This window comes from Mauremys reevesii, linkage group 18 (genome assembly GCF_016161935.1).
Source record: "Mauremys reevesii isolate NIE-2019 linkage group 18, ASM1616193v1, whole genome shotgun sequence".
Classification (NCBI taxonomy): Eukaryota; Metazoa; Chordata; order Testudines; family Geoemydidae; genus Mauremys; species Mauremys reevesii.
The window spans coordinates 1,234,254-1,306,072 of NC_052640.1; the positions used below are offsets into that span (position 1 = coordinate 1,234,254).

The 71,819-nt window shown below is 47.7% G+C and overlaps 1 long non-coding RNA gene across 1 annotated transcript; it reads right to left on the reverse strand.

Annotated features, from left to right (window-relative positions):
* Nucleotides 1–15,457: 15,457 nt before the first annotated feature.
* LOC120386416 lies at nucleotides 15,458–44,365 on the reverse strand. Its single transcript, XR_005589708.1, has 4 exons — nucleotides 44,309–44,365; nucleotides 26,046–26,121; nucleotides 17,504–17,647; nucleotides 15,458–16,776 (listed from the first exon to the last, which is right to left on the reverse strand). It is a non-coding gene; the product is annotated as an uncharacterized LOC120386416 (long non-coding RNA).
* Nucleotides 44,366–71,819: the final 27,454 nt, after the last annotated feature.

Here is a 71,819-nt window from a genome sequence, read left to right on the forward strand (position 1 = left end):
TGTTCTGTCTTCCTTCATATTGGCTGGTCCCTTGGCTCTGTCACCAGTGTGCGATCGTGGTTGGGTGTAAAATGACTGGGTAATACTTTTTATTTAATTGTATTCCAACCACTGAAAATCATGTACCAATAAAGTCACAAACAGAGACAGCAAGAATGATCAGCAGGAAGGTCCTTGCCCGCCAGTAGTGTCAGAGTGCTCCACGCCTGAGCTCCCACTTGGTGTATCTGGGTACATGGGAGGTGACATTCTCCCCATGTCTGCAGAGCTCATGGGTGGAAGTGCTGGGGAAGAATGTTCCCCCTGCTCATATAATACGCCTCATGGGTTACTGGCGCTCTGAGCAGCAGGACATTCACCTCAGTGCCAGATGAGCCCCACTGAGGGAGGCACGGGCATGCTGCTGTGGAGACAGAGCCAGTGGCAGTGGGGGTAACATGCCACCTATTTGGGGTATCTGCAGCATTTGGCAAATCTCAACCCCATGGGTCATTTTCCTGACGATGCCTCCACCTCACTCCATGCTGCTGCTGCTGGTTCCTGGCTTCTGCGGGGCAAAGCACAATGGTGGAGCTCTCCCTCGTTCTGACCCCTCCTTTTGCACACAGGAAGGGGGAATGGCCCTATTGACTCTTCTAGTGGGGCCCATGGGCCTGAAGGTAAAGCTCTGCTAAGGCTGCCAGAGCACCAGGAGTCTAGATTCCTGTCTGGGTGACTTTCTCTTGGGGCCGCAAAATCCTCTTTCAGAAAAACCAGGGTAAGCTATTTAGCAGTGGCTTAAAAGGAGAATGAGAATGTTGTGAGTCCTCTGGGAGATGGTTTGTACAGAGTGAAAGGAGAAGCTCTGTATCACAGTGACTCACACTGAAAGGCCATTGTCCTCCCGCTCCCAGGCCAGAAACACCACCACCATGCTTAGCATTATCTCTGCCTTCATTTCTAATTGATCACATTTCACACCCAAAGTTTCTGCTGCCTGCAGTTCATGATCCTGTAGTAGGCAAGAGATCAGCCCCTGGAGCCTGTGGTGTGTTTACACAGTACAGGGTGAGGAAGGGAAGACACACACTCACACTTTTTTCTGAGGTGGGATACGGACTTGGGGGAATAAATAATGTGATGACACCAGGACTTAAACGCTTGTACAGCTGCATTGATTTAATCCAAAGGGTCTTGCAGTTCTATTGATCTGTCTTTCTCTGCTCCTTGCAGCACCTGGGGAATTACAGGGCCAGTCCCTAACACGTGCAAGTAAATATGATATTTCACTAGAGCCTTCTCTGCTCTGCAGGCAGCTGCCTGGCAGCACAGGGTTTGCTCAGGTTCCTGTGTGGGAGAAGGAAGTCTTCCAAAAAGATTATGGAGTTAATTGTTGCCATCTTTTGCTAAGGACATGGAAACAAAAACCTCCTTCTTTACATATTTTAGTCACCCCACTATTAACAAGGCAAAAGCAGATTTAACAAATAATAAAAGTAGTGGTCGTCTTCGAATAACCACTTTCTGGCCAGTAGCATTACGATGGAAAAAACTGCCTTGAGGCTTGTTTGCTCTCATTCGCTCTTAGTCCTCGTGTCTGCTTTCTTCCTACAGCCCCTTCCTGCTAGCCTCCGTATTCTTAACAGGGGGCTCCGCTCTTGTCTTTCAAGGGCTAAACTTGTTAAAATGAATCACATTTGGCATAGCTCCCTGTGGTGCCTCTCCAAATAAAAGTGGGTCCCAGCTCGCATGCTCTATTTTTGTTTTGTTTCTGTATGTGGCAATTTTCTCTATACAAAACCCTCTTTTGTCAGTTTGCAGAAGAGATTATGGGGAAACAAGAGCCCGCGTTTTTTTATACCCATCTTGCATTTTCTCAGGGCTCCGCGAATGGCATTGTTCATGGCCAAGGAACAATGACATTTTTCTGTTCCCATATCTGATGTGATTAAAGGAGCTGCAGAGCAGAAGTTACGCAGAAGAGTATAATTAACAGCGAAGAAGCTGCTACTGGATGTGAAATGCAAAGAGCCCAAGACTTAGTTCCTGTGACAGAGAGCCCTTTTCTCTGGTCTGTTAAAGGGAGTAAAATTGTGCACCTGACAGAAACTGCAAAAAGCACCAACCTCTTCTTTCAGAGCCCCTCGGAGTCGCAGGGCACTCCCAGCCACCTCTGGTGCTTAGCGTGCTGCACGGCTATGAGGGGGAAGAGAAATTTCTGGCCAAAATCACAAGGAAAAGCCCTAGCTGTTACGCAAAGTGAGTTGGGACTTCTACAAGGGACCTCAAGTTTAAAGGTCTCATCTGAAAGGAGCCTTTCAAAGATCTTAAGAGGCAGAAATGATGGAAAGGCAGGCGCCTTGGAGCAGTCAGTCGCACAGTCCTGGCTCCCTCCCTGTACAGCCCTCAGCAGAGAGCAGTGTCCTGCAGCAGGGAATGGTTTAAAGACTTGTAAAACCTGTGAAGATTTTTAGCAAGTGGCAGGAGAGCTCATGAGCTGAGTAGTGCTGAGAAGAGGTACAAATGGATTTGGCAACAGACTGTGATTCTAAGCTCTTGTACACTGTTGTAAGTCCGCTGATTTCAGTGGAGTCACTCCTGATTTGCATTAGTTTAAGTGAGAGCACAATCAGGTCCTGTGTTACCAGGGTCCTACATGCCTGAAGCTGGGAATAACCCAGAGGTAATACAGTGTGTTGGGAGGAGGGACTGCAGTGCACCGTGGAAGCAGGTTCTAGGCTGATGCCCTGTTTTAGCTGTGAAATTCAGGAGGTGATGGAGCAACTGAGAGAGGCCATAAAAGGATTAGGGGAAGGATCAAGCAAAGGGGTAAACCTGCAGCAGTGAATGTGCAGGGCTGTCAACAGCTCTGTGTCCAGCGCAAATGCAGCTCCAGCAAAGATACAGCGAGAGGTCACATACGCAGCATGTGAAGTACAGTGTCTGTCTTCCTGTTGTTTCAGATGTTGGGAAGGGGCTAGTTCTCCTTACAGCATTGCTGTCACTGCCATTGCTGTGCGATGTTTCACAGTGCTCACAGGAGAGCTGGCAACTTCAGGGAAAGCAGGTGAAAGGCAGATGGGCATCTGCTCAGCAGAGCTCATGGTCCTGGCCATGAACTTGGCAGACAAGCATGGCTCTGATGGATGTCAGGAAGGGAGGGGCGAGGAAAGTGTCTGTCACGGAGCTCTGCTGACATGGTTACTCAGCCAAGGCAGCGTGTGTACATGAGGAAAACTCCCTTATGCTTATGGAGGTGATGTTGCAGGAGCCAGTCGGCCAGAGTAACTGATGCATAGAGTGGGAGGGAGACTGCAGGTGTGGGAGGGTGTTCCAAGCGGCGCAGGTGAGGAGCTGACAGGAGAGTGGAGGAAATGGGGAGGAACCTCCTCCTGTAAGACTCTTCCTTCGTCTCCCTCCCGGTCTGACTGTCCTGGATGGTAGATACTCTGTCAAAGGATCCCTGACAGACCGGCTGGCAGAGACTGCCACGCCAGGCAGCATCCCTTTCTCAGTTGTTACCACTAACACAGAGCAGTATTATTCCCTCCAGAGTTGCAGCTACCCTGAGTGCCAGAGCCCCTGGGGCTTTGCTGAGAGGCTGTGGATTCAGATGGTCCAGTTCCAAGAGAATCTGAATTCCCGACTACAGGAGGCTGAGAATAATCAGGACCAACTGTGCCTGGTAATGGGAATCCCTGATGTTCTGTTTGTGAGCTCTGTACAGCAGTGATCTGCAGGCAGCACAATTAGAGCAGCAGTGACAGTGTGTATCCAGGAAAAGCTGTTGAGAGCTTCCTGTGAGTGTGAATAATGAACATTTGGGTACAAGCTTGCGGTGCCAATGAAGGGTGCTGCCCCGAGAGCCCAGGAGACTGGACACTGCAGTTACACCTGGGACATGCATGGAGCATGCAGGCCAGATGGGCCAATGGCAGCATCCACCAGCCAAGAGGAAAGATGCACAGGGGATTCTCCTCAGTGGCTTTTCACATTGGGTTCGTATGTCTCTGCTGCGTATTTTGTTCCAGCCTATTGGCTGGCCCCTGGAGTGCTGGGTCCAATGGGTTGCCTGGCTACTCCCAGCGACACACTGTCCTGTGGGCTCCAGGTCATGCTCTTATCCCCGGGACAGTCTACAGACAGAGGCCAAGGACTGAATGGGCACCTGAGTTGACATCCATCAAAGAGAGCCGTGTTTACCCACAACACAAAGCTGCTATCACACTTGGAAGAGGCGTGAGATCATTTCACACTGGGCACTGAACAGCCGTCTGACTCTGGGTCACCCTTCTTCTGGGTCTGAATTGGAGATGCTGACCCAGAGGTGAAAGACCCCTTATCTCATTCCCACTGCCCTGAGCCCTCCACTCCTCCTGACCCCGATGGATTGGAATTGGTGACCTGGGGAGAGAGGCTCTGCATTGAAGAGTCCCAGTCTCCTGACAGTTAGGTACGTTTTAACCAGCTCCCTGTAGCGCTTGCAGTACTGAAAGCACCTCCAGTCTTTCAGGCACTAAGTCCATTGCACTGAAGTCCTTTTGCCTTGAAGCTGTTCGCGTACTCTCTGGGGGAAGCTGCCTTTGTTCCATGAGCAGCACAATGCTGCCTTGAGACAAATGAGAGTTCCGGATGAGAAGGACTCATTCAGCAAACTTCCCAGGCTTTTGCCACAGCCTCCCATGTCCCCCCAGAATGCGGCTCTCCCTTTGTGTCCCCTCCCCCTCTCTCTGCTTTTCTGTAGTTTACATATCAATAAATACACACATGACAATGCAGAATGGCCCCTTTGTAAGGGCTCCAGCTCTGTAGAAATGTTAAAAGGACAAGGGTTTCAAGATGTAGCTGTGTAAGGGCCAGCACTGACTGGAACAAATGCACCCCGTCTCTCGGTATGGCAGTGTCTGTGGAAACAGATGCGCTTTGCAGTGAGATCTGAAGGCAGCAGACTTGGACTGTGTCAGACCAATGGGGTACGTGAATTCCACAGTCAGACGGGTGACTGCTTGGAAGCCTTGGGGACCCCCCGAAAGGGCTTTCTGGCTAAAGGAGCAATTGCCCAGCCACAACCTCTGGGATCTCCGTAAGAGGCAGGGACTGAACCCCTCTAATGCAACCTCAGCACCTGCAACAGGGCCCACAGTGCAGGCAACAGAACTTGGAGGTCACAGAAACAAAGAGTGCAGATAGCGCTGGTAAAACACAGACGGACAGCTGATGTGTGCACGTCACTCGGGACCAGTTAGAGCCTCACAGTGCACCCACACGTCCACGCTGAAACCAACCTGATGGGGAAATCTGAGCAATCCAGATAAACCCTTGCTGCCTCCTCCTTATTAGCCGTGCCCTGGAGGGCAGGCTAGGAGCCTGGCAGTAATTAGCAAGATCTCCATGTCGAAAAGATGAGTTCTTGAGCAGGGACCTAGTGTGTGCTGACTTCAGGGGAGCTGGCACCCTGCTCTCCCTTAGTGAGGCACTAGCAATCTGCATTTAGCAGGGCCTCACTGCCTCTCTGCTAGGTTCTATTTTCTGCCTAAAGCTTCCCAGGACTGACGATAACTCAATGTGTAATACAGGTGAAACTCAGCCGAGCTGATGATGTTTGTCCCTTCTGGACACCCATGGGCAGCCCAGCCATTTTCCCTGTGAAAATGTAGCACCTTACCATGCAAGCCTTGACAGCTGTATCTCCAGGCAGTGCCAGCCTGGATTCTCTAGTATGTCCTCTGCCTGGAGAGTTTGCTGGCCAGGATTTCCCAGATGCTGTCACAGTGCAGAACAAAGACTCCTTTACTTCCTATTTTAAATGCCTTCTGTGCCACAGTTGGCCTTAGATTATCCCCTTAACTTACATCTCATATGTTTAATCTGTTGCAGATCATCTGAATACCATGGTGACCCATGAGTATTGACATATGGGTAGAAGATGTTTAGGAGCCATTGTATCAGTGGTTGTGGAAAACAAATACCCATAATGATCCCCCAGGCCACTGACTGAATGGCTGGCTAGCTGGCTGTACAGACCTATCTAAGTTCTGGAGCTGTCTTGTGTCTATCAGTCCCAGTGGCCAGAGGTAAGTCTTCAAACTGAAGGTGGCGATAGTGATTACTGGACAAAGAGGTAATTCTCACTTTCCCAGTCACCAGCCCCAGGGCACAAACCATGATTCAAAGTGTTCCCACAATGTGAATTGAGTCATGCGCTATCTGGAAGAATCCCACAAGAGCTTGAGTCCAATAGTTCTGGGCAACTCCAACCCCAGGCCCATTGAAAACTCTGTTCTTCTAGGGCAGGGACTGTCAAACTTTCCCTAGGGTGGGACACATGTTAATGGAGAGACTGTCTCATGGACCACTCCTCCCGTTCACAGTTGCACAGCCTAATTCCCTTCCCATCAATGATTAAACAACATTCCTGTGGCAGCTGCAGCAATTACTTACATGGCAAAGTAACACATGCAAATGTTTAATATCTTTTTAGTTTCTTCTAATGTCCTTGAGCAGGTCCCATTCATCCTCCTTCTCTGGACTGCTGACTAAAGCTGGGAAATGGTTTTCCCTTCCCAAGCTGGGATGAAAGGTAAAATTTGTAAAATGTTCACTCGTAAACTGAAAATTCAGGTCAATTGAACCATTTCGTTTTGATAATTTCAAAAATTTTGTTTCAATTTTGATCTTTTTAAAAAGAATTAAAAATGTTTGTACTATAAGTAGCCTCAAATTTGACATGAAAAGTAATTAAGAACCAGAAAACTGAAATTTTTTCATAAAAAAATGTTCAAATGGGACAGTTTGACAATTGTGAAACTTTTGGCAAAATGTTTCGAGTCGATAAATTTATTGAAACTGACTGTAGCTAGGGGGTGTGGCTGCCCTCACAGATTGATGGGGTGAGATGTCCACGCACTCCTACACTGACTCTTCCCTTGAAAGTATTCAAGTTAGGAGAAAAAACATTTAGTCAAACAATTCCTGACCAGCTCCAGTGCTGACCCTCCAGAGGTCACATTGCAAACCACTGAGGTAGGAAATCCAGGAGGCAGCAAAGCAGCCTGTAAATCACAGCTATTCCTAACTGGAACCTACCTCCGAGTTTGCTAACAAAGGCCGTGCTATGTCATCCAGCTAGGGATGCACTCAGCTAGCTTTTGCTAACTGTATTATGATACACTATTTACTTGAGTCCATGGCTTTGAGACCTGTAACTTCCTCCCCTCTAGGGGTTTTTCAGATTGATCAGAGCCATACACTCCATATGTCTTTGGGGAAATTGGGTTCAACTACCCTGCAAGTGGTGGTATATTTCTTCTCTTAGTGCTCCTCACCCCTTGTAACGTGCAGAGAAGGGACTAGTAACAGATCCAGTGTGCACATGTTCCAATGGTGAGGTTTGGCTCTTGAGACAGTCTCATTGTGGCACTGGAATGAGTCACTCTGGACATGAGGGAATGTGTCTTGGACGCATGTGTGGCTGAGCAGAGCGTTAAACTGGTTCCATTGGAAGCATGCCTTAGCTCTTGTTTGTATTTGGTTTTTTTTACCTTTTCCTTAAGAACCAAAGTGCTGAATTTGTGCTGCTTTTTGTGAAGTGAGATAAGCCCTGGGTGGTTTTGATAAAGTGGAAAGAGCTGGGATTTCCTGTGGTGGACACTTTTTAATGGACCTAAGGTACGCTGATCATACGCTGCTCTTTGCTGCAGCCATCTATGCAATGCAACAAATACTGGAGTCTGTAAAAACAGTGAGGAATATGGTCTGTTCTTGAATGTGGTGAAAATGAGATGCATGGACGTTGACATGATCAATAACAACAGGATGCAAGTGCACATCATGATTAACAGTCAAACTGCAGAAGCAGCAGATGAATTTGATTATCTGGGATCATATGTATCCAACCAAGCGGGCTGCTCCTAAAAAATTGAAAAAAGACTAGGAATGGCTCACTCAGCCATGGGCTCCTTTACGAAAGTGTGGAAAAACCCTGGTATCTTGAAATGTATGAAGGATTGACTGGTGAACAGCTTAATTTTTTCCACAATGACTTATGGATGTGACTCCTGAGAAACTAATGCTGCTGACAAGAAGAAGAAAATTGAAGCATTTGAGATGTGGTGCTGGTGAAGATTGTTGTGTTATCTCCTGTATGGAAACGAAGATGAATACTTATGTTAGAAATGTTATTGGAGAGAAGGGGACTCTGCTCTCGGAAATGAACAGACAGAAACTTATGTGCTTTGGTCACATCAAATGTAGCAGTGGAAGTAGCCTTGAGAACGTTAGCATGGAGGAATGGTTGTGTGTACGTGTATCACAGAATGACCAGCCAGGAGATGGATAGATGGTGTGCGGCAGATCACTGGGAGGTCAGCTGCCGAGTGTGCGAAGTTAGCAATGGATCAAGAAGGCCTCTGCAAATTCTGCTGTGATGTCACCAATATTCAGACTTGAATAATTGGAATTAACTTACTTATGTGAAGTGGAAGTGATGGGGAGAACTGAATATGAAACAGGACAAAGGCTGAATGGATTGAGCACACAGGAGTGTCTCCTCCAAGCCAGGGCATAAGGACTGAGTGTGAACTTGACCTTGGAGTCAAACTAGGGTGACCAAACAGCAAATGAGAAAAATTGGGATGGGGGGTAATAGGAGCCTATATAAGAAAAAGACTCAAAAATCAGGACTGTCCCTATAAAATCGGGACATCTGATCACCCTAAGCAAAACTGTTAGTGGTTTGAACACAGATGACTATGGGAGTAACTGAGTGAGTGATAAATCCTGTGGGGAACCTATGGGCACCTTACCTGCTGGGGTAGAAAACTATCAGCTTAGAGCAGACTTCACTGGAGTGTAATTACAAGGATCGTTCTGTCTCAGATCTTTCCTGGACTTACTCAGGGTCATCATAGTTAAAATAAGAGAGTCCTGAAAAGAATTGCCTCTGCTCCAGTGTGTGTTGGGTCTGAAAGGAGTGAGAAGGTCCCAAGGCTTGTTTTCCATTCAAGAAAAGTCAGATGAAGAGCAGAGCTTGTGTGTGTGTGTGTGTGTGTGTGTAGTTGTGAATTACTGGGTGTGGTGTATTGTATTGGGGGGGGAGAGTGTCAGGGAAGGAGAGGGAGGTGTGGCATGCTACTCGTCAGATTGGAACTGGCACCTCCTGCATCATCTTCTATTGAGGAGGCTACAGTGCAGGCAGAACTGATTGTGCATGTCAGTGAGTTGCTAGTTAATGAGTTGCTTTGTGGTCCCTGAGGTTTAAATAATGAACCTTCTAAAGAGCTGATTACACTCGCCAGATAGGAAGCTGAAATCTGCTTTTCAATTAATTTAGTTTTTGAAATATAAACACAGCCAGAATTGCTGGAACCATGTGGAGGGGTTGAGCTGGATCCAGACTCACGCTAGGAGATGATGAGAGCATGTCTGGGCTGGGCAGTATCACTCTCTTGCAGTGTCTCCTAGTCTGGACCAACCTTAGGGAACTTGGCTGAATTAAATAGTCACGCAAACTTGAACTTGCTCTAGGGTGGAGCTTGGTATTGGAGGCATGAAAGGGCTACTCATGCCATAAGCTCTAGGACACTCTTGCTATTTGGCATCTGCAGACTCTGCTTTGGACCAAATTGCTCTCACTGTCTTCAGTATCTCCACCAACATTATGTGTGATGCTGAGTTAGATCCTCCAGCATTTTAATCTTATGGGAATTCTTCTTCTCGGAGCCTAAATATCCTTCCACTAAACCTCTTTCTGCCCACGAGTCCTCTGGCTGAGGTCTGTATGGGACTCTACCTTCAGAGCCTGACCTGAACAGGTGGCTGTTGAGGGACACTCTCTCCCCTTGGGTTTCAGCTGAGCAGAGTCCGCAGCACAGCAGTGCAGAGCACTAACAGGCACCATCTAAGGCCCTGCTTGCACATCTGGCTATCACCAGTGCAGCTCCACTCACTGGCAGCAAAAGTGTCAAGGTGCCGGGGGTACTCAGGGCTGGAATGGGAGCTGGAGAGTATGGCAGGTCAAGAGGCGGCTGCATTGGCAGAGCTGTGCAAGCGCTTGGTTCCAGAATAGCAGAGTGGTGCAGGTCAGAACTGAGGTGCATCAGCAGGGCTGTGTGCTGGGGGCGTGGGGGTTCCCAGGACGACTGTAGTAAGAGTGTATCAGGCGATTTAGTCCCTCCCTTTTAGTTCCGTTTTCAAACTGACTTTTTCCCTGTCGAGAAGTGGTATTTAAGGCCTCGGTTAGTGATTGTCGTTGCCTCGTCGAGTCAGTCAGTCACTGTGCAGGATAAAAGGCTTGCTGAAGGATATGCTTTGTAAAGTAATTGTATTTTGCAGTAAATGTATTTGTCACCGTGTACAATGTTTGCCCTCTTTGCCAACGTCTCTACTTAATCTCACACCAAAGTGTGACATTTATAAATACACGTTTGATACAGTTAATAACCTGAGAATGTAGCACTGAAATATTGAGCCATTTCCATAACTAGTCACAGCTGAGTATAGCAGCACTAGCCCTTGGACCTTTGATCAGCCCAGCTGTTTGAAGTCTCTGAGTTGTTAATTGTTCCCTGGTGGTGAGGGGTGGAGCTGAGCTGAGCTAAGCAGGGAAGACTTGGTATTAAAAAGTCACTTGCTGGGTGAACAGAGGCAGCCAATGGGCATTTTGAAGGGAGTTTGGAAATGGAGTGTGAGAGGCTTTCTTTCCAGGTTCAGCCGTACATGTGGTATCAAGATGGCCAGAAATGGAACAGTGGTGGTTACCTGCAATGGATGTGCCATGTACTCTTTCCTGCCTCAAGACAGAAGGAATTCCCTGTGCATGAGGTGCAAGCTGGTGGCTGTGCTAAAGGAAAAGATTCTTGGATTGGAGAAGCAAGTTGAGAGGCTACTAAGAATCAGAGAGGCTGAGGAGTTGCTAGTTAACTAGGTTTGAGGAAACACCAGTATTTCAGATTCAAGGAAGAATGGAGTGGCCCCAAAGGAACCAGTGAGAGAGGAGGCTTGGCAGTTTGTATCCACCAGAGACAAGAGGTCACTGTGGCATTCTACCCAGCTGGAGACAGATGAGCATAGGCTGTCTGTAGCCACCAGAGAGAAGAGAAGCAGGGGAAATTCCACACAGCTAGAAGTTGGTAGAAGTTTCATACCACTATCAGGTTTTCAATGTGGACATGGTGTAAGAATAAATAAATATATGGAGATATACCTATCTCATAGAACTGAAGGGACTGTGAAAGGTCATCAGGTTCAGCCCCGTCCCTTCGCTAGCAGGACCAAGTACTGATTTTACCCCAGATCCCTAAATGGCCCCCTCAAGGATTGAACTCACAACCCTGGGCCAATGTTCAAACCACTGAGCTATCCCTCCCCCCTCTCAAGATCCAGTGGGTCCAATGAAATGGAGAGATGTATGGGAGACAAGTGTGTATAGCAGCTCGGCCCAATCTGTACGAAAATCACACTTCTCTGCCAAGGGTTTTCTGGTCATCTAGACCAGTGGTCCCCAACCTTTTTGTCTGGCGGGTGCCAGACGAAGGACTGTGGCGGCGGTCGAGCATCTGCCGAAATGCCGCCGAATTTCTGCGGCATTTTGGCGGCGACGCCTCTCAATGACGCGATTGTCAGCAGCAAGTGGTGTCGTCAAGAGGCATCGCCGCCGAAATGCCGCAGAAATCCGGCAGCATTTGGGCGGATGCTCGACTGCTGGCCAGGACGCGAGCGCATTTAGAAGCCCCTGCGTGCACCGCATTGAGGACCTCTGATCTAGACAGACAATTCTTGTTGGAAATTCATAAAAACAAGAATGGCCATATTGGGCCATCTTGCCCAGTGTCCTGTCTTCCAACAGTGTCCGGTGCCAGATGCTTCAGAGGGAATGAACAGAATGTATTGACAGGTTTCAGAGTAGCAGCCGTGTTAGTCTGGATCCACCAAAAGAACAGGAGTACTTGTGGCACCTTAGAGACTAACACATTTATTTCAGCATGAGCTTTCGTGAGCTGCAGCTCACTTCTTCGGATGCATAGAATGGAACACACAGACAGGAGATATTTATACATACATATTTAGACGTGTATTTAGACTCAAAGAGCTAAATACAATCTATTAGTCTATTAGTCTAATAATCTATAAATATCTACCTGCGGAACAAATATTTAATAATTGTCTCTTCAATCTACCAGGGAAAGGTCTAATGTGACCCAGTGGCTGGAAGTTGAAGCTAGACAAATTGAGACTGGAAATAGCGCATGAATTTAACAGTGAGAGTAGAACATAAGAACGTAAGAATGACCCTATGGGTCAGACCAAAGGTCCATCAAGCCCAGTGTCCTGTCTTCCGACAGTGGCCAGTGCCAGGTGCCCCAGAGGGAATGGACAGAACAGGTAATCATCAAGTGATCCATCCCGTCGCTCATTCCCAGTTTCTGGAGAGTAATGAACTATTGGAACAGTTTACCAAGGGTCGTGGTGGATTCTCCATCACTGACAACATTTAACTCAAGATTGGATGTTTTTCTAAAAGATCGTCCATAGGAATGATTTTGGGGATGTTCTACGGCCTGTGTTACACAGCAGATCAGACTAGATGGTAGTCACGGTCCCTTCTGGCTTTGGAATACGGGCAGTTCTCTACTTGATGACGTTCAGCTTACGAACCTCCCTGTATATGACTCATGGCACACTTAGCCATGGCTGCAAAGTTCTGTGGGTCCTGCTCAGGGAGGGTCTCTTTCTCCAAAGGCAATGGGTATTCATGGAAGCGTTTGTCCCTTTCTTCCTGACATGGTGAAAGCTGTGGATATAAAAACCGACAGCAATAAAATGTCTTTAAAAAGCTAGCTTCCCTTTGGCTTTGAGTCTCCTTTAGAAAGGTAGTGGTCAAAAAAAGAGACTGTGCTCGGGACTTCCAACTCCAGCAAAAGTATCTGCCTTGCTGTGCAAAGTGACTGCTGGCTGGGTCTATCAAGAGTACCTCTTTAGCAGGGACACTGTAATTGCTAAGGCACAGTCATTGTGTCAGTGTTCTCTGACAGTGTCCTGCTTTTCAGTGCATTGGAATTTTGGAGTGATTTCCATGGGTTGCAGATTTACAGCATTAAATGTTTCCAGCTGAATCTCTGAAAGTTGCTTCTTGCAACATGCTTCTCTTTGTTTTCCTGGAGGCAGCTGTGCCCACTACATATGCATGAGCTAATAAAAGAGTTACTAATATTATTAACCATTATTACAGTAGTGCCTAAGGGATAGCTGAGAACAGGACTGCAGTGTGCTAGGTGCTGTACATAGAATCAGAGGCAGTCCCTTCCCTGAAGACCTGACAGTCCATAGATCAGACAGATACAAGCAGAATGAACAATGTGATGGTGGCAAACATCATGTTATTTTCATGACTATTTTGGCTTTGTTTTGTTGTTTTAATCCTTTCAGTGATGTTATGTCAGCAGGGGTAAAACCCCAGTTTGCAAAGCACCTGGGACTGAGTCTGTGTGTTAATAAAGCTAAAGGTCTTACAGGAGGGGAGAAAAGCTTTTCTACCCACAAGATGAGGCAGAAATAAAATGAATCAAAGACAGGTATTTCATGAAGCGTGTGGCAGGAGGCAGCCCTTGGGTTACTAGAAATAATGTGATATATTAGCCCTTGATTTAGCAGAGTCTGCTTTATACTAAAGAGGAGGCGACTGTAAATTGTGATGATTTGTGTAGACTTTCTGGTGTTATCTTGGCAAAAAAGGGCCATCTATACAGATAAATGCACTTGATCGGAAATGTGTGTGTGAATTTTTATGTATGCCAGTTTTCCATGATTACACAGTCTGGGGATGGGTATTAGCAGATCTGTATAAAATGATGCTTTGTAAAAACATCATCTGCAACCTTGGGAGAGAGACTCCAATATGTTTTTACCCCTAGTCCAGAATCTCAACAGATTTGGTGCATTTGCCCTCTAAGGACGTGATTTTACCATAGCCAGTATCCTCAGAATTTTAACTATAAGGAGAATTCCAGGTGAGGGGCTGCGGGTGTGGTGGGAGAAGGTCTTCTGCCTGTTTGTAGAGAGGATGGGAACTTCTGGGTAAAAATAGGAGAGGAGAGAGAGTGAAAAACAGGTTTTAACCTGAAAATATAAAAAGGGGATTTGCAAAAAGCCCACTTCCTCCTTGCAGATGCTGAAGGGCCAGGGACAGGAGTGAAGCATTGTGAGTATTCGAAAGGTTCCCAGCACAGAGCAGCTCACAGACATCATCCACTTTGGAAAGCGTTTCTGGAATTCTCCTGGTCAGAGATTTTGAAGGGAGAATAAGAGAACCTTGCTCCCAAAGTGAGACAGAAGTGAAGCGTGATTCTAGCAGCCAGTGCTGGTGAGAACCCCACTAATGAATCAGGAAATATCCTGGAGATGAGCAAGACACCAGTTAAATGCCAAAATGTTTATCAGCACTAGGTTTGATAGTACGTTTCACAATGGTAATTGGGTTATTTACTTTTCACTACAAAGCTTCCCAGTATAGACTGTAGATTAAAATAAAGTCGCTTATAAATGAAGGAGGCTTCTGGTCCTCTTTCCCCCTCATTTTAATTCAGTGCAGTAGTGCTGCAAATACCACCAGGTCTGTGACTGTGAAAATAAGCAATAACCTTTGTGTTCCCAACTTCTTCCAGATGCTGGTTCTGAACACTCCTCCTGCCCCCAAACCCACATTTGTCTCATTCTTTTCAATCACAGATTAGAAATCCCAACATCCTGACCCCCTCTGAAACTGAACATATTATCAGCTGAGGACTAAAACCATCATTTTCAAATCAGCGTGTCTTAGCTCTATTATTTTGGTTAAGAAGATATTCTCTAGTTCAAACAGGAATTAATTCAGGAAGTCCTATGACCTGTATTATGGGGGAGGTGCCAGAGTGGTCCCTGTTGGCTTTATAATCCATGAAACTATATTTAGGCACCTAAATCAAAAGCTTTTGATTTAGGTGCCTAACACCAAGCCCCCACAAGTTTGACAATTTTGGTGTCAATTTGTAATACAGGCTCAGACCCGCCCAGGTTTTTGTAAATAATTCAAGCTACATTTTCACAGCGTGGGGCATTAGCAGAAATTAAGGCCTGACTTATACTGTGTTATTACTGAGTACTTTGATATTGCAGCATGGCAGGTTGTTTGGGGTTGGGAGGTACGAGCAATAGATGAATGGTTTTGCTAAAGTACCCATCAGTGAAAAAGTGAGTGATGTTGATATTTTAATAGCCACCATTGGAGTTCAGAGTTAACACAACATTTAAATGAATGGGGATAGGTCACAGCTCTGAGCATTGTTTCAGGGTAGCCAGGGTGAGTACTGCATCTTGTATGTTAAAACTATGCACAAAGTCTGGAGCAACAGCTACAGACACCTTATTTATTAACTATTTACGTATATACAGGCATAGAACACTCCTGTAACTGTGTACGCAGGTTGCATTTGGAAGGTTTTCTTTGCAAACATAAAGCCTAGAAACATAATATTTTAAAAAGAAAATATTCATTCTGGAGTTAAATTCTGCAGCAAGGTGGTGGATTCCACTTCCTGTTTTGTCACTATGGAATAGCAGACAGCATGAAGCCCTGCCTATAGCATGTATTGCTGTGATGACTGCTACAATGAAATCCAGCAGAAAATAAGGCGAGGAAGGATATTTACTGATTGTATTTAACTGCACAAATGCTCCTTGCTGGGCTCAGCATGGCATGTTTATTAGACTAAAGTATGCCACTCTTGAGCGGATGTGGCAATAAATGAGACTTTGGCTGGTAGGAGTAGGTGGGTGCCGATATCATACACTGCCAGCCAACAAATGGGCTGCACAGAACATTTTAAACAGCTAATGTGGCTATTGTGACTATAATTCTTTCTCATCCATTATTTCATTGGCTCGAAGTGTTCCCGCTTCATAGAACCCAGCAAAATCAACAGTTGAATTTAATATGACTGAGTAATTCACATGGAACAGGTACTGACAGAGGTAATTCAGCCTCTAAATTATGATCATAAATTTCCACTGCATGGCGCTTCTGGGGGTGAGGGGGCGATGATTTTACTGGGCAAAGCACAGTCACTCAACTAATTAAACAGTGTAAGAATTCTGCAGCTGACATCAAGTGCAGCCGGCCTGCTTAGTGTGCATGCAGTTGGCACGCAGCATGGGTGCCTGGTAGGGTGTGCTTGCCTGGCACCAGTCACGAGCCAGCTTGGCTGTGTTTAAGTGCATTGTCAGAAATTGCCGCGCTTGACACTGAGACCTTAACTCCAGAAGAGCTACTGATCAGCTGATGAGCTCTGAGCTCCCTTATTTAGTGTCCTTATCGGAAACAGCACTTGCTCAGCTGGGGCAGGAGTCAAGCAAAGCAAGAAACCCTGACAGCTGAATCCGCCTCAGGATTCTTTTTCCTGCCCAAACAAATAGCTTCTAATACTCAAATCCTATTAGAACAGTTCCCAGTATTTCCAAGTATTAAGTTTTTTCTGGAGAACTATACATGACTTATCTCCTCTGTGATAGATATATTAGGGTTTAGATGTCTATTCTGCAAAAGACAGAGAAGGTGGGAGGGAGGAACTGAGGGGGCGGAAGGGTGACCGGAAATGGCACACATGGAATTGTTGTCATTTCTGACTCCCTGCACGATGACTCTGGGCTGTTTGTACGGCTGGGAAAAGCAGTGCTAACAATGGGGACTGATAGGTCTGGCCTGGTGTCGAGTGAGCTCTGAGTGTCTGTGCTCTGGACCACGGCTCAGCGCCTGCAGTGCCACACCTGTGGATGTAGAAAAGAAAATGTTTGACCAAGCAGGGTATAGCTGCGAATGAAAACAAACGTATTTGGCCCTTCACCCGCTATCTTAGAAAACAGCAGCTTTGGCAAGTGCATAAAATGTGCATTGGGCTGGCCTATGGCATAATACAAATGAATAAATACAGTAAATAGTTAGAACAACAAGAAAGCACGAGACCCAGAAAAGGAAAATGAACATCTCATTTCCTTGTGGAAGCTGAGTGCAAGGAAGAAACAGCACAGCTGATAGCAAGTGCATTTGGTTGTTAACAATATTTCAGTGTGATGTGTCAGAGGTATTGTTAGTTACACAGGAAACTGTCGTAGTCTCTGACTTCCATCCAGAGCATATCAATTTAAAATGCACCCAGCACCCTGAGTGGCTTGGAGATCTCCTGCATTGCTCCCAGGAAGCCTGTCTCACTAGTGTTCTCGGAGAAAGTGGCCTGATGCTCCAAAAGTGGAGATTTTCTTTTCCCTTTTGCTGTTATTACATGGATGCTCCCACTTAGCTAACTCATTCCTCTCAGACTGCAGCCTGTTTGAGCTTGTCGGAACCGCAGCTGATAAACTCCCCCCCAGGGTGGTGTGAGGTGAGCAGTCCCAAACTTCAGGCCTGGTGGGTGGGACCTCTGCTCGGGGGGCTGCCGAGTGGGAAATTGTCTCAATACCTGGTAAAGCTGCAGCATGCCAAGAAGGAAATGCCTACCAATGTTCAGTGCTGGTCTGGAGATTCAGCCTCAGGGGTGGGGCCAGTTCCTTACTGTGTGTCCATAGAGAGGCCAACCTCGCAGGTCGCTGTATTTGTATGGTTGTCCTGTTTGGCCGATTCACTTCTGGGTTCCGTCCTCGACTGATAAATATAGACAGACAATAAGTTACTGAACCATGGCAGAGGTTTATGAGCCAGACATGCAAGAATGGTTGAAAGTTAGAGAAAATGTATTTATTACAACACTTTTCATGGGCAAGTTATCATTTTGTCAAACTTTATTAGAGAAAGTAATTAATGGGCTGTAAAAGGTGCTAGTGCGTAGCCAGTAAAAGAGCTAGTCCTGTGCAAATTGGCAGTTTATAGATTTATGGTTCCTTCTTTCCCCATTTATTAATATGGAGAATGCGCAGGACGTCTGTTATATATGGGCTTATGAGCCACTGCGCGTCTGCACAGGGGCCATGACTCCGACAGCCCAGCAATGGGAAGGGGAGGATGAGCGCCCAGCGAGGGTGGGATTCCTATGCTTCTCCTTTGTTCACCACCAGGTTCTGTCTTTATGTGGCCGACAGTCTTAAAGATATGTGAGAGTTAAATAACACCCCTTCAGATCTGGGGTGAAATCCTGGCCGCACCGACGTCGGGGGAGTTTTGCCAGTGACTGCCGTGGGGCCAGCCTTTCACACTTGGAGACCTTGGCAGGGTGCAGACCCACAGCCTGCAAGCACCTGGATGCTCATTTCGCACAGATTTTCCAGGCAAGCCCTGAGCCCAGGATTCAGCGTGTCTCCTGTGAGAATCCCCAGGCCCTGGCAAGGGGCACCCAGGCTCTCCCTCAGAGACCACCCTTTCCCCTACTGGGGCACTGGGGCCAGCTTACTGCCCCTTGATGTGTCCGGCTGTTGGGGTGTTGACTGCAACGTTGGCGCCCAAAGGCTCCCTGGCAGTTGGGGCTGGTGGTTGGGAATTTAGGTCACACTGTGGTGAAAGGCTGTGCTGCGAATGTGCTAGGAGAGACCATGTCCCCAGGCCTTGAACCTGCCATCCCATCTTTCCTGCCAAGAATCTCCAGTCGGAGCAGAGCGGCCCGCCGCAGAGGGAGTCAGGAGGCAGATGGGAGCCTGTGGTCCAGAGGTGCACCCAAAGTGATGGTCCTGCATGGTTCAAGGAGGCATTTGGTCCATCGGCCTGGGAGACCTGAAAGGGGGAGAATGCTGAAACCACCCCGGGGGACAGGAAAAGGGAGGTGGCATGTCCCTGCAGAGAAGGAGGAGAATAAGCTGCATATTAAAGCCTCTGAGTTTGAAGTTTGGGTCTCTGCTCCAGGAGGCATCACCTGCTTCCTCTGGCTCTGATGAGGTCCCTGCAGGTTGCTTCCTATGAGACATTGGTGATATATTGCTCATCATAGCAAAGCTCCTTTTAAACATGCTGTTTATAAACACCATTTGTCACAAGGTTGCTCGTGAGAACTGGGTTATGAACAGCTTGTTCCATGGTTACTCATGAATGCCTGGCTGGACACACTGGTTTGCTGTTATAGGACTGTACGTGTGTGTGCATTGCTTTGTTATTGTAGGGTTGCGCAGGAGCTTTTTTAGTTCTATTATTTTGAAAATAAAAAGCATTGGATTGATTGTTCAAAGTAAGGCTTTACTTAAGAGCTGCATGGACTTTGTAACCAGATATTAGTTAAAAAAACACAAAAAAACCCAAACGAGGTGCTGTAGGTCAGAGACTGGTCCTCTCGATCTCTCAGTGCCCCTTTTAATTAGGGCTGCATCCCAGCAGTTTCACACCTTCGCTGTTGACCTATGGGGTTTCCCTCCCCAGGCACAGCTTCCAGCACATCAGCCTGCTCTGCATGCCATTTCTCTCTTGGGCTGGGCTGATTGTCGTTTTGTTTGGCTCAATTCTGCAGGATGTTCTCCTACGTTCATCGGACAAGTTGATATTCAAAGTGGCTACAGCAGCAAAACTAAACCCTTTGCTTCAGATTGTTTTGTAAAGATGCTCCTTACAGATGGGACTCTGTAAACCAGTTCAGGGCCCAGGCCCATCCTGTTCCTGAGTGCAGTTAGGACAAGATGCTTGGCCCTCTTCAAGAGTAAAGAAAAGAGTGCAAACTACCATAATTTCACCAATTATTTCACCTTTCGAGCTGTAGATCTGGATCTTTGGAATATCTGTTTCCAGATACCTTCTCCTCAGTGTTTACAAGTTCAACTCCTTCCCTTGTCACCACGACCAAGCAGCATAAACGGTGTTAGCTGCAGCACAGCAGAGCTTCCTATCCTCTCCTCGCTGCCTCAGCGTCTCTTTGAATCCCTATGTGGGACTTGCTCTCCGTACATAGAGTAGAGTGTTAATGTAATGAAATAGGAAGCAATCATGCCTGCTGGTCTTACCTATGGATTTCTCTCTCTCTTCCTCTCAGATATTTAAAGGAATCCCCAGTGTCGCTTATCTGTGATCAAATGGGGTAAAAGAACTGGACCAGTTGCTGAAAAGGATAGTGAGTTCCAAGCTCTTATTCATCTTTACTTAGGCAGTGAATAGGAGGAAAATACAATGTCCAGTGTTTAACTGCAAGGAAATGTTAGGGATGCCTGTGCTAGTCAGAGTGCTGATGAATTCTCCCAGCCTCTGTCGTCTAACTTCTGAAAAGAAAAGACATTGTCAGTGCCTTGAACCTGCCCTCCCCAGCACTGTGGGTTCTGGTTTTGTCTCTGCCACATGCTTTCTAGGGGCCCTTCAAGTCACATAATTTTTCTGTGCCCTGGTTCTCCTCTGTAAAATGGGGTACTGACGCTTCCCTCCTGGCAGGACTCTTCTGCGGATAAATCCCTGCGGGGGTGAGTTACTGGAGATGATGGGCATGAGAGAAAAGACTGGAAGGGACCCACATTAGGTCTCGTCATTGTCAGATACTGCACATCTCTCTTGCTGAGAATTGCACATGGGCAGCTATCGCTGTAGTATCTGAGCATCTTCCATGGAAAATCAACAGGGATGCCCAAGCCCCTGCTGGACTCCATGCAGTTTCCAGCAGAAGGTGGTGTGGACAGTTTCCCGTTGCCTCCCCGTGTGGCTGGAACCTGTTTACAGAAGGGTTCTCTAGCTCATCAGTGTTCTGTGCATCAGTCAGGATGTATCTAGAGCCCGGAAGACACAACCGGATATTATTTATGGGTGTGAGAGCTGCTGTGTCTCTTCACTGACAGGGACCTCAAGGATGCCGCTCTCCTCTCTTGAAATAATGGAAATATTTAAAATCAGTTTTGAAATGAAGCTAGACCTCTGCCCCTTGGTGTTGTAATGCGTTTCCCATAGCACCAAGCATGCAATGGTGAGATTCATCCTGTTTAAATATATCTGCCAGGCCGTCTCTTTAACGTGACCTTGGATACAAATGCTGCTGATTTTCGGCAGCAGGAGAGTTACTGCTCTGCTTTCCTCCTCGATACCCCGGGTGTCGACTTCATTTAAACCAAGTCATTCATTTTTTTTCTGCAGCTGTCAGACTCCTGATCTCAAAGCCCCCCAAGACTCCCCAGAGTTCATTTCTATGTTGATAACGCTGGCATCTGATAAACTCTCTGGATGGAGAGGGTGCCTTTGCAGGAGGTGGGGGTTATTAGAACAGTATTTGTAAGGCATGCAATAAGAAGAGCCATGAACTTTAACAACTCTTTCAGCAAGGGAATAGGAAATGGTTCCAGCTTAAACAAGTGTACCTTTTTACAGCCACACTAGCCACTGCTGCCCCCTTTATGCTTCTTTCACAAAGACAGAGGGGTTGGGAAGCTGTGGGATATAATCTTGGTGCCCAGGACAGTGGAGTGCCGATCACAAAGCTTATGGTTGAACCGTTGCAGTTAAAATAACAACAGGAGCTTTCTGGAAGCAGTGTGACTCCCTGCAGCCCCGGCTGTCCCATCTCTGTGCTAGGCTCTTTGCACAGCAGCTGGCTTTGGGCACAGTGGCCCCCATGGCTACTAGAATGATTCCTGGGTTTGGGTCCTGCCTCCACAGGTACCTGCTCCACCCTGGCAGGGTGACAGTTGAGATGAGAGAGAGGAGTTTCCCTATAGGATCAGGCTCGTCTCTGCAGCCTGGGTCCTGCTCCTGGGGAGCTGTGGCTGCGTTCAGCTGGGGAGGTGGAATGGTGGAAGGCAATTCATGCTCTACACCAGCTGCGGCCCTGCCGCAGGAGGACTGATCCTTGTAACAAGGGGACCCTTCCCATTGGTCTCTCTTGGCTTTGCCCAGTGCAGTCTGTCAGCCAAAGGTCCCTGTCTCCTTGGCCTGCCCCGGGACCAGTTCTGTGTGTGGTATCTTGTTTTCTCCTGGGGATTACGTTAATACAATTGATTGGTTTGTTTTAAATAGCTCTGGCTGCTGTGTCATTATTACTAGATGCTGCTGCATAATTTATTGATAGAAATATTGGCTGACTGGCAGAGGGGGGCATTGACTTTCACCTGTTAACCCTTTGCCTGCCCACATAGTCTCTTGTCGTTTGTACAGAACCACAAATAGTCTTGCTTTTTTCTCCCTCCCTGACAGGAATCAGGCAGGTGGGCTCTGGGGGCTGCTCTAGGGCCCAGGGCGGAGGGTGGGCAGACGAAGCAGAGTATCTATCTATTGTGAGTCTGTTGAAAGCTAGGAGTGTGTCAGCACCCCGGGGCCTGAACTGCTCCAGTGATCCCCATTCCCAGAGATGTGCCGGAAGGGAATAGGTCACAGCTCTTTCCTCCAGGGAACCAAGCCTCCCTCCCTCCTAAATGACACTGATGATTGATGGGGAGTGGGGATTGTTCCCCAGCTCCTTGCTTGGAACTCCAAGTGTTAGGAAACCTCGCCACGCAGCTCAGCTGCCTGGCAGCAGAGTAACTAAAGCCACTTTGGGGAGCTGCTGGCCAGATTCTGCTGAGCACCTGCTGTTTAAAAGATCAGAAACATGAAACCAGAACTTGCCAGTGAAAACAGGGTTTTTTGCTCAGGAATTAATGCTGCCAAGGAGCCAGTTAGAGAATCTACAATTGCTGCCTGCTGCTCCTGGTTTTGCTGCTATTTCTCCTCTTGCTAAACCGAGAGCCTGGCCAACACACCACAGCTCTGACGGACCTCCCTCCACTCAGGGTGAGAGAGCTGCTGAGACTACAGCCAGCATGTTAGCAACTGCTGCAGGCACGTGTTTGCTAGAACCCAGGTGGGACCACTCACTGGTTTAAGGTAGGCCCCTGAACAGGTATCAGATAGCATCCTGCCATCTTGGTCTAGATCTGAGCCAATGACCTAGAGAGGAAGGTCTCTGTTTGAGTTCTGCTTTCATTGCTGGAGACCAGCAGATAGCTTACAGCAAAAGATTATTGGTTCTGCATTAGTCTATGGGAACTGGGAGATAGCTAGTTATATACCATCCTAAAATGTTTTCCATCTCTCATGATCTCTGTTTGCTCTTTCTGCAATGCTGACATTCTTGTGGATGTTAATTTCTATTTCTTGCAGCCTGTGAGTCCAGCACGGAGAAAATATTCCAGGTATCTTTCCTGTCACTTCCTTCATCTGGCTGGTCTCCTGTTGACCACTAGACCACCCTGGGTGTATTTCCAGCTGAAGTTTTGCTGCTGTCAACAGCAGAGATCCACTCAGTTGTTAGAAGCCAAAAAGCTATTGCAGAGGGAAGGCAACCGGACCTTATAGAATTGTAGGACTGGAAGGGACCTCGAGAGATCTTCTAGTCCAGTCCCATACACTCATGGCAGGACAAAGTATTATCTAGACCATCCCTGACAGGTGTTTGTCCAACCTGCTCTTAAAAACCTCCAATGACGGAGATTCCACAACCTCCCTAGGCGATTTATTCCAGTGCTTAACCACCCTGACAGGAAGTTTTTCCTAATGTCCAACCTAAACCCCCCTTGCTGCAATTTAAGCCCATTGCTTCTTGTCCTCTCCTCAGAGGTTAACAAGAACAATTTTTCTCCCTCCTCCTTGTAACAACCATTCTTCTCATTCTTCGCTTGGGCTCAGGAGTCAGGCAAATGAAAACAAAGCTTGTCCAGCACTCAGTGTGGTTCGCTTTTCATATTGCCAACATGCTTCACTGGGCTGATGGATGGCTCCCAGCAACACAGCCCAGCCCATGGCCTCAGCACGCCACTGTGAAAGGACACAAATGTATCAAGGGATGTGTGTGTCCAGATTCAGCTTCCTATGGTTTCAGTGGGAGATCAATACATGCGTCCAAGAGCAGAGTTTGGCTCTAGCTGGGGCAAGTTTGCAGGCAGCCATGGGTGAACTTGAGGGGTTTTATAACTTTGGTTTGGGTGCATTTTGAGCCTCGCCTGAATCACCCGAACCTCTTGAGTGTGTAAATGGGGATGGACTTTCATGTGAAATGACTGGAACTGCATTTAGGCCAGAAAGGCTGTTTGCATGGTATCCTGGTGCTTCCAGGCTCCCCCAGAACCTAGGATGTGAGAATGAGCCCCGGTTGTCAACGCTATCTGGATTTACTTGAGCTACCATGAGGCCTTGTATTGGTCTTCACTGCCCAGCCCAAGCTGGTTCCCCCTTCCTAGTCACTGGCTCTTAAAGCCTTGGAGAAAGTGTTTTGGGATGAATCTTTTCAGATGGGCAATATCCTCCCTAAAAACACATTAAATATGTTTAAATAGCAGAGGGGCAATTAACGTAAAGGTGTGGCCCAGTTTCTGCCAATGGCGACAGTTTGATGACAAATTCCTGTGCACCAGAAATGTGGTGAGCCTCACAAGAGGCCCCTGAGGGAGGAAGTTTAACCCGGTCACCAGGACTGAATGGGATACATGAAGTTTGTAGAGATCCTGGCACTCACTCCCGGCCTAATACGCAAGTGTTTCCATTGACTTTGGTTTTCATTGCTCCACTTCCCCTGCAAAGTGCATTTTAACCCCCCGGGGTTGTTTTTCAGTAAGTTGTATTGCTTGCTCTGGTGTTAACGCTGGGTTTGATTGCAGTTTGTTTTTCAAGTTGGCTTCTCCGTCATTGCAGTGAATGGGCAGTGCAGCCACATGCCCATTGCTAGGTACAGAACTGTCCTGTCATGAATAAGTTGTTTCAGCCTGGAGTAGTCTGACTTGGATGGGCCTCCCCTGATGCCTATGTGTGTGTTATTTTGTTCTTCAGACCTGTTGCTGTGAGAGGGTAAATTCATCATTGTGGTGAGCCAATGTGGGCAGGGGCGGCTCTAGCCATTTCGCCGCCCCAAGCACAGCGGCACGCCGCGGGGGGCGCTCTGCCGGTCCCGCGGCTCCGGTGGACCTCCCGCAGGCGTGCCTGCGGATGCTCCACCAAAACTGCAGGACCAGCGGACACTCCGCAGGCACGCCTGCGGGAGGTCCACCGGAGCCCTGCCTGCCGCCCTCCCGGCGACCGGCAGAGCACCCCCTTGGCGTGCTGGGGCCTGGAGCTGCCCCTGAATGTGGGGATCACATTAGTAGGAGGCAGTTACTGTATTTTCTCAGTTCATAGCTATATACGTGATATTTAGAGCATTTCTGGTGAGTTATGGCATGTGATAGGTTCATGCACCTTGGAAGATCCTTATCCAGTGATGGCAGCAGTTATTTGACTTTCCATCTCAGCCCTCATTACTATGAAAGGGTCAGAATTATAGCTGAGCCGTGTCACCAGCTGCTGCAGCCAGGCTCCGCATATCAGCTCGCTGTTTTCTTTAGAGACAGTAAAGGGGGAAACCAGCTCTGGCCTTTCATCTCTCGCTGCTAATCCTGCCCCAGGGTTAGCGCTCTGTGTCAGACCAGGGATTCCTTAATTCACAGCATCCTTTTCAGCAGCTCTGTTTTTCTTGGACATATTCCTAGCTCTAGGATCAGAAAGTGCTCACTCAAGAGATCCATTTAGTAAGGGGGTCAAGAGCTGGTTTTCTCACTTCTGGCGCTAAGCGAGAGGTAATAGGTAGTATCCATCTTTGTGGTTTGAGTAAGACATCTTATGGGTCAAACTCTGCTGTCAGGTGCACCCATGTGACTCCACTGACTTCACTTCAGTGACTACAGAATTTGGCTCCAAATACCACCCCCCATCCTGACTCCCACACCTCTCTATCCACCTCCTCACAGAATACTGCAGACTAGCAGCTCACGATTAATTTGCCAAAGAGGATGATGGCCTATTCTCTGACTGAAGAAGCAGTGATTGCCTGGACACTACAAACCCCTCTGCCATTTTCAGTGGAAGATTTTATATACATAATTTATAAATACTTTGTTTATTGGTATATTATTTTGCCATTGTGTATTTATTACCACCAGTTATAAAATCCCTATATGGACAAGGAATTTGAAAAAAATCAGACTGCGTATATTGAGGAATAAGTCTGTTTTCCTTATTCTAATAAAGTTCCTTGTTCACTGTTCAAAAAAAGAGACTTTGTGATTCTTTACCATTGTCACATGACAGTTTCCATTACTTCTCGTGGGACACTAATCCACTGCCTAATTGTTTTTATTGTATGTTTTGTACTTACTGTATATAGTGCCATAGGTGTGTATGGTTCTTTAGAAACAGAAAGATACAACTCTTTGCCTCAAGGAACTTCAAACCTTAATTTGAACAGAAACAGAAGAAACAGTGTAAAGGGATGCAGGCAACTTGGAACGTAGCCATTAAAATAAATAAAGAGTTACCAGTAGTTTTAGGTGCTTCACTTGCTGCTGAGTTCCTCTGCCAGTTCTTGTGGTTTTTAAAATCACATTCTTCTACTTTTAAAATGTTTCCCCCTCCACATTTGCGGTGTGAAAGACCCCGATAAACAACAGGGGGAATTGACTGAGCAGGGAAACAGCCTGACTGCCTGTATACAGACTAAAGGAGCAGAGAAAAATATTTTTCTCCTTTTTTGTTTTAGTGATGAGTTTAATTTAAAATAATGGTAGATGAAAAAAATGTCAAGGGAAGTGTGATTTATAAGCTGATATTGTCCCTTTAAGGATGATGTGTGAAACTCAACTACACTTGTGCTGCTTCATCGTGTAAGGATGGATAGAGCCTGGAGCTTAGGAGATATGAATGTGGAGTTATTAATGATGCTGATTAGAACCTATCTTTATAGAGTGCCATGATCTAGAAGGGTCCCAAAGGTCTTTATAAGCTGTGTAGTGTGTGCGACCCAGAGGCATGAGGGGATGTCCCAGTGAGGGTGTGGCTGAGGCATAACTACCTATCGGCAGGATATTGAAGATGGGAGCACGTTACCGTTAGTGATTTTTAACAGCATCTGGTATTTTTAAATTTGACTTTCCTCATTATGGTCTATTTTTTTTAGAGGTCTGAAAACCTCAAAAAGGCAGCTTGGGCTATTTACCCTGAGCTTCTAGGCTTAGCAGGAAATGTGGACGCAATTAGAAAATACGTCATCTATTGATGGGACACCTGAGATTGCAGCTTTACTCAGCACCACAAATGACTCATTTTGGCTAACCTAGTGCACCCAAAACCCAATGGGTTTAACCAGTAGCCCATTCGGGGACGGGGGAGGGCGGGATTTCACTCAATACAGATGTTGCGTTTCATTCATGCTTTCACTTTCAAACCAATACCCATGGATCCAAACCACAGATTTCTACCAGCGATGAAGAAAGCACTGGACATACCCAGCTCACTTCAAAGCTGCTTGATGAAGAATCAGAACTAAAGTGTTTGTAACTCAGGAGAAAGTGGGGTGGTGACCCCTTCATGACACTTCCAACTGCTGCTCCAAAGTCATTTTGGCCTGAATCATCTGAACACTGTGATCTATGATTGCCAATTAAATCAATTCAAACCAATCCCTTGTATCATAGGGAAGAGGAAAGCAAATCCAGCTGTGAAACATGAGAGAACTGAGACGCTGCCGCATAGATTCACACAAAAGAAAACATAAAACACATCAGAAGCTGGAGAATTCTGGGCAAGAAGGTACTGTACATTTTGTGGAAAATTCAACATCCTCTAAATTCCAGAAGAACGCTTGGAGCTCTGGCCTCCGGAAACACAAATGCAAATTGCAAGGTACAGTTTTAAAGCTGTGCACAGGAGACGCTCACACAGAAACTCCAGCTCCAGGAGCTGGTAAAAGGATTTATGCCTTAATGCCCACACACTGCTTTGTAACTGTACCCATTCAAGTAGCCCGAGAGTGCACATCTCCTCCTAACGGGGCTGGAGCTCAGTTGTGTACTGTTTGGGATTTCTGGGTGCTTAATAACAGAAATCAAATAACAGAAATCAAATCTTGTAGCAGCAGAGATGTATAAAGCAGACTTGAATACAGACTGTCCTTACAATATGTTATTAGTTAGGGAAGAGTAACTCATAAACCAAAATATTACCAGGCTATTTAGAGATTCTTCAACTGTTATACACATATCAACAACAAATAAATGAAGCATTTGATAGTGTTTCTCCTGTGCCAGGAAATCCTCCTGTTTCCTTTCCTGACCTAAAGAAAGGGCAGACCTAAGGCTGTTTGGATGAATGCAGTGTGCTGTGACAGTGGATCCTTTCCAAGGCACTGCCAAGAATGTGTAATCTGACTGCAGCAGAAAATACGTGTAAATATCTTCCCCTCTAGAAAAAAAGCAAGGGAGCAAAACATCTTGATTAAGCAGCAATGCAGAGTGTATGGACAATATTAGGCAAAGGCAGTTTCCCTGTAGGTGTTAATAGGTGCCAAGACTGTCAAATGAAGTGTTCGATTTCTTATAGTAGTAAGAGCCAGTTACTGCCAAGCTTACCTAAAATCCTATCTCCATTATACTGTGTGAGCTAATGCGCCTCGTGCTTTTCCCGTTTCATGGTAATGCACTGTTAGAATGGAATAGCTCTTTCTCTGTCTCAGCACAAGTCAGCATCGCAACTTCCTCCACTGACGGAGCAGGCTCCTAGCATCTGTCTTCTTGCTAGAGATGATGCCTCACCACTAAATTCATTTCTGGTTCTCTTCTTCCCCAAGTGCATTGATTCTGCACCCTGTACAGAGAAATGGAGAGCTCCCTGCAGTGCTAACCCTCCTGCCAGCATTCTGACTCCTCCTGCTCCAGCCTCTCATGCCTGGCCCCTCCCTAGAGCTGGCATGTCATGTGTGCAAACTTATTCTGATACAAAGGCCGGGGGTGGAATTTGGATTCCTAGTTGCTGTACTGATCCAGAGTATTGGTCTGTCTCATTGGGTATCCCATCTCCTGCCGTGCTGTTAGACCATTGGCCCCTCTAGCCTGTTTATATAGCACCAGAAGTGTGCTTAATGCTTTACAGATGGCGAGAATTCAAGGTACCTGCCTGAACATTGGAAACCTACATTCGATACCATACAGACAGAGGGGTTGGAGGGGCTGTGCCATAAAAGCCGAGTGGTGGAGCTATGGGTATGGCAGCCCTTTATGTTTGTGATTGAGGGGGCCCAGCAGCTCGACACCTTGTATTCCAGGCGGGGGGGAGGCACAGGCTCTGAAGGGAAGGGCAGCCCTCCCCCAGTAGAACAGGGACGAAGCTTTCCTCAGGCTTCTGATGCAAAGTGTCAGTGCCATCCCAGGTCCGTTACGAGTGAGTGGAGCACCAGGATGCACTCCGATTCTCAAGGGGGTATCAAAAGGGACACTCTGACCCTGGGCCAGGATTGGCAGCACTTACTTCCTGCCCACAGGGCAGCTGGTCCCTATGGAAAGGGACGGGGCAGGACTTAGTCCTCGAGACTGCTCGGTGGGATGGAAAATGGCAAAGAAGATGGATGAATCTATGTTATTGTTGCCCCTTTTTGACCCGAGCAGCTGCTAGTCAAAGTTTGGGGCCCTGTGGTGTTTCAGCTGGGGGTAGAAATCTGTGGTGGTCCGGTAGTTCTTTGGTGCAATTTTGTTTATTTACAAAGAATGCACAAAGCCTGCTGCCTCCAAACACAAAAGGAATCAGACATCTTTTCAGCCTGCACCTCAGCCCAAAAACCTCTCCCAGGATTTTTCCAGGGTCAGCCATCCACTCTTAGCTGCACCTCCAAGCTGTCTCGCTCCCTCAGTCTGTTATTGTCTGACTTCAGTTTCTGAGATGGCGTTCTCTCTCTCTCTCTCTCTCTCTGCACGCATACACACCCCTCCAGGACTCAGCCAAGGGCGCCTAGAGGGTTCACACACACCTCGTGTCTTAGGTGGGGCTTATGCTTGCAGTTATATGGGTGAGTTCATACGTACTAATCTCAATGGGGTTCTAAATCAACCTATAACCTCATAACATTAATTTCTAGCATCCGTTGCCATTGCTGTTCAGGGCTCCCAATGTGAAAACCCTACATCAGACCACTCAGCTTCACATAATGGCCCTTGGGGTGACATGCTGCATCTAGGGCACAGCACATCCCCAGTAGACAGGCTGCACATAGGGTGTGTGGGGACAACGCCAACCGAACACACGGGAGCAAATTCTATGGTGCCTTCATGGGACTGCATGGAGTGTAATAAGCCCTGAGTTCGGCCCCAGGACGTGAGTGAGTCACCAGCCCCCCATTACGTCATGAGGTGCAGCTGGGGAGGGCGAGAAAGTTCTGTCCCGTCTCTGCCCATGGGTTTGGAGCCACGCAGCCAGAAGCACTGAGCATTTCTGCTGACTAGGGCGTAGTGCCGGGTGTACTGGGAAAAGTGAGATTGCTGTGAAGAGACCAGTGCATTCACTGTGCTTGTGCTCCTGCAATCGGTGCGTTACAAAGGACACATTGTCTTGCCAGTGTAAATAACACAACAAAAGCATCAGGCTGATGACTCCATGTTCTCTGGAATCAGTGCATGCAGGGGCGGCTCTAGGTATTCTGCCGCCCCAAGCACGGCAGGCAGGCTGCCTTCGGCGGCAGCCTGCGGGAGGTCCCTATCCCGCGGATTCAGTGGCACGCTGGCGGGAGGTCCGCCGAAGCTGCGGGACCAGCGGACCCTCCGCAGACAAGCCGCCGAAGGCAACCTGCCTGCCACCCTCGCAGCGACCGGCAGAGCGCCCCCCGTGGCTTGCCGCCCCAGGCACACGCTTGGCGTGCTGGTGCCTGGAGCCGCCCCTGAGTGCATGTGTGTGAATCTGTCCCTGCTGTGTACTGTGCAGCCCATCACACCCACAGCTTAGACTGCTCAGCAGGCAGAAGAGCATCTCACTCACCGCACGTGCATCTTTGGGTTCTGTTTGGGGGTGGGTTCCTTTGAGCCCCTAAATGTTGTTTTCTTGCCATTCTGGCCTGTGAGGAGCTGAGAACCTGTGACCTGCACATCCTGACGGTGCAATGGCACCTCGCTGCTCTCAGCCACTTCTTGAAGACCTGTTGGGAGGCTTCTCTGCCTTGCCCACAGCCCTACTGGTGGATGGTCCCACTCCTATGCGGTATCTGTTAAATCAATAGGGGGCAATGCGATGGGCCCAATGTCAGCAATATGCTAATGGTGTGAGTTACGCGTCTTCCCCCTCTAGCCCCACGGGGCTCATAACCCTGTAGGAGAGCTTGGCACGTCAGTGGGCTGGATACGGCAGGGATGGGCTGGTTGTCTCTCAGGGGCTGGATACCCCAGAGCTGTGCCTGGCTGTGCACTGGTGGTATTAAGGGAGGAATAAAGCAGCTCATCTTAGATTGCTGGTTATTTTTTTCAAAGATGCTGTTTGTATTGATAGATTTTTGGATGATGCTCTAGCAAAAAAAATCAATGTCCCACTGATTGTACCAGGAAGGGCAGTCGATGGGTGAAAAAGCTGCAGCAGGCGTATTGGGAAATAGATTTTTCTGCCCTCCAGACATTAGCTTGAAATTCTTTGAAATGAGGGGAAAACAATCTGTGTCAGAAATGAAAAATTAAGGAGGTTAATAAAAAGGAGGCTCCTTTTCCCCTTTTTATTTTGTTTTCCAGGATGTCCTTAGACTTGTATGGGGGCCTTGGCTCCATTCACAGGCCCTGCTTTGCCCCCCTGCCTCCCACTGCTCTCACGCCCTCCGTCTGGGAGGACAGAATTTCAGTGTGTATAACTGTAGATGTGTCATCTGTAGAAATATAAATTCCTCAGTGTCCCCCAGACTAAGTGCTACGGCCATAGCTGTTCTGTGTTCCCATGACTACGCAACAGCAGATACACCTGCATGCGCACATTGGTAGTAGGTGTGGGGCAAATGGTTCTGTTAGTTTTTCGGTTGTTGAAGACACCAGGTTGTTGCAGCTTTCAAAGGGCGGCTGCTTGACTGAGGTTATTTGCTGTAGGGCATGAATGAGCAATTATTTAGGGTCATCCTAGGGGAAAAGCAGCTTAGTCCATAAGAAAATGTTCATACTCAATTGACACACATGCACACAAATTCACAACCCCCCACGTATCCACCCAGGGCAGTTTGCTCAACTTCAAAACAATGAGTGCCCAGAGTCCGCTGAGCTCTCTCTTGGTTATCAGCTCTCAGAGGGAAAAGCAGAGCAGGAAATTTCATGCTGTTGTTTTTCTGCTTTGGATAATTGTCTGTGCCTCAGCCTTTCCAAACAAAATGCCTCTCTCTGTCTTTCTTTCCTGTGGGACCACTTGTTCCCAGTCCCTTGGGTGGTCTTTTTATGCAGCTTTTTATCCACTCTGTGGTAGGCTTATAGGCATGTCTCCAGAGAGTTGGAAAACCTCTGCTTGCTCTACCCTGCTGCAGAGAGAAAAATGAACTCCCAGAGCCTCATCCAGATGAAATTAAAAAGAGGGAAGAAAATGAAGAGAGCTTAAATAATGAGAGGATTTTTCATCCCCACTGAGCTGGGGGTTTGATTTCTACCTGATCCTGGCAGCTGCCTGAACGAGATCCCTGCAAATGTGTGCACACCACAGAGCCATGCATCCACTGGACTGCAAGCACGTTGTTGTCTGCAGAATTACCACTCTAGGCCGCTTGAGCCTGCTAACATGGTCACACACCCATCTTTACTGGGTAGGGCTCTATGAACAGGACTTGCCACTTTCTAATACTGACTACACTATTAACAGAGAGTCAGAGGTGGGGAAGGCTTGTTGGGTCCCACCTAGTGAAGAGACAGCTATCCATGCTGGATAATTTATTCCCTGAGACTCAGTGGGAACCTAGGTCAGCCCATCGGCTGTTTGCAAACTTTGGCCAGGCATATCGTACAAAGTTTTGCCAGCACAGAAAAATGTTGGTTACGGGTATGAAAAAAATCACCTCCCTAACTCACAGAGCTATGCCAGCAAAATCCCTGCTGCAGACACAGCTTCTACCAGCACAAGACTCCTGTTCCAGTGTGGTTGTCTGGGGAGGTGGTTTGACTGTACCAGCAGAAGAACAGCTGTGTCTCCACTGGAGGGCTTTTCTGGTGTAGCTGTGTGCATAGACTGTCACTTACACTGCGATTCACCGTTTGCTATTCACTGTTCCTATGCAGCTGTGTGTGGTCGATTGGTCATTTAAGTCACATGGCATTTACTCTGCTCCCTGAATGGAAGAGTGAAACTTCTGTGGCCAGGAGGAAGGAAATCAGAGATTTGAAGATGGACATATCTGCCATGAGCCTTTGTGTGGCCAATCGTCCCAAGCGTGTCCCACGGTTCCCCTCGCCCCAGAGGACCCTCTGAGCCTAAACAGTGAATGATTTGGGTCAGCTGTGAGTCCTCTTATTACGTCTCCAAGCTCTTTAGGGCAAGGTGAAGAGACTTGTGCTTTTTAGTTCTGGAGGTCCCTGGCATAGTTCTTGATGTTGGCCAAAATGGAAGCTGTAACATGCAAATTCATGTCCACACTTTGGACATTTTCTGCAGGAAGCAGGAGGGAATTACAAAGATGGCTGCTCCCCCAGTCCTGCTTCTCCTCAACACTTGTGAGTATGAAATGCTGTGCAGAAGATTGTTTGTGATTTGGGCTGATGTGTCCATCCATTGTCCTGACATTTTTTGAAGGAGCGGTGAGTAGTGAAATTGCCCGAAAATCAGTGGAGAATTTTTGTTTGCACAAAACTCTTGTCTATATTATAAATGTATCTGCCCTTACTGTCTCTCAGCTCTTCCCCTGTGGCTCAGAGAAGTAAAGCTCTGGGTATGCAGAAGACAGCGAACTGGCTAATTAGTTTCCAGAGTAGTCGGGGCAGAGAAAAGGGGGGAAGGAGCCGTGATCCTTCTGCATTCATCCTCCTATTCTGCAGGCATGCTGGAGCCTCTCTTCTTCCAGGAGAGGTTCTGTGAGTGGGTGTGAGAAGTGGGCGGTAGGCAGAAAGGAGCAGCTCTCTTCATGGCATGCGTCCCTTGGGCCAGGTGCATTTCCAAGGAGAACCCTTGGAATCCCGGCGCTCCTGCCCTAGAGCGATGTGTGTGCGTGGCGCAGGCCGCTGGATGACTGTCCCCTGCCCCCCGGTCTGCAAACCCCTCTTACAGGGGAAAGGGGCTCTGGCAGTGTGGGGCTCCTCCGGCAGCTGGACTGCCCTCTGCGTGGACACCCCTACCCCACCATAGACCCCTCTCTGTGTGCAGGTTTCTCACAGGGGAGAAGCATGCGGCACCTGGCGCATTGATTTCAAAGGACTCAAGCATGTTCTCTCTTTTTAGCCACCCCTTCCCCTAGAAATAGGCTAATTCCAGGCCCAGGGGCTCACAACACCCTCCGCTGCCTTGCTGTGCTTCTGAAAGTCTCCCAGCTGGTTTCCAGGGTAAGCACGGCCTGCGGCGATGCCCTCAGCCAGCCCTTGAAGGACCTGGCTGGGCACCAGGGAAACGGCAGTAGTGGGCCGTGCTTTAGGATGTGAGTGAGAGGTGGCAGCAGGAGTGATGGGAGGGGCCGCATGCTGACACCCACTGCTTTTATGACGAGGGAAACAGCCCACTGCCTACTGAGGGGCAGGCAGGGCTCGGGGCCTTGCTGCTGCCTGGCAATCTGACAGTCTTCGGCCTTGCAGGGCTGGATTGTCATGAGTTCAGCATGGCGGGTGCTGGCCATCAGAATCTGTCTGTCTATCGATCTGTCAGTTGGCTTGTGGGTGCTCGTCCTGATGAGCCACTGATGAAGGAGAGAAGGAACAAAGGCAGAAGCAGACAGGAAAGGACTGGTCATTGCTGTATCACATAATCACCTGTAGGCTTAGGGACAGGATGCAAAACAAATGTGTGACGCAGTTATTGGGTGCTCTGCGTCAGAGACATGGAACGCCTTGCTCTGTGTTTCACCTGCAACAGCTGAAGGCATCGCTACCGCCTGAGAGAGACAGGGAGGTGCCCTGCTGACCTTGCTTTGGCTTGGTGTGAAATCACCCTTCGCTGCAGAGGGCAGCATGAAAACCTGAACTCAGCCTTAACAGGCACAGTGTGTGTGACCAGGTCTCTGCCTCTGTGGTCCTGATTTCAGAGAAAGTTCAGCCAGTGAGTGTACCAAAGCATGGGCAGGATGGTGAGCAAGCGGGATTAGATCATACAGCTGGGAATCCATTGAAAGTGTTTTTAAAAGTATAAATATGTAAAAGAATAGGAACACGCTTTCCCCAAGAGTCCCTCAGCGTAGGCTGCTGATTGCTTCCGTCATGGCGGAGGTGGGTCCCAGGGAAGGAGCTGAAAGAGGAGAGGGTAGTGACTTTGCAGGTTAGTGTGAGGGGGTGCTCCATGTGTGAGGGGCAGCATGCAGCACAGAATACAGACAGCTTGGGGGAAGTGGCCAAATGGGTGACCGAGGTCGTATATACCATGTGTGCAGAGATGGTGTCCGTGTGCTAGATAAAGGTATCACATAATTGAGGACTGTGTCACAGGTCTTTGGCCCCTGTCGCCTGCCCACTAATCCATCTCCCTGGGACATTCTGTAAGACAACAGGGACTAGCCCCGTAAACAGAGAGGTCCCTGTTTGCAGGCAAGTTGATCCCTATTTGTCTACAGTAACAGAGCACTTGGAACTCACTTGTGTTAATGCAGAATGTGGTGTGTGCCTGGGACACCAGAATCAGGCATGTTGTTTGGAGTGGGTGAAGTGGGGAGAGGAATCGGCATTTTTGCAAGACTTGCCAAACATGTTGCCTTTGATCCTCCATCCCCTCAAAAAATATTAGCTCTGGCCCTCCTCAAAGGAGCACAGACACAGAAGTATTAGACTCTACTCTGACCACATGGGATTGCGAGCAAAGCACCTCTCCCTTCTGTGCCTTCATTCGTCAACTGATCTGCTCTGCTCTTGCCCTAACGAGTTTGGGACCAAGCCATCCTAGAGATCACTGCTCTTCAGCAGGAATGCTTAAGCAAACAAGTCCCTGGTTTAAAAGGAGGCGTCTGAAGGCAAGGTGTTCTCTGAAGAGCTCCCTCTCAGCCCTGGTCCTGGGTAAATTGGCTTTGTTTCCCTGCCACAGACCTCATCTCATGTTAGTGGGGGTGGGGGGTGCACAAATATGGGCCTTTGGCTCCTCGCAATGGTGAACCCGGGGCTCACCCTGACTGGCTTTGGAAGGGAAGGGGACACCTCAGCTACTCGTCGTCCCTTTGCGGATCTCCTTTCTAGCTCTCTCTTCTCCTTTCGCCGTCTTGTCTGACCCTGGTTTGTTTAACTGCACATGGGGTGCCAAGGGAATTTGTATAGAGGATGCTCACGGGCTCTCTTCCATGCAACACAGCATTGTTCAGAGCTCCGAGGCAGGAAGCAGACACCTCCCATCCCTCAAAGCAGCTCTCACTCCTGCTGGGAAAGTTTCCAGCTGGGATCCAGTTAGTCACCAGAGTCCATTTGGTTACCATTGCAGCCTTCCGCTGAAACCTACTGAGTAAGTGTCTGATGCCTTGTGTCCAGCTTTCAGGAGGGGCCTGGCTGGAGGTGCGGAAATCCCGTGAGATTCAGGTTTGAATGTGGACACTTGGATTATGTTGGTGAGCGCACTCGGTCTCTCTCTTCAGCAACCCAGGGTGCTCCCTCCCTCGTGTGGGCATGGCCTGAGCATGCGTCTCCAGGCACTGTCGCCATTGCACCTTGAGACTGATTGGCCCCACCCAGTCAGTTCCCCTCCCCCCATTTGTCCATGCACCTCAGCCTTGCCATATCCCCTCTCTGTGCATTGCGGGAGCAGCCAGAGGCCCCACAGGAAGGACTCCGTTCTGCTGGGTACTGCACAGACACATGGAAAGACATGGCCCCTGCCCCAAAGACCTTACAATGCATTGAACGGTGACTGCTGGTTTAGTGCTGTATGTGAACTGCTTGGAACGTGGGGATCCGGAAGTCAGCTCCCAGCTCCTCTGCCCAAGGAGGATTTGGTCTGTGTTTTAATAAACACTTGTTTTTAGCGTTTGACTTGCAGAGCCCAGGTGAGTGTCCCTTGCCAGCCCCCCGCGCTAGCACCAGGTGCAGCTCCTCACGCTGTGCAGCAGCCTGCCCCTCCATACCCAAACAGGACGAAGCAGAGAACTAGCCCCCCCGGCTTGCAGCTGAGCTGCTGTGCACTGAGTGCCGGTACATCTCCATCAGCATTACAGCTTGAGCCAAGATTTATTGGTAGGCCCCTCAGGAGCGAGATGGTGGTGGTGGGGATGGCCTGGTTTTATTGTGGGATTTAATATCTCCTGTTGCATTTATTTGGAAGTGTGCTGATTAATGACATAATAGAACTGAACCCATTATTCTTACACGTAATGAAGAGTTGTGACTAAAAGTTAACGGACCATTTACCACCTTCTGGAGACTCTGCAGCTGCATTTCCACAGCTGCATCCATTTCAGTAAATACACTGAATATTGGCTTATTGCTGCAGCTCCCTGCTGTACTCAGAGCAGAGGGCGGTGGGATCCCAGAGACGACCGAAGCACCTATCCTGCAGCTCCCCCACCCCGGGCTGCTGAGAGGAGATGGAGTGAGTCTGGGTCAAACCTCTGGGGCTGCCTGGGTGGAGTGTGACTCCGGGTGAGCCAGTATTTGTCACAGGTCCATTCCCTGGTGATACCTTTGGCTGAGGTGCCTTGCACAGGGAGCCCCTCTATAGTGTGTTGGAGAGCAGCCGATGTGGGCAGTGGGCCGGGCAGCAGCTACACCCTAAACCCTGGACTGAAGGGAGGCTGCCAGCAGAACATGCAATCGCTGGGAATCTGGGCTCAGGCCAAGAGCTGTAGGCTGGCACTGAGGAGGGGTAGGGTGACCCCTTTGGCTGACGGGATGAATAAGCCTCCTGGGTCCCAAAGAGAAGGTCATTATGCGAGTGTCATTGTAAAGAGTGGGAGTCCCCTCCTCCCGTGAACCAGGGGCCTCTGCAGAGACTCCTGTTCAGCTTTTCTGTGGGCTGAACCAGACTCCATTTCTCGGCTCACTCCTGCTCCTGCAATTGGAGCTGCAGGAGCTTTGGTTGGAAGGCCAGGCGGTTTCACTGCAGCTGCTGTAACCACCTCCACATCCCCTGCTGAAATGCTGCTCTGCACTTTCCCGCAGCAAACACTCCTCACTGACAGGGGCGGCTCCAGGCCCCAGCACGCCAAGCACGTGCTCTGCTGGCGCCGCGCCGCGAGGGTGGCAGGCAGGCAGGCTGCCTAGAATCTCCACAGGTGTCACTGTGCCTCCAATGCAGTGAAGTGCATGGACATGCCAGTCCCCAAAGCTCTGTTCGCTAGGGGTGATGAGATCACGGCAGGGCAGATGCTCTGGTTCACAGTAAGATGCTGCTTTATTTTGTTCCATGCACGTTCCTGCTGCTGTTCCTTCAGGGACAGTTTTCATCTCCTCCATGCCCAAGCATGTACATGTGCCATCTCCCCAGTCGGTACCACTCTGCCACTCATCCAAGAGGTTTCACATGCCCCTGAAAGCTGCAGAGAGCTGGGGACGTGGCAATGTGGAGGGGTGAGACAGGGTCTGCCCCTCTGCCAGGGGATGGGCCCAAGAGCTGTGCTGTCGAGGGTTCATTACGCTTTCTCATGTGATTTAGGGGATGCCAGTGGTTTGCTCAAGGATGCCTGGGCTTACAGTACCAGTGTGCAGAACTGGGACTGGGACTTCCATAGCTGAGTGTCAGGAAGGCCCTTCTTTCCGCCACTTTCACTTGTTATCCCCAAAGTGCCTGTATTTCAAGTACTAGAGACCCACTTGTTTGTGCTGCTTTGCATCGACAGTTTCAGGTGTGATTGCTGTAACTGTACATGCAGACATGGTGTTGGTTTGTGTACTCAGACCTGAGGGCACGTTAACTAGCAATAAGAAACATTCAAGTTTCTCCTCCAGCCTTTAAAATCAGAACCCAAATGCAGCAGAGCCACGTGTGCTGCAGGATTGGGATGACTGTGCCCCACTCCTCTGAATGTCGAGGCATTGGCATGAATAACTCAGAGGGGGAGACACATTCTTCTGTCCTGTCACCTGAGTCAGGTGAGTTGCACAGATGGAAGTGAAGGTCGGATTTGGCCCATTCACTTGTTAAGATGGGTCTAATTAAGAGAAGGTGTGTGGTGCCCGGATTTCACCAGGGCTGTTTATTGCATTAACTAGGAGGCACAGGCAACGGCCACTTCACTTGTCCCCATCTGCATGAAACTTGATCATTTGATTCATTCCCTTTATTTTAGCTTCATAGAAGTAAAGAAGAAAATCACTGACGGTAACTGTGAGATAGTAGGGGACAGCAAAGGACATATGGGTATGTAAGGGAAGCAGATGGCCTATCTGACTAAACCACATCATATAAGTTTATGAGTCAGGCAGGTGCTCTTTCCTGCTGTTTTATAGTGATGTCTTAAGGATTTCCCTTTTGATATATGAGGAAGAATCGTCAGCCGAGCCCTTCTCTATCAGAAGCTAATCCCAAAGTAAATCACTCTGAAGCAGCAGGAGAGAGGGCTAGCACGGCACCCACTGTACAGATATTCTTTTGCTATAAATCATCAGTCATGTTCTTAAGAGATTATGCTGGAAAAAGCAAACAATATAAAAAGGTCAAATACAAATAGTAAAAATGAAATAGTTTGTTACCTCTCTCTTTCTGCTTGCAGAGGAGAGACTGCTCGGCCCTGGAGCAGGAGAGCAGGCGACTCTTCCATCACAGCAGAGCTCAGGCCGGGGTCAGTGAAGGAAGATTTTCACTCAGGACCAAACTACGCACAAACAGCACGAACCCAGGGGGTGGCTGCCTTTACTGCACGTGCAGATGTGTGTGTTGGGAGAGGAGCTTTCACTCTCTTAGTCTGCCCTCTCCTGCCCCTCAGTCCTGTACATCTGACATCACAGCTGATACGAACAGAAGAGCGGCTACGCTGGGTCAGACCAATGGTCCATCTAGCCCAGTATCCTGTCTGCCAACAGTGGCCAGTGCCAGGTGTTTCTGGCAGTTGGAGGTTTAGGGACACCTGGAGCATGGGGTTGTGTTCCTGACCATCGTGTTTAGTAGCCATTGATGGACCTTATCTGATTCTTTGTTGAATCCAGTTATACTTTTGGCCTTCACGACATCCCCTGGTAAGTTCCACAGGTTGATCATTTGACTGTGTTTTGGGTTCCTTTTGTTTGTTTTAAACCTGCTGCCTATTAATTTCACTGGGTGACCTGCTGGTTCTTGTGTTATGTGAAGGGGTAAATAACACTTCCCTATTTGCTTTCCCCACACCAGGCAAGGTCTTATAGACCTCTATCCTATTCCCCTCCTTCCCCCCACCCCAGTCATCTTTTGTCTAAGCTGAGCAGGCCCGGTCTTTTTAATCTCCCCATAAATGGAAACTGTTCCATACCCCTCATAATTTTTGTTGTCATTTTCTGAATCTGTTCATCTTTTTTGAGATGGCTTGACCAGAACTGCCTGCCGGATTCCAGGTGTGGGTGCACCAGGGATTTATACAGTGACATTAGGATATTTTCTATTTTATGATCTATCCCTTTCTAATGGTTCCTAACATTCTGTTCGCTTTTTTGACTGCTGCTGCACATTGAGCAGATGTTTTCAGAGAACTATCCACAGTGACTCCAAGATCTTTCTTGACTGGTAACAGCTAATTTAGACCCCATATGTTGTATGTATTGCTGGTATTATGTTTTCCAGTGTGCATTACTTTGTATTTGTCAACATGGAATTGCATCTGTCATTTTGTCACCCAGTCACCCACTTTTGTGAGATCCCTTTGTAACTCTTCACAGTCTGCTTTGGACTTAACTATCTTGAGTCATTTTGTACTGTCTGCAACCTTTGCTGCATCACTTTTCACCCCCATATTCCCTATTTATGTATACGTTGAACAGCACAGGTCGCAGTACAGATCCTGGGGGCATCTCGCTATTTACCTCTCTCCTTTTTGAAAATTGACCATGTATTCCTCCCTTTGTTTCCTATCTTTTAACCAGTTACTGATCCATGAGAGGACCTTCCCTCTTGTCCCATGACTGCTTACTTTGCTTAATAGCCTTTGATAAGGGACCTCATCAAAGGCTTTCTGGAAGTCCAAATACACTATAGCCACTGGATCACTCTTATCCACATGCCTGTTAACTCTCTCACAGAATTCTAATAGATTGGTGAAGCATGATTTCCCTTTACAAAAGCTGCGTTTACTCTTCCCCAAAATACTGTGTTCATCTATGTGCCTGACAATTCTGTTCTTTGCTATAGTTTCAATCAATTTGCCTAGGACTGAAGTTAGGCTTCTTGGCCTGTAACTGCCAGGATCACCTCTGAAGCCTTTTTAAAAAAAATGGTGTTACATGAGCTATCCTCAGTTACCTGGTAGAGAGACTGATTTAAGTGATATATTTACATACCAGAATTAGTAGTTCTGCATTTTCATATCTGAGTTCCTTCAGAACTCTTTGGTGAATACCATTTGTTGCTGGTGATTTATTACTGGTTAACTTATCACTTTGTTCTAAAATCTCCTCTTTTAACATCTTGATCTGAGACAGTTCCTCTGATTTTTCACCTAAAAAGAATTGCTCAGGTGTGGGAATCTTCCCTCACATTCTCTTAATTGCAGACAGATGCAAATAATTCATTTAGCTTCTTCACTACAGCCTTGTCATCCTTGAGTGCTCCTTCAGCATCTCGATCGTCACGGGGACCCACTGACTGTTTGGCAGCCTTCCTGCTACTGATGTACTTAACTTTTTTGCTGTTAGTTTTTGTTTCCTTACTTAGTTGCTCTTCAACGTCTTTCCTGGCCTGCCTTAGATGTCCTACTTGCAGAAACCCCAGAATGGTCAGAAACCTGCCTCTGCAGCACACCACATGCTGAGGATGTGAACGCAGCAAGTACAAAGGAAAGTTTGAGTCGTACATGGTAATGGGGGTAGTAGGGATGCTATGTGAAACTTCCTAAGTGAGCAGCTTTAGCATCCATGTCCAGGAACAGTCACAAAGGTGGGGTGCACATGTATTTTCATGTTGCCTCTAAGGATGTAAACCTTCACTGCAGAGGGTGGGTGCAGAACAGAGTTATCAACACTGCACTGGCCAGGCCCAGGTGAACCTTTTGTCTCTAGGTCAGTGGTTCCAATGATGCAGCCCAGAGCAGGAGTGGCTGGCAGGCGCTGCTCTCTCATGGTGGTTCAGTGGCTTATCAAGTGTGTGGCTGGTCTGAGGCAGATGCCCAGAGCAACCCCTATGGGGAGAGCTTGGTGCACTGTGAGGAGGGAGCACACACAGGGGTCTCTCTCACACAGGTCTGTGACCACAATGTAAGGATGGTTATGTGGCTGAGACACTGGACAGGGCACTGGAGATCTGGCTTCAATTCCCAGCTGTGCCACAGAGTCCCTGTGTGACCACGGGTGAGTCACTGAATCTTGCCAGGCCTCAGCTCCCCATCATAGTATTCTTCCCTCCCATTAATGTTTGTGGGGCGCTGAGACTGTGGAGAGGGGGGCCAAAGAGAGCGAGCGAGCGATGAGTGCTGTCAAGGAGAGCATGCATGGTTGGGGGAGTGCATCTCATTGGCGGTGGGAGTCCTGCTGTGGGGCAGCACATGGGCGGAGCTGCCCCGAGCAGCCTTGCCTGCCTCGGGGCGTCGCCTGCTTGTTAAAGTCGGAGGTGCTGGCTGCCCTTCTCTCTCTTCCCTGATTACATTGACACTGGTCCAAAGCGCTGCTGGAGTTTGCTGCTAATGCAGTCGTTACAGCCTTTAAACGTCCCCTCTGAGAGACACTGGGGTTCTGTCTGCTCTGGCCCAGAAGCCAAGGAGAAAGTTAGCCCCAGGGAGTGCAGGCAGCAGTGCCTCTCTGTGCAATAGAAACACCTCCGTGTTTATAATTGAAATGATGTGTTTGTTGCTGCCCGCCATATGGAAGTGCCATCTGAGACCCGGGTGGTGCTGTGTCAGCCTATGGGGTGTCCTGCTGTGCTTGAGCACAGGGCTTCGTTTTGTAGGAGAGATTTATTCTTTACGTGTTAGGAGAACATGAGCCTGTACTTAGCTAGGTAGGAGCAGCAATCCCAGGCCCCACGTCTTCCTGTGAGGAAAGAGTGATTTCCTTCTGGGGAGTGTCCGTCTCCTAGCACCTCTCACTTCCCTGCAGCCATGGTCCCACTGTTCCAGCATCAGTTGGTTCTGACCCACAGCCATGTGCCATAGTCTTTTGTTCCCTTCCAAACCCTTCTGCTGTCCCCTTTCTTCTCCTGCCTTTGTTACTGTGAAATTCACTGTCCCTGATACTCTCTCAGATCCTGCTGACACATACAGACAGTGTAAGAACTGGGGACAGGGACGCTTTGGGAGGACGTCACCACGGCCCAGCCTCTGCTGCAATAATGAGGTGAAGCTGGGTTTGAGGAGGACTTCCACCTAGACCAGCCCCCAGCTGATGCATCTCCTGGACAGTTGCCATTTACACAGCTGATATGAGCTGGGGCTTATTCTGCACCCAATCCCAATGCATCTTGGCTTCCTCAGTTACTGATCCATGAGAGGTCTCTGGGTTCCTCCCATTCCTCCCTGCCTCACTCTATCAGGAGACCTGCCTCTTGCTTTGGAAATCCAGTTTTCACTTGACTGCTGGAGTGGGGCAGTGGATGGAATGTGCTTTAGAGCAACTCACTCTCTGCTACAGAAACACCTGATTTCGCTCCCCCTTGACCTGGTACTGGCTGCTGGGGCAGAGAGGTGCTAACCCAGTGTCGGGCATTTTAACTGTCCTGGGCTTCAGGGAACTGCATCTGCATGGCCCACCTGTGCAGGGTTCCATTCTCCCTCTGTTCCCACCTGACCAGATGGCTCTGCTCTGCCAGGAGCCCGGGGTTTGGCCTTTTGGATAAAACGTAAATCTGTGCTTTTGGTTCTTTGTGGCCACTAGACGTCCCAATGACCTTGTGCAACGGTCAGAGGTTGTTCGGGTGTAATTGAATTCTGCATTCTTAAATCCCCCTTCACTGTCAGTTGGATATGGTATTTACCTTCACTTCCTGGCCTAATATGTTGGGGCCACAAGGTGGGTGAGGGAATATCTTTTATTGGACCAACTTCTGTTTGTGAAAGAGACAAGCTCAAGCCACAGCTCTGTGCAGCTCGAAAGCTTCTCTCTTCCACCAACAGGCATTGTCCGATAAAAGATATTCCCTCCCCCACCTTGTCTCTACTATCCTGGGAGCAGCACACGCACAACACTACTGCAAACTCTAATATGTTGGCTAAGTCGGCTGTGTGCTGTTAAACAGTTGCCATATGATGCCTCAAAGGGGGCTGCATTTCACTGGTGGTTAAAGTGATTCCTGTACTTTATATCCCAGATTTATGTCACAGTTTCTTTGTGAATCTTAACTGGATAATGTCTGTACAGAGCTTTGCCCCTTTCATCCCAGGACCCCCAGGTGGTATCATCATTTATCTGGCTGCAGGGAAACTTTGGAACATACCTTTGCTCTGGAGACGACATCTCCACATGGCAGGCTGCAAGTTTGCTGTATTAGAACAGATACAACTTTAGATAATGTTTCTGCTTTTAAAATGGGAACAACCCAGCAGTGCAAATATTCCTCCACTGACAGCAGGGCAAGGCAATTCCTTCTCTGTGGCTTCACTGGGTTCCTTGCTGTCTGAAAGTTGGTGTTAAATGTATAAAAACCTCCTGCTCTCTCCCTGGGTGACCTTGACCTTCCCCACTGGCATATTCTCTAATAACAGCATGCAGCCAAGCAGCCTGGAGCAGAGGGCAGGAAAGGGGCATTCCATCCTCTGCGATTCCTGCCCTCTCCTTCCCGCGCTGGTGGTGGGGCACCATGGCTGTGCCACAGTAGCTGGTTAGACGCTCCAGTGCTTTTCTGCCTCCCGTAGTGTCGCCTCAGATCAGTAGCAGTATCTGTACTGTCAGAACACGGGCATGCGCCTCCCTGCAATTATATTTAGGCTGTTGGCTGTCCCCAACACAGACACAGATTAGGAGCCTCAGTGTTGACATGCTGACAGGTCGGCCTTGTTCGGTATCAAGTTAAGTGTGCAATTCATCAGAGCACAAATGCAGCCAACTGCTGCTGGGCTGCTTCAGTGTACACAGTTGCTAAGCAACACCACTAGGCCTGCTTCCTACATCGGTGGTTTGAAGGCATTTCTGTGACGTGTGTCATTGCAAAGCCAGCTGGGGAAGAGGCACATTTGGGTTTATGTCACCTGGGGCCCATCCCCCATCTCCTTCCTGGCTGTGGGGAGACCTGGCAATTCAAGCTCTGGGCGTTCGGTCCCCATGTCCGTGGCTTTGTTTCTTAGCTGCTGCCTCTCTGAACAGTATGATGAGTCGTAGCCTCGGGAGCGGGTACCCCCCTCCAGCATGGGACCTGACCTTTCACTCCCGCCTCCCAGATGCTGGCAGCTGTTGTCCAAAATGTGGCTGTGTGCCTCTAACTGCCCTGGTCTCAGCCTTCAGAGACTGAAAGGTTGAGAAGCTCCATAGGGCACCTGGAATTGAGGCCCGGGGGAGCATAGTGCAACCAAACCATGCAAGTTCTGTAGCGTTCTCAATCTCTGAATCCTGCTCTCCCCTTCCTCACTCAGCTCGGCATACATCATCCCCTTTTCCCCCACAGCCTGCCACATATCTCCACACACAAAGAACAGTTTGCACTGTCCCTTGGAGAGAGCTGAGACCCACAGATGCCACCGTGTGATAAAATAACTGCTGTGTCTACGTTTTTATATTTTATTCCTTCCCCTTTCTTCTTACTACATTGTTTTTGTAGAATAGTAATGAAATAATGCATTAGCAGTGACCCAGCTCCTATATCCAAAGTGTGCATATACCTGAGGCAGTGGGAGTTTGCTATGGTTAAGTTTCAGAACATTCACAATTTTAATGACCTGCATTCATGTGCTGATAGTTTTCATAAGAACGGCCACACTGGGTCAGACCAATGGTCCATCTAGCCCCGTGTCCTGTCTTTTGGCAGTGGCTGGTGCCAGATGCTTCAGAGGTAATGAATAGAACAGGGCAATTTATTGAGTGATTCATCCCCCGTTGTCCAGTCCCAGCTTCTGGCAGTCAGAGTTTAGGGACACCCAGAGCATGAGGCTGCACCCTGTCCAACTTGGCTAATAGCGTTGATGGACATATCCTCCATGAAGTTACCTTATTCTTTTTTGGACCCAGTTGTAATTTTGGCCTTTGCACCATGCCCTGGCAACAAGTTTCATAGGTTGACTGCGTTGTGTGAAGAAGTGCTTCCTTATGTTTGTTTTAAACCTGCTGCCCATCAATTTCATGGTTCATAACATTCTGTTCACTTTTTTGACTGCTGCTGCCCATTGAGCAGATGTTTTCAGAGAACTATTCGCAATGACTCCAAGATCTCTCTCTGGAATGGTAACCACTAATTTAGACCCCAGCATTGTATATGTATAGTTGGGATTATGTTTTCCAGTGTGCATTACTTTGTGTTTATCAACACTGAATTTCATCTGCCATTTTCTTGTACTTGTGAGAGCCGTTTGTAACTCTTTGTAGTCAGCTTTGGACTTAACTCTCTTGAGTCATTTGATGTGGTCTGCAACTTTCTCACTGCTTATCCTTTTTTCTAGGTGATTTATGAATATATTGATATCCTTTGAGCCTCTGTTATGATGTTTTTAAACAGTTTCCATGCAGCTTGCAGGCATTTCACTCTTGTGACTGTTCCTTGTAATTTCTGTTTAATTGGCCTCCTCACTCTTGCATATTTCCCCTTTTGAAGTTAAGTGCTAGTGTGGTGGATTTTACTGGTATTTTCCCCAACTACAAGGATGTTAAATTTAATTACATTATGGTTGATATTACCAAGCAATCCAGCTATATTCATCTCTTCAACCAGATCTTGTGTGTCACTTGGGACTAAATGAAGAATTGTCTCTCCGCTTGTGGGTTCCAGAACTAGCTACTCCAAGAGGCAGCCATTCATGGTGTTTAGAAATGTTATCTTTGCATCCCATCCTAAGGTGACATATTCACCATCTATAAGGGGCTAGTTGAAATCCTCCATTATTATTGGGTTTTCTGTTTTTGAAGCCTCTAATCTCCTTGAGCATTTCACAATCACCATCCTGGTCAGAAGGTCAGTAGTATATTCTGACTGCTATACTCTTATTATTCAAGCATTGAATTTTTATCCACAGAGATTATATGGTACTCTTTCATTCATTTAAGATTTTTACTATATTTGACTCTGCTTTATTTCACACAGAGCATGACCTATCTGTCATTCTGATATATTTGGTACCCTGGTATTACTATGTCCTATTGATTGTCATCATTCCACCAAGTTTCTGTGATGCCTATTATATCAATAGCCTCATTTAATACCATAGACTCAAGTTTCTCTCCCTTAGTATTTGGACTTCTTGCATTTGTATATGAGCACTTATAAAATGTGTCATTATTTAGTGGTCTGCCTTCATGTGATGTAATTGAACTGGACTCTTTTTTTGTTTGACTGTTTCTCTTCAGTCCCTAGCTGCACTTTATCAACTTCTCTCCTCTCCTCTTTTGTAGGATATAGAGTGTCCTCTTTAATAAATCCTCCCCTTAGGAATGTATCTGTCTGAACGGTGTGCTCTTCTGCACCTGTCGGCTTTCCTCCAGCCCTTAGTTTAGAAACTCCTCTACAATCTTTTTAATTTTACATGCCAGCAATCTGGTTCCGTTTTGGTTTAGGTGGAGCCCGTCCTTCCTGTATAGACTCCTGTCCCAAAATGTTTCCCAGGTCCTAATAAACCTAAATTCCTCTTCCCTACACCATTGTCTTATCCATGCACTGAGATCCTGCAGTTCTGCCTGTCTAATTGGCCCTGCTCATGGAACTGGAAGCATTTCAGAGAATGCTACCATGGAGGTTCTGGCCTTTAATCTCTTACCTAGTAGCCGATATTTGGCCTCCAGGACCTCTCTCCTATCCTTCCCTTTGTCATTGGTACCTACATGTACCACGACCACTGGCTCTTCCCCAGTATTGCACGTAAGTCTATCTAGATGTCTCGAGAAGTCTGCATTACTGTTATCGGGCTCTTCATGGTAACTGGGGTTCTCTCCCCCACAGGGGTGTCCTCAGTGCTAGAGGATACCATGGCGTCATCTGGAAGGAGGGTCCCAACTATGGGATCGTTTCTCTCCCCTCCAGGCTGATGCTCTCCTTCCCCAAGACTTTTGTCCTCTTCAACACCCCAAAGGCTGCCAGACTGGGGGTGAGACTGCTCTATTGCTTCCTGGAAAGTCTCCTCTGTGTCACTTTAGTTTGGCCACTCTGGTCTCAAGAGCCGGTACTCAGTCTCTGCGGGCCATGAGTTGCTTCCACCGAATGTACACGTACACCACCTGGCCACAAGGCAGGTAATCATCCATGCTGCGTTCAGTGCAATAAACTGAATAGCCCCAAGTGTGTAGCTGTACTTCTGCCTGCATTCTCTTTTCTCTCGCAGGGGTTTTTGTTTGGTTGGATAGTTTGGGGGGTTTGTTGATGATTTTTGGCGGGGGAGGGCATTTATTGGCCCAAGTCCAGAGAATGTTTGTTAGGTGTATCTGGCTCTCACTTCCTCTCTAAACTCCCTCGCAAAACTCCCATTGGTTGGCCCTGTTCACTAGCTCCTCTGGTCATTTAGAAGCTGGCTTTTTAAAGCGCTGTTCTCCCTGGGTTAGATCCACCCTCTCTGCAAGAGATCCTAAAGGGATCAGTCATCTCTGGGGCTGAAATGCTCTATGCGTGGACTCTACTTAACAATAAATTGGCGGGCGGGCGCGTGCTCAGGGTTTAACTGATCGCCATATTTGGGGTCGGGAAGGAATTTTCCTCCGGGGCAGATTGGCAGAGGCCCTGGAGGTTTTTCGCCTTCCTCTGTAGCATGGGGCATGGGTCACTTGCTGGAGGATTCTCTGTAGCTTGAGGTCTTCAAACCACAATTTGAAGACTTCAGTAACTCAGACATAGGTCAGGGGTTTGTTATAGAAGTGGGTGGGTGAGACTCTGTGGCCTGCTTTGTGCAGGAGGTCAGACTAGATGATCATAATGGTCCCTTCTGACCTTAAAGTCTATGAGTCTATGAGAGAATGGTGTCAAGTATCAGAGGGGGAGCCGTGTTAGTCTGGATCTGTAAAAGCAGCAAAGAATCCTGTGGCACCTTATAGACTAACAGACGTTTTGCAGCATGAGCTTTCGTGGGTGAATCCCCACTTCCATCCGACTTGCATCCAAAGAAGTGGGTATTCACCCACGAAAGCTCATGCTGCAAAACGTCAGTTAGTCTATAAGGTGCCACAGGATTCTTTGTTGCTTTTATGAGAGAATGGAAGTTTGAGAAAAATCTGTTCAGCTATTTGTGACTTCAGAATGGATAAGAAAATGACACTTCTCAGCTAACCAACTTCTAGCCATGTTGTTTGGGACAGGACTGCCGCAAAGGTGACTGCAGCGGGAAATGAGACATGCAGTCTTGGCCTTTGCTTAGTTTGAAAAATGAGGTTTGATTTACCAAAGACACAGCTTTGACAACTGTGCACTGAGCACGTGCAGCAGATTATGTGGTTCAGTTTAGAGCTGCATTCTTAGAGACCTGCACTCTGCATGCATATGTAGCTAGTTACATGTTTGCACACTTCAAAACTTGCCAACTTTAAAGGCTCATAACTTTAAGGTCTCAATAAAAATCTACAGACCTCGCCAAGCTTGAAGAAAACAGGTTCAGTAGTTTCACAGTCAAGCCAAAGTTGAGGAATAGCAGTTCATCAGTTTAATGCTGTGAATGTTTAAGCTCAGCAAGGGGGCCATTTGAACTCCTATGGACTTTTAAAATTTACTGCACACAAAAAACGACATTAAAAGAACATTAGTAAGGTTATAAAGTCAAATAATCAAACCTTAGGAAATGCCAGAGATAAGGTCGCCTTAATTTGGCCTCCTTGTGCATGTGCCTTAAATACAGTCTTTAATTACACAATCCCATTATTTTTGCACAGACCCCTGCCTCAGTCACTGTACAGGGTGGACGGTGCTGACTTCATAAGCAACTATTCAATATTTTGTTTTAGCCTTGGTATTCAGCTTGTAGCTTCCAGCCTTGTTTACTGTGCCCAGTTCAAACCCTGCTCTGAAGTCAAGATTATGAATTTTCTCCTGGGTTTTTCTATGGGACTCATCACTGTAGTAGCTGAGCCCAAGCTTGACCCCTCCAATCTGTCCATGTCCCAGTCCTGCTCTTCCCCGCCCCTGGCTCCTTGTGCCAGTCTCCCCTCCCAGCCAGTCCCAGTCTCCATGGCTCATCCCCGTTCCAGCCTCTTCGCTCAGCCAGTCTCAGTCTCACCCACTATCCCCAACTCCCAGTCCCAGTTTCCTTGTTCTCCCTGCCTGCTCTAGGCTCAAGCATGCTCAGTGCAGATGGATTCTTGGGGAATTTAGCAGCTAAAATCTAAGAAGTCTCTTCTGAGCATGTGCAAACTGAAATTTTTCAAAGTCCTATATCTTCGCCACATTTGGGCAGCTTTTCACAGGCACGTGATCCCTGACCCAAAGGACTCTGATCCTCACTTACAAGTCCTTGCTCCAAAGCATGGGCTTACTAGAGCTTTTTAGAGAATAGGTCACCAGAATTTTTTTTTATCATGGACAAAATAATGTGTTTCTCTCCCCCCCCCCCCGACGTGTTCTTAGAAATGTCAGAAATGTTTTGGCTGAAATTTTCCATAGAAATTCAGCTGGAGGCAGACAACTGGCATGGAAAAGTTCTGCTTGAACAGTTACTGTTTGGCAAAGTTATAACAACCCAAAACTGTCTTACACTGGGACGTGTTGGACAGCGGACTCACCAGCCCTGTGGTTAGCAGGAGTATATGCAGAGATGGAAATGTGAACACATCATGCAGTACTGTCAGGGCCATGTCACTCTTTATCTGACTAGTGGCTGTTAAGTCTACAAATGTGTAAGTCACTAGGTTTGAGCACCGGTAGCTCCAGTTGGCCTTTCCTTGCTGGTGTCTGTTAAAACAAGACAAATCTCAGTTTCTATAACTTCTTCCCTTTAAAAAAATCACCAAGGAAATTAAATGCAAAAATGCATGGTAATGCAACGAGGGCCGTACTGTTTAGCATTCAAAAGTTGAGAAATGCAAAAATTAAGCTTTGCTGCAAAGCTCTAACTCTGCCCCCTTGTGCATATTCATTAAAATACAGAGTTTAATTATGTGCTCTCAAATTACCTGAGAGACACATTTATATTTAAGGCTACAGGGGGAAAAGTGCATTATGGTAAATCGTATTTTATCAATAAAGAAGGCATAAAGGCAAAGAGTTTAAGGCAGAACATTCAACTTTCACTTTCACTGTGCAACCTTCCATCACTTTGCATTGTATATAGGTCTATGGATATCTAGCAGTCAGAGTCATCAAGCTGTGCACATTCATGGGGATCAGAGCTTGGCAAACAACAGGTTGGTGGATTCATTGGCAATTTCAAAAGATAAAAAAAATAATTTAGGATCAGACAAATCAAAAAGTTGAAAGAATTTGCGTTTTGAGTTGAACAAAACGTTTAGTTTTGTGAAAATTGAAATGTTTCATGCAGATTTTCATTTTAATTTTGACTACTTTAAAATGTTTTTGAGTTTTTTAAATACATTTAAAGAAAATATTGCAACAAATAGTTGTTTCAAACAGAGGAATTAGAACATTCCATTTGGAAAGTGTTGAAACAAAATATTTACACACGCACACACGTGTGCACACACACACAGTTCCATAAAAAACTGAACAAACGATTTGGCAAAATTGACAGAAATTCATTAAATGTTTTGGCTTCACTGAATCTGCATTTTCCATCCCCCACCCCCAAACAAACAAACAAGTGGTGCTGGTATCTCTGACTCTCTGACAGCGAGAAGCGTTTATTGTTCAGAAAAACATGGGGGAGGGATAGCTCAGTGGTTTGAGCATTGGCCTGCTAAACCCAGGGTTGTGAGTTCAGTCCTTGAGGGGGCCACTGAGGGATCTGGGGCAAAAATCAGTACTTGGTCCTGCTAGTGAAGGCAGGGGGATAGACTCAATGACCTTTCAAGGTCCCTTCCAGTTGTAGGAGATAGGTATATCTCCTATTATTATTATATTATTACCCCTGTTTCTGGTTGTGCTTGACCAGTGTAAATCAGGAGTAACGCCAGTAAGACCAGCATAGTCCCCCACTATAAGTGCGCTTTGAATCAGGCCCCAAATAATCCTTAGTATGTTGCTTCACAGACTAAGGAACTGCTGTAACGTACACCCAGGGCTGCCCGGAGATGTAACAAGGGCTCTGTAGTTAATTATGAATGCACCAACTTCGCTTGCTTTGTGTGCCTAGTGAGCTCAGCTACCCAAAAAGTGCAATGATATTACAGCAATGCATTCCCTAGCAGGATTTCTTGGGCTCAGAAAACAATTTGGAGGATTTTAAAAAGACTGTGCTGTCGTTGTTCAGCACAAGCATTGGACAAAAATGAGAGAAATAGCTTCAGTGGTTTTAAAACACAGCCGATGTCCTACAAGCTTTAGAACCATATTTTGCTTTTCTGTTCCCAGTTTGCTGTCTGTCTGTCTGAAGTGTGCTCACTGTTGCAGTGTCTCTGTACTGAGGGTATGTCACCCCCGTGCAGAGAGGTCACACTATTTGGGTATGTCTGCACAGCAAGCAGGATCCTGCAGCAGAGAATCTCAGAGCCCGGATCAGCAGACTGGGGCTTGCGCTATGGTGCTAAACTGATGGATGGAGGGGGGTGGGCTTCGGACCGCAAGCTCCAGCCTGAGCATTTACACCGCTGTGTTTGGTGTGAAGGGGATGCAGGTAGCTCTCTTGTGTTGAAGCCAGATAACCTCTCTCTAGTATTGATGCAACTTCAGGTGTTCAGTTTCTTCTGTATCCACCCAGCCAACAGATAGTTGGCCTTGAACAATGCATAGGCCAGCGTGAATCACTCTGTTATGCGCTGGTACATGCCCTGCATTTCTGAAGAAAGGGAGAGGTTTGGGCAAAAGTCTTAGGATAATTGCCTAATGTTTCACTTAATGCTCACCAAGGAACCAAAGTTAACTAACATACTTCTGTAGCTTCTCTGTCTGGTTACACATTTATCAAAACACCCAGACATGCGTGTGCAGGACCCCAGCCGGTTGGCCTACCACTCTATAAACAACAGTGATGATGTCCCACCCTGTCCACAGAATGCCAGCAATCAGCTGAGCAATCTTCTTACCCAGCCTCATCTGAAACAAAACAGGGCCCATTGACATCCAAGGGTGCACTCATGAAATTGGCCCTTTGTTCCTTCTATACCGAGAAGAGAATTTAGCCTCCTGATTCACTCTGAGGAAGGAATCCATTCACTACGGGGAATAATTTTGCTAGGACTGCAGATTTCTCGCTGCAGTACAGAAAACCCCAAACTTTTGCAGTTATGCAGAAACTTCAGTTTTCACAGCATCTGAGCTGTTTCTCTGTACTCTGGCTCTCTTGCCTCGGCGTGTGTCAGAGACTTGCTGTTTGACACATTGGGATGTATTGAATTGGCTTTGTTGAAATAGAGACTAGAATTTCCAACCTGCTGTAGAGCCGTACCTTTCAGTGATTTCTTTTTCTTTCATTTTGTGTAACTCAGAACAGAAATTACTAGTTGCTGTTGCACACACTGCCACCTTCTGTAACGGAGACTGAAATTTACAAATTGCTCCAAAACATTGCCTCCCATGCTAGCTATTCTGTGAACAAGCGATGTAGTCTCCAGGATTTATAGTAATTTTTACCCAGCAAGTAATGGGATCACTTGGTTCCTTACTTGGACATCTGAATGTGTTAATACATAGAGCTGGTTTATTTGGGTACCGATGCCCAAGGATCTGCTGAGAAATGGGAATCAAGCCCAACAAATTCAGGAAATAATTAACAAAAAAGGGAGCCATTTAGGGACCAGGAGGATTTGGGAAGCATTTCTCCTTTGATCAGCTTTTAAAGAACTTGAATTTGAGATTCGGGTGTCCTAGGTTATGGAAGAAGGGAAAAAAAGAGATGGAACCGTCCTGTTGGGCCATGTCAAGGTGAGGCTGTTGCAGGATTTGACCTCTGCTGTATGTAACCGAGCTTTGAATCCTGCGTTGTTTTATATGAACAATGGAGCTTCCACCACTTGCTTCTTCCATTTCCCTCTGTTTGTTGGAAATATAAATTCTCAGCTTTATCCCACTCCATCTCACTGGAATAACTCCTCCGACGAATGCAGAAGAATGAGAGGCTTTGTCTATGTGAGAAAGTGGTAGCAGTTTAACGTAATGTGTGGTTTTACATTAACTTGGTTAAACAAGTGCGAAAAGCTGTGTGGACACTCTTATTTCAGTTTGAACCATGCTTTTGGTTTAGCTTAAGTTAATGAGGGATCATTTCAGCTAAATTGAAAAGAGCCACTCCCAAATGGAAATAAGTATGCACACGAGGATTTGCATCTGTTTAAAAATAGTTAAAGTTAAACAAGTGCAAGTTCTGTGTGCAGCCAAGCGCTGAGTGAAGTTACCTTTTCCACTGCACCCCCTGGTCTCCGTTCATGTTGGGCCTCCAGAGCCCCTCCATGTGCTACCCAGGTCCCTAACTGTCTCCATGTTCAGGACATTGAACAGAGTCCACCCTATCTGAATGCAGAGATTCCCCTATGGAGCAATAGCTCCAGAGGGATCCTTTTAAGAAGAATTTTGCAGATCTCTCGTTTTGCCATAAGCTCCCTTTTCCAGGTGTCTGAGCTGGATGAGACGATGTCTGGAGGAGGGCTCCCTCTTCATACCTGTATGTGGATCTGTGCCATCAGGGTACTACACAGGGTAAAGTCTTTGGTTTAAAATCAATATTTACCAGGGACAAACCAGTAAAAAAGCAGAACAAACCCATATTTACCTTTATGGGTTAACAGTGAGAAACAGCCACGAGTTTTCATCCTGCTGGTCTTCATAGCAGGCTCCATTTTCAGATACACTCTGTCGTTCAGAGGTCTGAGTTCTGATGGGTATTGCCACACAGAGCCCCTGCTAGTGCTGGGGCATGGCCAGTGCCCTCCTTGTTCGTGCCTAGTGCTCACAGTCTGTTACAACGTGTGGGTACTGTGTCTATAACGTTAAAATCATACTCCCTAGGGGCAAAAAGTGAAGGAAAAGCATCATATGTAGAACTGGGTTACTAGGGTGGGGTCCAGAGTCTTGGTTTGATTCATAGAATCGTAGACATGTAGGACTGGAAGAGACCTCAATAAGTCATCTTCATTCAGTATATAGAGATAATGACCAAACATGATGTTTGGAACTGGATTTCCCCAAAGATCAAGGGTATTTGGATCTAGGGTTATATCACTTACTCGACTCGCGGCGTCGTAGCGACGATCGATCATCGATATATCAGATCGCGTCATCGCATATATATATCGCGAACGCCAGCTTATCGCATTCGACACTCCACCGCCCAACGGGGCGCGCGGCGTGAGGAGGAGGCCCGACATCGATCCCGGCTGGAGGGAGGAGGAAAGTTATCGAAGATAAGATACTTCAGCTACGTTATTCACGTAGCTGAAGTTGCGTATCTTATATCGATTTTTCCCCTTAGTGTAGACCAGCCCTCAGATTATGTTTCAGGCCCGTTGCTAGTTATAAGCACAGCTAAAATGTGGAGCTAAATGTAAAGGTTTTAGGAGATGAAACGTGTGTCTTCGAGCGTAGGCGGACTACAGGACAGCCTCTTCAGTGCAGGCTCCACCACTTGATTAAAAAAAAGTTTCTCTCTCTTGCTGTCTAGCACACAGGTGTCCCCTGGCTTTTTGTTTCCTTCCCCATGGAAAGGACCAAAAGGTTCAATAAGGAGACAGCCAAAATGAGAGAACGTCATTGAGAATGATGGGTGAGCCAATTCATCGTTCCAGCGCGCAGTGTCCAGTGTTTCTAGGTGTGCCCATCCCATGGTTATGTAAGTTGCTAAAATGGTGTTTATGAATAACAGTGATGCTGCAATCTGCACAGAACCCTGTTACACGAAGTCTCTCTCTGCGGGCTGTGGTTAGAGAACACAGGAACCCTCTGACTGTGTGTTTTCCTCACACCCTTATTCTCAGCAGGGCTTTAGGACATTTGCTGGACGTTTTTCACTGTCTGCTTTTCTAATTATAACTGCCAGTCTGACCTGGGGTTTGATGGGAGCCGAGGGGCAGAATTCCAGTGGCTTTTGTGTTGAAAGGCAGGGACTGGACTTTGAAAAGGGATCATTAAAGAGAGGCTATATTGTGCTACCCAGCACTAACATACCTCTGGCCCAGCATCAGTCCCCTCCCCCCAGTCCTGTTCTTTTGTGCCCTCTTAGAAATATTAAGTTTCCCTCTTGCCCATTAGTTCCATGTTCTTCTTTGTCACCTTCCAAAGCTCACAGCTTGCGCCGAGCCAGAGCCAAGAGGGAGTCAGGAATGGAGGAACCTTTTTCTCTTTTTGATGCATCCACTTAGCTGCATTCAGGCTGAGGCTCTTTCCCACGTACTGCATTGCACCCTGGCTCCAGGGAGGGACGACCAAGGAGCTGTAGAAGCTGCATTGGGATTTGCTTTCCAATAACCTGCTACTGCAAGCAGCAACCACACAGACTCAGCACCCATAGGTGGCGAGTTATATGGGCCTATGGTGCTTGTGCTCCACCAATATTCAGAACTGTGGGCCCGGCTCCACCAATGTTTGGGCTTATATTTTCGAGCCATCCCATCCATAGGATGGACCAGGGCAACTGCCCCGTGCTTTCGGGGGTCCCATGCTTGAGTGGGACGTGGGGTCCAGGGTGGCCTGGGAGGTTAGCAGGGGGCCTGGCACTGGCAGCAGTGAGTGACCCAACCCCAGCCTGCCCCACCTTTTCCTGCCCCTGCTCTCCTCCCGCTCCCACTCCACCCCTTCTCGCAAACCATGCCTCTTTCCGGCTTCTGCCTCCTCCCCTGAGCAACACCAAGAGTCAGCAGTATGGAGTGAAGCGGGGTGGGCTGGGGCCGGGTCACTCGCTGCTGCTGGTGCCAGGGCCCCTGCTAACCTCCCAGGCCGCCCTGGACCCCACGTCACCCTGAAGTGTGGGGCTCCCCAAAACAGAGGGCTTGGGGTGGTTACTCTGGTCTGTCCTATGGATGGGACAGCTCTGCTCGGACCCATTCTGGGCACCACCAAAAATTATACAAACCTGGCGCCCATGTCAGCACCCAGCCGTGACGGAGTTCTCTTGGCTTGCTCTTCATTGTCTGTGTGCCCCCAAAGAGAGGTTAAACAGTGAAACCAGCTCTAAGAGAAGCTATGGGAGCAATAAACACCTGCCAGGAAACTGGGACTGGGCAGGAGGATGGTCTGTCCATCTGGAGAACCAAAAGTAAAAAGGATTAAGGCACAAAGTCTTGTTTTCTAATAGGTCCTTGGCCAGCTCAAGTTAATAAAATCAGAACTAGGGATGGTGGCAAATGACCCAGCTCTCTGTAGTGACTGGGAAATATTTGGTAATGGTTAACGACTAAGCCTGAGTCCATAATTTTCACTTTCCTCAAGGCTGTTCTTCCTTGGGTCGGACCTTCTTTCACCCACTGCCTCTCTCCTGCCAGTTCCCTGACACCACTGACCTCTTGGGTACAGGATTGGGATAATCGTGGTGTCAGGTGAACTAGATACAGGCTTCTGGAGGTTTCATACTTTATTGTTCACTACAGCTACTGGGCTAAATCCTTTTATATACCTCACCATTATTCCAGCAGGTCTTTGTAATGAAACTCTATGAATAAAGTGACCATCCTGAGACCTTTCATCTTGTATCCCAGACGTCCCGTCCCTGCCCTGCCCAGCAGCACGACCTTTCATCTCGTATCACAGACGTCCCAGCCCTGCCCAGCAGCACAACCTTTCATCAGTCACAAAAGCACTCACTACCTACAATGCACTCAATACAGACCCACAAAAGCAAGAGAATGAAAAGTGAAGCCACCTAACAGTAGATACCCACTACTCCTCCCCCCACGGGCACAAACCTTACCATTACCACAACTACCGTTCACCACAGGCCATGCACTGCCCCCTTTCACTGTTCTGTGCACGCCCCGCTACCAGGTCACATTGCTCCCAACGGCAGAGGGTGCCTGGTGCAGCTACTTGTGCTGGGAGGGAGTAGTTTGGGAAAGGGAGTGACGGCTGGCTGGAATCCCGAGGGTTGAGAGAAAGAAAACGGCCCATTATGTACACACCAATGGAACCATCATCTGTCAAGACACCAGTGGATCTGGGTGTCTAAATGGTGGTAATTCCTACTCACAGTGACTGGGCTTGAGAAGGAATTTCCCCACAGTGCTCTTGCCCTCCGGGGCAACGAGCAGCAATTGGCTACTAGTATCAGATGGGCGAACCCTATGTGATAGTGTCCCTGAGAATGCAGAGGGTCTGGGGCACTAGGAGCCTTTCCCGCCCCTGTCCTTGTGACAGTACTGACATCTGGCCGGAGCAATGTGTGTTCCCCTGCAGCTGCGGGGCCTTCTCTGGGGCCGGAAAGCCAGTGTGCTAACAAAGTTTACATTGCTACATAGCAAGCGTCAATGCACTCTACTACCCAGACTGCTTTTCCCCTTAGCTGAGAGTGATTTGAGCAAGTCTGAACTCTTAAAAAAAAGCCAAAACAACCCACACCTTGTTACAAGCAAACAGGAGATGAGTAACGATGACTATTCAGCAATGAGGTGAATGCACAGGGCTCTGGGACCTGAGGCTTTGATGAAGTGTTAACTACTCAGGCTGTTTTTCCTGAGTGTTATCAGCTTGGAAGGGTTTTCTACACCGGGGATGATATAGCACAAACTGTTGGTTCCTGTTACAAGAAGCCTTTCCAAGAATCACTGGGTGAATCTGATGAGAGGGGCCTCAGGTTTCCTTGCAAGATGAAAGCAGCTGATATTCCCATGTGGTAATCAGACTGACTTTCTATGCCCGTCTCCTTGTGCACTCAGCATCTGCCATGCTCTTTGGCCTCCTCTCTTCAACTGACAGGCCACAAAGGGTCTGGCCGACGCAGTGGAAGGCTTCCTCAGCACCAGCTTCTCAGGTGGCTGTTTGAAATGGACTTGGGGAATGTTACCAGCCAGAAGTGACAATGGGCACTGCTTGGAACGTAGCAAAAGGCTTTGCATGTCTACACATTGTTCATAGAGGGATGTTTGTCGCGATGCAATAGAACATGCAGAAGGCTACCGGTGGGAAAATATTTCTGTGAGCTTCTCAGAGTGTCTCCATCTCCTACAGTGAGTGACTTGTGCATCTCCCGGCAGTATCCAGGCCACACTGCTCTACTGGGGAAGCAGGAGGACCAGCTGGTGCTGTGTACCCTGAAAATCACCAGAATCCTGTGCTCCCAGGGGAGCTCCCTGCCTGCAGGTGGCTGAATGATTAGCAGATGAAGCACAGTTTATATCTGCTGGTAACCTGTGTCTGGATGGTGAGAACAGAGCTGGGTTTGTTCCCTGGAATCCAGCGTGCCTGGGCTGAAAGCAGCAGCTGACAGTGCTGGGGAAGGAGGCTCTGTCTGCAAGCAAGAGAAGAGAGAAGGTGAAAGTACCACGGGGCAGTTCCTGAGCAATGAAGTGAGGGTCAGCACACAGTTGAACTGTGGACGGCAGCAAGAGGAGCCAGGTGAAAGGACAAGACAAAGACAGCGAGAGGGAGTCGGCAGCCGCGTGAGCAGACTGCAGCACGGAACAGCCTCGTGCACAGGGCCGAGCAGCCAGCTTTGCAGGTTTGAAATGTGTCGTCGAAGTGCCCTGTACAATACTATCCCCGAGGTGGGAGAGACTTGAATTGTGGTTTGAGGGTGCCCCCCTTCCCCAGGAGTGAGATAAGGCAGGTTGGGCTTATCTGGGCCGGGGTGATGTGGATTATCTGCCCCTGCAGTGCAAACTCCTGCATGTGGTGAGCCCTGCTGTCCTTTGGAGGGTCTGATGCAGGCTGCAGCAGCTTGTGTTTTCCTTCCTAGCTCTCTGCTTCCCATCTCTGCTTTGACACCTGCCCTGAAACTCCAGGCCATCCGTGGCAAGTCACCACAAACTGTCCTGGTGAATCCTAAGGTCTGCAAATGGCTAGCAACTGCAGGTAGGCCATAAGCAATGGATGGTTCTGGCCTTTCTAGGAGCTGTCACTGATCTCATTTTTGTACAGTAACAAAAAGCGTTATTCAGCTCTGCTGTCTGTCAGGTGCACACAGCCGCACACACAGCCTCATCTGCCAACAGTTTGCTTAGCTCAGTCTCCCTCTGGAAGTTACTGGCTCTCACAGCCACTGACTGTCTTGACTTGTTGGGAGCCTTCGTTGCGAGCAAGCTGATGGTTGCATTCCGCATGCCGCCTGGTCTCATTATTTCATTATTCCTGCATCAGCTTTTTGAACATCTCTCTCTTTATTTTCCTCCAATGGCGTAAAGGGCGAGGAGGTCAAGCGCTAATGCAGTACTTCGTCCCTTTCATAAAACGTACCTAGCAGATGAGGAGTGTCAACACAGATTTGTTTTTAGAGTGTTTCTGCAGTATTATTTTCTTGTTAAAAGTGACAAGGAGGTGCGGAGCTGTCGGCCTTTAGCCAGAGATGTCATCTTATCTTTGTGTAGGTGAATGGGCACAGGATGACAGAGCGCTTTTTGTGGGAAAGCTGAAAAGTGGGTCTTGGTTTTATTGTTTGTTTAAAAAATAGTTCCCCGTCCAATCTATCCCCAGGATTAGGTAAGGCAGGGTCAGAGATGGGTAAGACCATTCGGCCACAGCCAGTGCAGGATTGCTCCTTGATGTGTATTTTCCAGGATGCTGTCAATCCAGGTTGGAATGTCTCAAGCAGAGTTTAGTTGTCTATAATCTTCTGAGATTTCACTTCATCTTCCAGCAGCAAAGTCTGACGGTGAATTCAGCAAAAGCACAGTGTTTTGACAACATCTGGGGAGGCAGTTCTAGATTCCTGGCTCATTTCTGTCTTTGTGGGTCTGGCCTCCCTATGTGCTTGTACAAAATCTCTCATCCAGACAAGGCACAGCTGGTGCATATAGAGAGAGGGAAAGAGACACTGAAGAATCTCCTTGGATTCTCACCACACGGAAATGAGTGACCGTATTGCTTTGCCCTGTAACCCTGTCCAAGAAGGCCCTGGTCTCTGCTGCCAAGTGGCACAATACTGCATAAAGTGACCATTGCATGGAAAGGCTGGTGCTGTTTCCATTATCTGTAATGACCTGGCAAAGACAGACCCACAAATGAAGGTGGAATTGAATTGCAGACTCTCTGGCTCACTCAGGAGGATTCGACATAGCTGCTGGTCAGATCAGGTGGCCATGCAGTCCTTTCCTGCAGCCTTGCTCTCCAATCCAAGGGGCCAGCGCAGTGCAAGTGCAGAGTCTTGCGCTCATAGTGCAAGGAGTTTGTTTCCTATGTGCTGCGCACCCAGCCAGACACCACACAGAGTCTGTGCCTGGGTGCCAGGAAAGCTAAGCCCTGGGCACAGCCATCTGTCAGCCTCCATCCTCTGTCCTGATAGCTCCCTTGTTCACAAGGGAGCAGTGTAAGAAAAGAAGAGAGGGGCCTGGGCAGAGAATGGGTGTGTCTGAGGAGACATGGGTTCAGGAGTGACCCTCAGCAGGCTGGTGCTCCCTTCCAACCCAGCCCTCAGGTGGATGACACAGCCAGGGCCCCAGCCTTGATCAGCATTGTCTGTGAAGGCAGACACATCTGTGGTGCTGCAGAAAGGAGCCATCAGCCGGATGGAATAGGGGAGAAGAAGACGACTTGGGCTTCAGTTCAGTATAGAAGAGGGGAGAAGCCTGTCAAGTATTGGTCGCAGTGGAGAGCCCAAATCCAGCTCTTGCTGTTCCTGCTGCCGCTGCCTGCCTCGCACCTTCAGGTCCCCGGAGGGCTGAAAGATTTGGCAAATTCCCCGTGGACAGAGTCAGTTCAAGTGTCTCCAGCAGAGGGGAAGGTGCGCGCCAAGCCTGTGCTGCCCCTTCCTTCTGAGCCCCCTATATGCGCTGCCCTGTCGTGGTTCTGCTCACAGCCTGGCCCCAGAGGGGCAAGGAGCAGGGACGGCTCTAGCTTTTTTGCCGCCCCAAGCACGGCAAGCAGGCTGCCTTTGGTGGCTTGCCTGCAGGAGGTCCCCGGTTCCGTGGATTCGGTGACGCGCCTGCGGGAGGACTGCCGGTCCTGTGCCTACAGCGTATCCGCTGCCGAATTGCCACCGAATCTGCGGGACCAGCAGACCTCCCGCAGGCAAGCCGCCGAAGGCAGCCTGACTGCCCCCTCACATGCTTGGAGTGCTGGTGCCTGGAGCCGCCACTGGCAAGGAGACATTGAACATGGAACTCTCTGCTCCTTCAGACCTGATATTTTTGTTCTGGCAGCTAAGGAGACTAACAAATGACTTGCCTCTTGACATAATCATTAAAGGCTCTGCCATGCTGTTAAAATCTTCTCCTCTCCTGCCTCTGACCAGGCCTTGAGTGACCCTCTGAGAAAGGGAATGTCATTGATTAATGATGTCATCAGCCGCGTCATTTACGGGATGGAGCTGAGTGAGCCTGTCTCACGTTTTAGAGAATCTCTTCACAGCAGCTTCTCCGGGTAACTCAGAAATCTAAACTTTCATACTAGTCAGTGTTTCCTAAAGGAAACCATCCCAGGGCCCTGCTACCAAGCAACATGCTTTGATAACAGGCTCCTTTCAGAAACTGATTGCCATTAGGTGTGGAAATGAGGCTTCTTATTCTTGATCAGTGAAGAGGTAAATCAAAACCCCCCAGACAAATGCTGGAGAAGTTGTTGATAGCGAACGGTGCTGCCTGCAGGATTCTCATATATTAAAGGTCCCACCCGTGGAACCCATGGATTTTTTTTCTAGTCTCTGTCTCCTTCACTGTATTTGCACAATTTATATTGTCCTTGCAGTGAGGTGTCTCCCATAGCATCAGAATCTATATGTTCATCCAACTGCTCCTGGGTGTACTGTCTCCCCCGTGGTGAATGCATGAAGACGCAGCCAGGTGGTTTCCGTTCTGGTTATGATGCGGAGCCTGTGTGGGTAGTATTTACTGTGCAATTTTATCTCACTGTCATCTGCGGATGACTTCAGAATAAGCAGAGCATTGTAAGTGAGGTCTCCACTCGCCTGATTCATCTTTCAGATCTTTCCCTCACTGTTTCAGAATGTTTTCCATAGCAATCAGACATGGCGATTAAAACCACACAGCTCAGGCTTTGAAACCCAGATTATATGATCAAGACACGTAGAATTGTGAATCAGGTAACGACGTTAACTTTAATGGTGGTGCTGGTCATTTGAAGGTGTTTCTGTCCATAAATCCTCTTTCTGCATAGACTGACAGGTCAGTTTCTCTTGGTTTTTGTGAGAACATAAGAATGGCCATGGTGGGTAGAGTGGGGCAGCTGCCCCACTCCTGAGGAACAGGGATGAAAAGCAGCCCTGGAGAGGGCTGTGGCTGTGATGAAAGCCTTGGCTGATTGGGGAACCAGCCAAAGATGCAGCCACGCCCCAATCAGGGCCCAGCCGGCCCTTATAAGCGTGCAGTGGGCCAGGAGCACGGAGAGTCTCGCTCTGGCAGTAGAGAGGGATGGGCCTGGCTGCTGGGAGCTGAGCAGGGCTGGGAAAGGCCAGAGGAGCTGGGGAGCTCTGGCCTGGAAACCCCCAGGCTGCAGGCCTTGCTAAAGGCCGAGAAGGATTCTGGGGTTGCAACGGGGCAGCCCAAGGGTAGGCAGCGAGATTGTGAGATACTGTAGGGGGCAGAACCTGGGGAGAAGGGGCACTGGGGTCCAGGAGGGACACGGGGGCCCAGCGGCAAGTGGGACATCGGCCTGCAGAGGGCACTCCGAAGGCTGGAAACACTAATTCCCTGGATGGCCAGCAGGAGGCGCCGCACCTGTGAGTCGTCGCCTGTGACAGCAGGTCAGACCAAAGGTCCATCTAGCTCAGTATCTTGTCTTCTGACAGTGGCCAGTGCCAGGTGCCCCAGAGGGAGTGAACAGAACAGGGCATCATCCAGTGATCCATCCCCTGTCACCCATTCCCAGCTTCTGTCAAACAGAGGCTAGGGACACCATCCCTGCCCATCCTGGCTAATAGCCATTGCATGAACTTATCTAGTTTTTTTTTAACTCTGTTATAGTCTTGGCCTTCACAACATCCTCTGGCAAAGAGTTCCACAGATCGACTGTGCGTTGTGTGAAGAAACACTTCCTTTTGTTTTAAACCTGCTGCCCATTAATTTCATTTGGGGACCCCTAGTTCTTGTGTTATGAGAAGGAGTAAATAACACTTCCTTATTTACTTTCTTCACACCAGTCATGATTTTATAGACCTCTATTGTAATCCTCCTTAGTCATCTCTTTTCCAAGCTGAAAAATCCCAATCTTATTAATCTCTCCTCATACGGAAGCTGTTCCATACCCCTAATAATTTTTATTGCCCTTTTCTGAATTTTTTCCAATCCCAATAGATTTTTTTGAGATGGGGCAACCACATCTGCATGCCATATTCAAAGTGTGGGCGAACCATGGATTTATATAGAGGTAATATGATATTTTCTGTCTTATTATCTATCCCTTTCTTAATGATTCCCAACGTTCTGTTCACTTTTTTGACTGCCACTGCACATTGAGTGGATGTTTTCAGAGAACTATCCACAATGACTCCAAGATCTCTTTCTTGAGTGGTAATAGCTAATTTAGACCCCACCATTTTATATGTATAGTTGGGGTTGTTTTCCAATGTGCATTACTTTGCATTTATCAATATTGAATTTCATCTGCCCTTTTGTTGCCGTCACCCAGGTTTGAGAGATCCTTTTGTAGCTCTTTGCAGTCTCCCTGGGACTTAACTATCTTGAGTAGTTTTATATCATCTGCAGATTTTGCCACCTCACTGTTTACCCTTTTTTCCAGATCATTTATGAATATGTTGAGTAGGACTGGTTCCAGTACAGACCCCTGGGGGACACTACTATTTACCTCTCTCCATTCTGAAAACTGACCAGTAAGTAAGGAGAGTAAGGAAAAAAGAAATACACAGCCTCAAAGATTTCCATGAAGTGCTTCTCAATGCAGTCTGCTGTTCTTTTTCACTTGTAAAAGCAGTGGAAATGACAGCAACCACACCATATTTCCTAGAAGATGAAGGAAATAACCTCATTCAGCAAAGGCTGACACTCCAGAGCACTGTCGATGGTTATACAATTAAAAATATCAAGTGAGATGTATTGAGTAAAATATTTTTGTTTTCTAGCTGTTTTTTTCTCTTCAGAAGCGCAGTGCTATAGTTTCACAGCAGAAATACCATAGTCGTTAGGGGAGAAGTTTTTATAAGCTCTACAGCTAGCTCTGAAAAAAAGGGGACCCATTGGGCTGATGGTTTCCCAGCTTGTTTTCAGCCCTCGCATGGTTTGTGTGCATAGAGAGCTTGTTAACATAGATTTTTTCCCGGTCAGCTACTCATTGTTACTGTCTCATCACAAGGACTGGGGAGTTTTAGGACTGCCTCTCTGAAGGCTTTTAGTAGTGTGCCTGTTTGTTCAACCTGCTAATAAACAATTTCCTGACTTTGTAAGATGATGAGTCAAAGGTCGTGTCTGGGAGGGAACCAGTATGAAGCTAGAGCAGAATGTTTCTCTTGCAGCCTTGCAAAACCCTCTCTTGATTTGAAAATCTGTTCAGAATCAAACAACTTTGCCTTTATTTTTTAAAGCAGAGACAACTGTATAAACTGATCTCTGTAGGAAGATTTCAAACAGAGTAGACAGGAGTGTGAAAATGGGAGAATGTCATTGTATTCTTTTGTCATTAATTTAATTCCAAAATTCACCAATGCAGAATAACTTGTAGGTAAAAAATGATGAAAAGGGAACTATGTCACCTGGAAACATCATCGATGAAATAAATACACACAAAGGCAGACGAGCAGGGTTCAAGATGCTACTGGAGAGACTCTTTCAGCATTGGTGGGAGAAATCAGCATATGAAGATCTATGCAGGGAGAAAAGCAGTATCATAAGGCACTCTATGCAGGCATAGCCAGATAAAATGATAAATTAACAGAGGTAAGTAACATCCACGCTACAGGAGTTCTGGTTTTAATAGCAGTGACAACTGGTCTTGGTTTTGAACAGCATTTTATAATCTTGGGGCACAATGTCAAAAATCAAGAGTGTTCCTCTATTTAAACCCCCACAAGCCCCGAAGTGACCGTTTTTTCTAAGTGAAGGAACAGGCAGACTGATGACTTTTTCAGATATGAACGGTCATGGCAAAGAAACCCAAATGCTAGCCAGAGCTCTGACAGGGGAGCGCTGCAGACAGCATACGCTTGGCCCTAGTGTGTCTGAGCTTATATGTACTGGTCTGTGGGAAATGAGGTATTTCCTTTTTGTTGCTTGTATTAAAGGGTAGGAGCCAGATCCTGATCTCACCCCACCATGAATCCAACAAAACTCCATTTGCTTCAGTGGTGTTTCCCTGCGCTTACACCAGTGCAGGTGGAATCAGACTCTGTCCACAGGTGTCTGGGAATCTATGACCTTTTCGGTCTTTTGGGGCATCATAAGCAAAACATTTTCTTATTTGACTGTACAGTGAATCCAGGTTTTTAATACACTCCATATGTGAGAGCCCTTCTAATAAGCCAAAGTGTAAGAACATGCAATCTGTTTGGGATCTGCATGCCGATTAGGAGTCAGACTGTGCTCTGTTCCCTGTATCACGGCCATTTGTGTCACCAGACAGACAGTTGTGAGTGTGTGTTTAGCTCATGGTAATACCCATTTCTTCAAATGTGAAACTAAATGACTGTATTGCAGTATTTGAAATGCAATGAAATCATGCTGGTTTCACGCACACACACTGAAGTGATTTATTAGTGAAATGGCACGTCTGCATAAAGTGACAGTTGTCTCGTGGCTCTGGAAGCAGGAGGATAAAGGCACACGGGGAAGGCAGGTTGTGTGCGCTGTTGACCTGTTGGGAACGTCTGTGTATGTTTTTACTGTAGGCCAGCCACTGAGAGAGCCCACGGCCCGGTCACCTCAGTCCTGTTAACTCGGCCATCCCTGAGCACTCTAGCTGGCCTGCCAGGCCAGGGGAATGGAATGAGACAGACAGGAGTAGATCAGGCCCTTGTAGTGGGTCCTGTGTTGGGCAGGGAGCTGTGAGGTGCGCAGAGCGCTGGGAGACTGGGGTTGCGGCTCCCATGGCTACCATGTTTTGCACCCTCTGGAGTCCCTTCCCAGGCAGAGCACGTGGGGGCTCTCGAGCCTGGGTTTGACAGCTGATTGGTCACGGGGGCCAGGAGAGGTGTGATCTTGCGGCCACTCAAAGAAGTTCCTGACTTTTAAGACCATTTAGGAGTCCAGGAGCTGCAAAGGCTTTGAGCCCCCCGGCAATGTGAGGGCACAGACCTTCTATCAGGCCGTGTCCTGCTTCACTCCAGCATCACTGCTGCCTTGACAGGGCTTCTTTCAGCCAGTGGACAGAATCCTTCCTTCCCCTCGGGCTCCTCTCCATCAGCTATTGGATGAAGTCCTGCCTGGGCTGACGTGGAAGAGAGGCCAAGCTACGTGCCGGGTGTCAGCTGCTGCCACATGTGCCCACAGCATTGCATGACTTCCCCAAGGCATTTCATGCCTCTGGTGGGGGAGAGGAAGGGCTGTGTGTGTGCGTGGCTCCACAGCCAAGTTCAAGGGGGAAGAGCAGCTGCCATTTTGAGTCTCTGGGCTCTGTCTGAGAGGGATAACCAGCGCCACCTCACTGCGACTCCAGCAGGTCTGCAGCAACTCATCATCCAGTGCTGCTGACAGTTCTACCAGCACCTGCATGGATATTTGCCCCAACCCATGACTAGAAGCAATCATCCACCAGTGTGCCCCAGTGCCATACCCAGGGCAGAAGATGTTTGCAGTCGGGAGGTGCTGTTGCAGACAGCCCTGCAACAGAAGCGACTTCATCAAAGTCAATGGCGCTAATGCAATGGCAGCGAACCAGGCCCAGTGTGCTTCTGGGATGGACACGTTCCCTTTTAAAACAACGTGGAGTGGTTCATATTCCGAACAAGAAAGCACTGCGTAGCACTGCCTCAGCCTAAGCACACGGATTCACAAAGTGCGTGTTCACACTTATGGAGGCAGCTTTGCTTGGGAAGGCACAGGATAGCTCCAGGCCTCGTGCCTGTGACCTGTAGGTGCTCTGTGTTCCCTGCTCATCTGAAGGGTGCTGCATGCTGTAAGCATCAATGGCCATAATAATTACCTTCAGATGAGGCTTCCCTGCTGGGAGCCCAAAGGCTCCTCCATCCATTCAGGTCCCTCTTGGGGGACCTTGAGCCTCTGGATTCCATTTCCATCTATTGTTGTAGCCACATTTTATTTCCTGGGACATTTGCAAAAGGTTGTTAAAGGGCCCTGGAGTTGTGTGTCCCACCCTCACTCAGGGGCTTTTCTCACAATGACACAAAGCAGGGGTGAGACAGTCACTTTCCCTCTCCATCCCCTGTTTTTTGTTGGCTTGTCACCCATGTTCACACCTGACCTCTTCTGCAAGCCAACCCAGTGGAGCTGTTTTTCAGACTGTACCTAGTGTTTCAGGCCTAATTCTGTTTTCCGTGGAGTAACTCTGCTTTGCAGTAGTACAAGGGAGACCAGGATCCGGCCCCCTGACTCCTTGGGTAGAACAGGACAAGTTGCTAATAGAGTGTATGCCAGTGAGGGCACTAACTGCGGCTTCAGCATACGGGATAAATAAAATACAAATAAAAAGGGAACCAGAGATTTGTTCTCTGAAGGCAACTAGACTCTGGAAAATTGCTGAAGGAAAAGGAAAGTTCAGACCGTGTTCTGCTCCCTACAATTCAGCCTTGAGATTGAATTATTTCCTTTCTCCTAAAGATTACAAAAACCGATGGCCAGCTAACTGGGGAACCCTCTATCGCCATGTTTCAGCCATTATTTCTGTTTCTACCAAGAACACTATGCTGGTCCCTTCATTCCAGCAAAATATTAATTCTCTGTGGCTCAATGAAGAGGGCATTGGGCATTGGGAAGGAAAGTCACAAGTGCTCTGTTTTCTTTTCTTTTTAAAAACAGACTAGTGTAGTTTTTCCAAGGCTGAGCAAAGAGTGATACAACTTAGCGCCTGCACAGAGTGCCTGCCCCGGGAAGATCTCAAAGCCAGATGGGTCAGGCATAGTAAGTGTTACTATCGCCACTTCGCAGCTGTGGAAACAACCACAGAGGAGGGAAGTGTCAGAGCCTGGATTAGAAGCCACCTCTCCTGACTCCCAGCCTTCTGTTCTAACTGCTCTACCGCCATGATCATCTAGAAGGTCAAATCTTTTCCCCACTCCCTCAAGGTATTTCTTCCATAGATGCACTTAGATGAAAACGAAGGAGCCCAAGTGACCCACTTTTCCCAGGGTTTTAAGAGCATCTGGATTGGGGTTATAAAGCCGACGGCTTGCGTTGGAATCCAGTCAGGCTGCAGGTCTGAAGGAGTGTTGGGAAGCATTTCCAAGTGGGAGTTGCACTCTGTCATCCGTCATTTGTTCAGACTGAGAAGAGGGAGTCGGTGTGAGGTATGGCAACTTCTTCCTCCCTGTCTCCAGCATTAATCTAAATGCCAAAAAGCAGACCTTGTGGAATGCACCGGCATTATTGAAAGCACGAGCTTCTAATTCCATATGGCATGAAACTATCCCCCAGGTAGTACTTAACAGACACCCAGCACTGTCTCACAGCTCGTAGGTTAGTGCAGCCAGCTTGGCTGTTTATGCATTTTGGTATTAGGCCATATTGAAGAGCTGTTACATTAGGCTGCCTAAGGTGACAAGAGAGCACAGGAAGAGATGAATACAGACGAGACAATCAGAACACAGGGCTGGAAATTGTTTATTGAAAGGAAAGGATCATATTACACTCCATTTCTGCTGAGTTTATCTTGGTTTTTATCAGATTACACACAGAATAACTCATCAATATTGTGATCCTGCTGACATGTAGGTGAGCCACTGCATAATTCATGGGTGCTGCAGCGCTCCAGTGATGGGAGGCACATATTTAATTAGACACTTAGCAGTTTCACTCCTTTGGAGAAACTCCTGAACTGCACCTGTTAAAGTGAACGCTGCACTTCCTGCAAAGGCAATGGCCAGAGGCTGCTCATAGGAGCGGCCCGGTGTTTTCTCACTGTGCTCCAGCTCTTTGTGGGAGAATTGGTAAGTCATCGTTTCTTGGCACATTGATTTCCTGGCATGCTTCTATGCTATATTCTAGAACATAAGACCGTAACAGGGGTCATACTGGGTCAGACCAATGGTCCATCTAGCCCAGTATCCTGTCTGCCAACAGTGGCCAGTGCCAGGTGCCTCAGAGGGAATGAACAGAACAGGGCAATTATCGAGTGATTCATCCCTTGTCGTCCACTCCCAGCTTCAGGCAGTTGGAGGTTTAGGGATACTCAGAGCATGGGGTTGCATCCCTGACCATCTTGGCTAATAGCCATTGATGGACGTATCCTCCAGGAACTTATCTAGTTCTTTATTTTAAACCCAGTTATAGTTTTGGCCTTCACAACATCCCTGGCAAGCCCACAGGTTGACTGTGCGTTGTGTGAAGTACTTCCTTATGTTTGTTTTAAACCTTCTGCCTATTAATTTCATTGGGTCACCCCTAGTTCTTGTGTTATGAGGAGTAAATAACACTTCCTTATTTACTTTCTCCATACCAGTCATGATTTTATAAACTTCTAGCACATCCCCCCCTTAGTCGTCTCTTTTCCAAGATGAACAGTCCCATTCTTTTTAATCTCTCCTCATATGGAAACTGTTCCATATCCTTAATAATTTTTCTTGCCATTCTCTGTACCTTTTCCAATTCTAATGTATTTTTTTTGAGATGGGGCAACCAGAACTGCACGCAGTATTAAAGATGTGGGCGTACCAGGGATTTATATAGTGGCATTATGATATCTTCAGTCTTTATTATCTATCTCTTTCCTAATGGTTCCTAATGTTCAGTTAGCTTTTTTGACTGTCACTTCACACTGAGTGGATGTGTTGAGAGAACTTTCCACAATGAATCCAAGATCTCTTTCTTGAGGGATAACAGCTAATTTAGACCCTATCATTTGTATGTATATTTGGGATTATGTTTTCCAGTGTCCATTACTTTGCATTTATCAACATTGAATTTAATGTGCCATTTTGTTGTCCAGTCACCTGGTTTTGTGAGATCCCTTTCTAACTCTTTGTAGTCTGCTTTGGACTTAACTAGCTGGAGTTATCTCTCTAAGGCATCTGTAGAACTGGGTGGTAGGGCGTTACAGTCCACTACAGGACTGTTTTTTAACCAGTTATTTTCAAGTATTAAATCACAATTCCAATATATTTATTGTAAAATAAAATGTGCGTGGCAGAGCAGAGAAGTCCCCAGATTATGTTGCCCTTGATGTGACCTTGTATGCTCCCATTACACTTCTTCTGTTAGCGTCAGAGCGACCTCAGCTCATGCTTGAAGTGGGAATATTCTGACCTTAGATTGTACAATAACCACTAAGCAAGCAATATAATACTGGAACATACCACCTTTGACACTGTGGACCAACCACTTTGCTGCCATAGCGAGTATGTCACCATGGTGAATGCTATTTTATCCACAGAGACTATGCGTGAGCATTAGCTAGTATCTGTTGGGATCTTGGATCACGTGTGAGTGTTAGCTTGCTCTTAGTCTGGATAACACCACCTCTGGAACTTCTTCTCAAGTAGGGCCCTCTCCCGAACGCCTTGCTCCGGCACAGTCAGTCAGCATGGAAAGAAGTGAGATTTTCCCCTTGCAAGTTGAGTTCCTTCCCCACCCTT